This window comes from Saccostrea cucullata, unplaced genomic scaffold (genome assembly GCF_032062105.1).
Source record: "Saccostrea cucullata isolate Sc308-1 unplaced genomic scaffold, CSIRO_AGI_Scuc_v1 ctg1643, whole genome shotgun sequence".
NCBI classification, from domain to species: Eukaryota; Metazoa; Mollusca; class Bivalvia; order Ostreida; family Ostreidae; genus Saccostrea; species Saccostrea cuccullata.
In genome coordinates, this window is record NW_026924879.1 from 94,115 (window position 1) to 166,203 (window position 72,089).

Below are 72,089 nucleotides of genomic sequence, written 5' to 3' on the forward strand. Positions count from 1 at the left end.
AAGATACTTTTTTGCAATGGAAATTAATGCCGTTGCATTATAATTTGACAACTACTGAAAATTATCATCTTTTCAAGGTTACGTTTTATGTTCTTCTACAGCGTAGTCCCTATTTTGTTCTTATCAATGTTGTGTTTCCAAATTTGGTTTTAGGATTCGTCCATATTCTTGTCTTTTTTCTTCCAGTTGAATCAGGAGAAAGAATAGGGTACTCGATCACAATATATCTAGCAATAGTAGTGTTTATGTCCAATATTTCATCAATTTTACCCCCAACTAGCAATCCGATCAGCGTGTTTAATGTTATGGTATTTTCACAACTTTGTATTTCATCTTGTATTATGGCTTCTGTGATTTTCATTTCTCGAGTGTATTATTTAGAGGATTGTTCACATGTTTCGTGTATTCTCAAGGTCTTTCTCAAGAAAAAAAATACCAAGATTCAAGAAAAAGATACTAATCATCAGAACGCATGCAAAGAAATTGGGAAATCATTGGATAAAGTTATGTTTTATGTTTTTCTCATCTGCATGCTAGCTGAAATAATAATTATTTTTCCTCTCATGAATTATTCTTAAAATGTTTGGCTATTATTATTGACAATTTTTTATAATTAATATAAGTCGCAAACATAACATTAAGATTATTAATGTATATTTCTTGATATTTTAAAAATTGTCTAAAGATTTCTGTAAATTCGTCTGCATTGTTTTTGTATCCCAATAGCCTCAAACATGAATCATACTCATCGTTATATTTTGGACATTGCTCTAGGGATTGATTGTTTTCATGTAAGAATAATTCTAAAAAATAACAAAATCATTTACATTAATTAGATTTTTCCTCATTTAAATGTGGACAATTGCTTCAATATTACACAGTTATTGATTGGTATGAAGACAACATCTTATTTGATAGATTTCAAGGTGATAATGTTGCCCGAGGTCAAGGGCAACATTTTCATCTTCAGGTCCAATGAATCATATGTTTCCCGAATCCAAATCTTAAAAATAACACAGTAGCAAAGAAAGAAAAAAATAGTTTAATTATACTATCAACAGAACGCGTCATAGAACATGTTCTTCCCAGGTCTCTGTCTTTCAAATACTAGTACATGTAGCAGCAATTCTTGCAGCTCTAAACTTCGGCTACTTCCGTGTTGCGGTGTTGAATGAGGATTAATTACTTGCGACGTAGTAATGACGTTGTTGTCAAACCATTCTTATGTTGGACTGGCAGGTCTGTTTACAGTGTAATTGTAAGAACGATGAAAAAACATTCTTCTTCGGATTTTTATAAATAGTAAATATATAGAAATATTTATTTTAAGGGTATAACAACGATATGTTATATCTATTAGAACGTCGTATAGAACATAATATATACTTATCAGGACGACCCAATTTAAGTCGTAAATATTTATTCATAACAAGTACATAAAAACTAAATTTAATCATTTAAAAAACGAATTAATGATCCTTTTATAAATGTCATAAATTTTATTTGCATAAATGAAATATATAGAGAAAACGAACAATATTCAAGCTCAAAAGTCCATAAAAAGGAGCAGAGTAAACATAAACCTCCAAAACATCAGAGGTATGCCAGGGAGAAGTGAGCATTCCCTACTGACCGAACACTTCTGCCGTGTGCTCCTTGTTACATGTATCGGGAAATCATCAGTATGAAAATAATGGATTAACAATTCCTTTGAAAAATGTCAGTCAGCAATTGACTCGATGATAAATTGTTTTTGCTGACAGGGCAATTGTGTCAACCATTGAACCTACGAAAAATGACTTTAATGAGACTCATGATATTCTTGTTTCATGACCCTGTTTGTCAATAGTATATTTCGTCTTAGAAAATGGTCCTACGTAGAGCATGTTCTTGAGTATCGAATAAACTGATATACATTTGTAAATATGAATATAATGTACAACTGTGTATTAAGTAAGACAATACAATCTTATTTGTCAAAGTATTAATAAATACAATTAGTACACTTTCCTGAAATTCAATACTTATCAACAAAGTATTAATCCCCATTCAATAGGATCATCTGCTATATAATAGATTTGCTTCTCTTGAATACATTAACTGAGATTGAAAGTTTCTCATTATAATTCATCACTTCAATTGAATTAATACTTGGCAATTATTTCCCATTTTTCTCCTTCTTTGCTTGTCTCATACGAATGTAAGTTCTCAAATGGGACCTAAAACCATTACCAATCCTTTTCCATTCTTTAAGTTTTCATTCCGAATATTTAATCATAGATGCAACTTACATGTACTATATTTTTTTCAGGTTAACTAAAACACTCTTTATATGCATACATTGTGTGTATATGCATGCAGTAATAGTTCAGCTAAAATTTCCTGTTGGACATTTATAAAACAAATTCGAAATAAATTTTTTATATTAATTTAAGGTAAGCTTTTTGTTTTATTCACACAACATATGGCAATGCTCTTTTTGACACAAATGAAATGCATGTCTGAAATTGAATTGTCCTTTATTAATAAATAAATGATAAATCAATCAAAATATGTCAACACATAGAATGCATAATTCGCATTATCAAACACAAATACATTAGGCAATAGACACACATATAGAAAAAATCATCAAAAAATCTTTATTTCAATGTATTTTGCAATTAGATACGCTTGATGGTACAAAAATACACACTAAACAGAATTCGTATTTCAAAAGTGGGCGATATTCGCCTAACAACAAGTGAGGCATGGAAAAAAAATCCACTGTAAACAGAATGCGTATTTCAAATTAAAAAAAAAAATGTCAAATAGGGGCAACAAGCGCTTGAAAAATCAACAGAAAATATGTTAATTCACACGCAGAGGCAGGGTAGATGGCGGTGTAAAGAATAAATAATGACCCCTGTAGAATAATGACCAGCGGTCGTAATGACTTACTTTCATTTGTTTCATATTTTGATATTTGACTGAATTAAATTAAAGCATCCATAGGTTTATGACAGAAAAGTGATTTGTGCTGATTAAATGGTAAACAATTATTCAGCGTGCTTCGAGAATAGTTTCTGAAAATAAATACGGTAAGTTATGTAATACAATATATATATATATATATATATATATATATATATATATATATATATATATATATATATATATATATATATATATACAGCTCAACAAACTTTTTAAACTCACGTGGTTTTTCGCACAAATTAAGGTCACATTGTTGTAATAAAAATTATCAGTTTCAAACTGCAATACAATGGCATAACAATTCGTTTTATTACATATATAACGTCAAGCATAAATGTCTTTAAAAGTTACATCTTAAGTTGCCAAAGTGGATGTTTTAAAGGAAAATTTATAAATAAATGGTAGGATATTTCGACTATACGATTCTACCATTGATTTTTAAAAATTGCATAAAACAGTTTTCCTTGATCCAATGTAGTTGAAATTTTTAAATTTTCTTCTTAAAGGTAAATTTCTTCTATGAAAAGGAAAATTCTTCTGCATTTACGGTTTGAAACGTTAAAATTTCGGACTAGGATGCATCTTTTATGATTCTAGATTTTAGACGTTGACTCTTAAAAATCCCACCTTATTAACATAGAAAGCAGTCAAACAGATAAAAAATATTATTACCAACCCGAGTAGTCAAAATGTACAGAAAATAAAAGCTACAATAGCTGTACTGTACCCATGTCTTTGTTTCTGCCGAGAGCTATTGCTTTCAAAAGAACGGATAAAAAGACAGTTACAGTTGGCAAGAGACTACAAAAATTCAAATGTGAATTGTTGTTATTTTTCAGCCATGAATATATATCAAAGTTCTACCAATGGATTTCTGTGAATTATGTTTCAGTAAATGAAATAAAACTCAAATTATGTAAAAAAAATATTTTAAAATGTATTTTGTTTTCTCACTACACAATATTATATCAAAACAATGTGACCTTAATTTGTGCGAAAAACCATGTGAGCTTAAAAAGTTTGTTGAGCTGTATATACATAAAATTGGATATGTGAGGTACATGTAGAATGCATAACATTATATCTCGGGCGAAACACAAACTGTGGATTAAAAAATGGCGAAGATGAAGAACAGTGAAGACACTAAAATATACATAAAACAATACAAATCTGTATGCAGATTTTTAAGGTGAGAGCACTTTTTCTACGGGAAAAAGTGTCATTTTTCGACGTCTAATAATTAACAGGGGTCATTTTTTTTTTGCGATTAAATAATGACGTTATATTATACAATGTATATGCAACGTGGGAAAATGAACCGATCATTATTGAATGGGTGCCATTATTCATCCTTACATGAGCATAAATAAATGTAAACTGTTTTCTTCAAGAAATAAATACAGAGGCTTACATTATGATGCGTGTGTGCGCAAAAAAGTTGAGAGAAATAAAATGGACGTCCATGGAGAGTGCCTTGTTAAAGTATAAATAAAAAAAAAATCATACCAAAGAACAATTGGTTTACATAAAAACATAAAATATGTTTTTAGAGTTCAGCGTTTTTTCTCATTTGCTATATGAAAATGATAAAAAAAAATAAATTACCTAATTATTATATGCTTTAAACATTAAATCTAAACATAGCAAAACATAGACATATTCAATGACACTTGCAATGTAGTTTCAAAACATCAAAGTTTGGACATGTATAGTTTAATATGTTGATATACATGCTTAACGCATCAATAACTAATAAAAGTACTGTTTGTCAGTTAATGTAAAAGGAAATTGACAAAAATAAGTATCACCAATTCACATCGAAGAAAATGTAAATTTCCCTGTAGGTATAAATTTTTTCTTTCCTTTCTTTGTCTTCTTGTTATTGAGCCCCATTTCCTCCGTATCAATACTTCCTGAGGTCTGCATTTTCTAAAAAAAAAAAATGATAAGAAATACATTAACAGCATATAACTCAATTAACGAACAACTTTCTTAAAGATTTTTTTAAAAAGAAACAAGCTATGAACATCTTTTTATGACATCTTTTAACTAGACATGTGCGGTGAAGAGATGGTCGTTTTCTAGAAAAAGGAATTTCATTTTTAGCATGCATTTACATTAAACTTTTTCAGCAATATCTTTTATAAACTTAGACAACGTGCTAAGATAATGGTTGATAGATATTTTTGTTTTATATACATCAATGAATTGATAAGGATTTCAAACCGTCATTTCGTAATTCCAGTAATCGAAGGCATTATTGTTTTTGAATCTGTCTTAACTGTAAATGTCAAGTACTAATGCAAAAAAAAAATGTAGTTACCTTTTTGTTCTCTAAAGCAGTTCTTTTGACGCCATCTTTGATTGAAGATAAAATGAAGCAAACATTTTTAACTTTTTCTTCAATATCCCTGTTACACCAATCTCTATCACGGATAATTTTGTTCACTAGTTCATCGAGATACATGTTCTCATCACATAGGCTACCTATGTAATCAGACATATCGCTGTACCTTTTTAAGGTTTCCTCATCTCGTAGATTGTATATTTCTATGAATCTTTCTATATCGCGAATTGTGTCATAGACTTCACTGTAGAACTTCTCTTTAAATATCTCAAACTCTTGAAGCTTTTTTTGATGAGATTCACTGGCTTCATGTTCGCCTTTATTTTCTAGATTTAGATTATTTCTTTTACTATCATTTTTTAGTAAGAGCTGAAATGGGTTATCTTGTATTTCATTATCAACAAAATGTTTGTTCTCTTCAGGACAGGTGATGTTGAATTCCTCTGACAAAACATCGGGTTTCTCATAATCACCGCCATTAACCCTCTCATATAACATGACTTCATTTTTGCTTGTGGTAATATTAACATTACTTTTGAAAGGTATTCCACAAACGTTACAAATTGTTGCGTCCATTTCCAAACAGGTAAATCGCTCTTCAATTTCTGCGTTCTTTTCTCTAGTAATTTGTTTTCTAAGGTGTTTACATAGATCCACAACTTTTCTGTTGAAGATGAAACTTCTCCAAAAACGGATAATGACATTTGCAGCATTGTCATTTCTTGATCCTGTGTTATTTGACTTTGTCTCATCAATACTTTTGTTATCAGAGTCTATTTTTTTCTCTACAATTTTCTGTTCTCTAACATTTGTATCCTCCTCTGCCTTTTCACCAGGGTTTGTTACGTTATCTGATTTCATATCTTTGTTTGACGGAATGCCGTGTTCCTTCTCCGAAACAACATCCCGCATATTTGGAATGTCTAGCAAATTCCCCTTTTTGACTTCATGAACCTGGAATTGCTCATTTTCTTTGCTTCCAAGATATGCTGTTGGATTTTTGACAATTTTAATTGTTTCCTTACTCAGGAAATTTTGTCTGTATTTAGATTCATCAAACAAGGTCTCAAAAAATGAATTCTTATCTTGTGTATATCCAAAACATCTAAGGCTATCATTTTCCCTCTCAAAAACGAGACTCAAAAGAGCATCTTGAAAATTTCCAGGACACGTTTGTTTTTTATCTCTTAAAGTTTTGAAGGTTTCTTTCACCTGCTCAGAAGTATGTTTTTGCCATCTTCCAGAGCAAAGTTTTAAAGCCATTTCCTCTTCTATTTTTTTCGAACCATGGAATCCTCTTCCAAGATTGCAGAAGATAACAAGACTTATAAGAAGTATTCTTTGAGATAAAACATCGAGATCATCGAGTGGAATCTGTCTTTCTCTCAAATTATTTTTCTCCAAGAAAATTATATCAAGTAGACTTGATTTGCTTTCAATACCACAAAGAAGTTTTGAGAGACAAGCAGGAGATTTCAAAAGGTCCTTTTCGTACCTTTTGAGAATCTGTTTATTGCATAACTTTGGAATTAGATCATCTTCCTCAGAAAATGCAAGATACAAAGTCTCTGCGTTTTGTTCAAACGATTTGGGAATGCATACTTCTCTCAACTTTTCCTTTGGCTTAGACAACAGAACAGTTATTGACATAAGCGATATTGTTGTATAAAACTCCAGCCAATATAAAAATAGCCATAAGTGAGAATCCAATTCAATATTCCCTTGGCACAATTCATCGCAAAACTTACAAAAATGTATTAAGCCTTCTATCGGATTTTGGGACCTGAGATGCTCTTGAGAAATAACCATTTCGGTACAAACTGAACTGACAACTGTGCTTTTGCCAATATTTTGTGAAACCAAAAATCCACATTTTTCTATTCTCTTCATCATTGTTACATGGTGCCAATTCACATGTTACGCTTTCTTCTATATCTCTCAAAGCTCTTTCTGGATTATCACATCTTCTTAGGTAAAATATGTCGTAACAAAAAATGTAGCAAAGAAATCTTGGCACATGGTATCTTTTCCAGTCCATTCTCTTTTTGTCAATCAAACTTTGTAAAAAGCGTGTGAGGCATCGATAGAAAAATCGATTTTTTGAATTTCTAATTGTGTCAAGAACTCTTATCCTTTTGCCCGTTTCAATATGTCCGAGTGCAGATATTCCGTTTACTGGAAACATATCTGTAATTAGACGCTGGCACTTTTCAAATGAAATTTGTTTGAGAGACTTGAAATCAACTTTTAAGTCTTGTTTCCTCTTTCCTATTTCTTCAGAGCCCACGCTGATATGCATTTCAAGCTCCACTGACTGTATACCATTTTCCAAGATCTTTATAAACTTATCCATATCCAAGAATTCCTTGAACATTTCAGAAGGCTCACATCTCGCTATATCTAAAGTGTTTTCTAACTTTGTTTTCCACTTTAATCCGTTTTCAATTAGAAACTGGAGGGTACCATTTCTAGCTCTTTCTAAATTGACCTGACAAACATGTTTTGTTTTTTCAATGTCTTCCATTCCTTTCATGTCTAATGCCATTGGTCTCTGGAGTGGATACACAAAACATGTTTTGTCATCAGACGTTCTGTGAAATCCATAATAATCTAACAGTTCAACAAACTGCAGTCTCTCAATGTCATTTATTGGTTTCAATAAGATGTTAAGGGCTTTGAAAAGAGTTTCCATGCCAAGAATGCATTTTGCTATATTTGAATAAACTTTGAGATTAGTATTGCTGGTCATCCAATCCATACATTCTAGTTGACCTGCAAGACTGGGGAATGGTTCACAATTAAGAAAAGCGCCAAAAGCTTTTTTTACAAATTCTTTGTCATTATTAAGTTTACCAACGATAAATGCAGCTCTCCCTGCTAAAATTTTATCTTTCGAATCTTGCATTGCGTAGAATACTTCTTTTAACCTCTGACAAATTTCATTTTTTTCAGTGTCATCTATAACCGTAACATCTTCTATTTTATGAAGTTTAATATTGAAATTAAGAATATGGCACCTATTCCTCAAAATGCTATCTCCTAAATCTTCTGCAATTTCTAAAGCCTCTTCTGCCATTCCTTGCTTCATATAAAAGAACATTCAGAGTACAAAGGATTAGTAATAGAGTTTTTAAGATTAAAACATTGTAATATATGTTTAAAATACTGATAGCAGGTCATCTCAGGTTAAGGGGTAACTGTGTAAAGAATGTATTACATGTAGAATATGATAACGTTGTCATTAAATATGTGATAAAACAATGTAGACCATATAACAGGATGGAGGCTAAAAAGTAGCCAACGTTTATTTTCCAATCAATTATTTTTCGCATTTGATATACATGCATTACCAGGGCTTATGAAATGTATCAATTGATGAAAATTCTTCTATTCAAAGAAAAATATACAAAAATTATTAAGCATATATTTCTGATGTTTTATTTAATCAAACTTGTTTCAAAGGAATTGTACAGTAGTATATGTAGACAACTGATTTGATTTGATGCAGGCGCAGTACTTGAAGTAATGAAATGTAAAATCTCAAAGGGAAAATGTTTACATTTATTATGAGACAATAAAAAAAATCAATTAAATCATCAGCATACAAGAATTACCGATAACCTTGCAAGGATATTCACTAGATTACATGTATTTAGCTAAAACAAATTATATCAATTTCTTATATAATGTGTACTTTTTAGCTAAGTTTAATATTGTACGCTATCATCATATGTTTCATTGAGTCTTGTTGAAGGTTATATTTTCTGAAGTGGGCTATTTCTAAAGTGAATTAATAGTATATTTCTAAAGAACTTCTGATTAAATGTGCCGTTATATATGGACAACATCTGTATAATTTTCATTCTCATTCTGATAATTAATTGATTGTATATTATCTAACGTCCCTCTTGAGAATTTTTCACTCATATGGAGACGTCACCGTATGCCGGTGAAGGGCTTCAAATTTAGACTTATACTCGGCACTCAGGGCCATTGAGCAGTGAGGGTTCTTTATCGTGCCAGCGCCTACCGTGACACGGGACCTACGTTTTTAAGGTCATATCCGAAAGACCCGTGACTTTAACTTCTAGTGCCGAGCGCTTGGCGAAGGAACAGTCACTACTTTTGTTTACGTCTTAGGTATGACGCGGCGCCGCGAACGAGAATCGAACCCAGGTCTCCCGATCACGAAGCGAACGCTCTACCACTAGGCTGATAACTGTGTTTTAAGGTCCGCCCTGTCCCTTTCTCGTGTTTTTAAGCTACGAAAATAACCCTGTCCAAAACTTTCCTTTTAAAACATAAAGATATCTGAAATACAGAGGGCGGACCTTTTCTGATAACTGCGTTTTAAGGTCCGCCCTATTTCTTTCTCTAGTTTATTAATTATAAGCTACGAAAAAAAACTGTCCAAATCTTTCTCTTTATGACATGAAGATAACTGAAATACAGAGAGTGGACCTTTTCTGATAACTTTGTTTTCAGGTCCGCCCTGTCCCTTTCTCGTGTTTTAAAGCTACGAAGCCCTGTCCCTTTCTCGTGTTTTTAAACTACGAAAATAACCCTGTCCAAAACTTTCCCTTTAAAACATACAGATATCTGAAATACAGAGGGCGGACCTTTCCTGATAACTGCGTTTTAAGGTCCGCCCTATTTCTTTCTCTAGTTTTTTAAGCTACGAAAATAAACCCTGTCCAAAAATTTCCCTTTAAAACATAAAGATATCTGAAATACAGAAGGCGGACCTTTTCTGATAACTGCGTTTTAAGGTCCGCCCTGTCCCTTTCTCGTGTTATTAAATTACGAATATAAACCCTGTCCAAAATTTTCCCTTTAAAACATACAGATATCTGATATACAGAGGGCGGACTTTTTCTGATAACTGCGTTTTAAGGTCCGCCCTGTCCCTATCTCGTGTTTTTAAGCTACGAAAATAAACCCTGTCCAAAAATTTCTCTTTAAAACATACAGATATATGAAATACAGAGGGCGGACCTTTTCTGATAACTGCGTTTTAAGGTCCGCCCTATTTCTTTATCTAGTTTATTAAACTACGAAAATAAACTTGTCCAAATCTTTCTCTAACTACGAAAATAAACTTGTCCAAATCTTTCTCTTTATGACATGAAGATAACTGAAATACAGAGAGTGGACCTTTTCTGACAACTTTGTTTTCAGGTCCGCCCTTTCCCTTTCTCGTATTTTTAAGCTACGAAAATAAACCCTGTCCAAAAATTTCCCTTTAAAACATAAAGATATCTGAAATACAGATGGCGGACCTTTTCTGATAACTGCGTTTTAAGGTCCGCCCTATTTCTTTCTCTAGTTTTTTAAGCTACGAAAATAAACCTGTCTAAATCTTTTTTTATGTCATGAAGATATCTGAAATACAGAGGGCGGACCTTTTCTGATAACTGCGTTTAAAGGTCCGCCTTGTTTCTTTCTCTAGTTTCTTAAGGTACGAAAATAAATCCTGTCCAAAAATTTCCCTTCATAACATACAGATCTCTGAAATAGAGAGGACGGATCTTAATGCTGCGCTTAACCCCGTATAAAATTTCCTTTCCAATGAGCAAAGACATCTTTAACCAAAATTATCTAAATGGAATGAAGAGCAGTCATATCCAAATAAAATTATTCAAAAGTTGTTTTTCTGGTTAAGGGTGGTCTTTGGAAACAAATTGTCTTCGTTAGGTGGATACCTCAATATTTATTATATATTCCATACAAACTGGATAGTTTTTATATTTATTATATGAGGGAACTATTAACATTGGCATATCATTGTTGTGTGATTTGGTTATATGCATGTATAAACTAAGATTGTATAACAAAATTTAGGTTAAGCAATGTAATTTAAAAAATCGCTAGTAGTGTAGGCGAAAATGCCTATCAAATGCGCTATGGCTCTTTCTGGGTACTGTTGCAGGCTGGGGTGAGGTTGGGGGGGTCTGCAGAGATTCAAAATTAAAAAATATACTGACACGCAAAAGAAACGCAACAAGCAGTACTCAACAAATGTTTGAATTTTTTATGTAATGATTTCCAAAAAAAGATACAGTAAAGCTAAAAACACTTTTCAGAACATGAGAGATTTGATAAAAATGTTAAATGTGTATCTTTTAATTTACTAAGTAACTTATCACTGTTAAAACACCCCCTCCCAGCCATTAAATTACAAAGTGCAAGACTGCCATAAAAACCAATTGCAACTTCATTTTTACGATACAATAGGTTAATCAATATCGAGATTTGAGCAAAGGAATTATTCTTTGCAATTTTTAAATGCCTGTTTTTCAGATGATTAGGTCGAATTTTCTCTAACTTAGCACATTGTAGTAACTCTTGGACTTCCGCTCCAAGGACTATCATTTATGCAAATGATACATAAGACCCCGTTGAAACGTGATACAGTGTATTTTTGCATCATCAACTCTCCATCATCTTTACGTTGAGATTTTCCAGTTACAGCAATGGAATTGCGTACTTAAGCCATTTTCGAGAAGCCTTAGCATCGTTACGGGAAACGAAAGGTGATTTTATTTTTTGAAATATTGCTGCATTACTTAAGATGAACTGTACAAACCCTTAAAACTCCACAATATTGTCAGATGTTTTGTTAAACATGCAATTTTTTATTTTTGTTAAGTAGGCTGACACTTGACTTCCGGTTATGGTACGAAAATCGTTCAACCGTTAAATTACCGATATTTACCAAATTGAAGATATCCATAATTTTAAGATACAAAATTCTTAACTTTACATAATTATTTTCCCCTAAAGTAGGGTGTTGCGTTTCTTTTGCGTGTCAGTATACTTGATACAAAACATATGAAGAGGGTCAAGTGATGCAATGCTGGATCCAACTGTAAACACATGTATGCTTTATTTTTTTTTTCTATTTTTGAGTATATGGACGAGAACTTATAAAAACTTTCCCCCTCAGGCTTAATCCTTTTCATACAGGCGTAAGATAAATAATTATAAACATTTTTTTCGCAAAAGTCTCCATGTCGGTTATAATAGAAAATAATTAACATTTTTTTCAAAAAGAATAATTAATTTTATAAAATTATACAATCAGCTTAAGTTTTTGGTCTGAGTTGTAAGTTTTTTTGTAAAACAATCCTCTGATGTATATGTTTTCCACATTTGGTGATCTGCTTTAGTCTGAAACTGAACATTACAATCATGTATTTTGTAAGTGTAAATAGAGATCGAATTCAATATAAGGTTATATTTTACACTATCCACAAATAAAGGACCAAAATATGATTATAAATAGAAAACAAAAGGTATATGTAAAGACTACTGGAAACCAGAGAATTACATGTACCCTTTATCGATCTTTCATGTAGTATTAAACTCCACACTTGGGATAAGGAATTTCTTAAAATCATATAAGGCGTTTTTTTTTAAGTTAAGACTAACAATATTAAAAATATCTTTCTTTTATATACAGAAAGAACCGCTGTATTTCATTTCCGACATTTCGTTATTTTTTTTCTGACAATTACTCTTTTTTTCCCGACATTTATTTCTTTTCATTTCCGGAATTTTTGTAGGTACCTCTCCGACTATTTAATGTTTAACAGGTACATGTACGTAGAAAAGGAATTTTGAAAAAAAATTATTATACACAACATTTTTAATATAAAAATTCTGTATACTCTTCTTAAATTCTTAAATTCTGTAAACTGCTTTATAGAATGATATGATATTTTTAAATTATTACAACAAATGAGTCTTCTCAACTATTGTTGATAGAAAATAAAAAATTACCGACGAAAATCAATGTTCCGTGACGAAGCTTAAAAACAATAAATCTGTACTTTGCGGCAACTGTTTTGTGTAATTAGCGTCTTTTTGTGATCATTATCAAATTAAAAAAAAACTGGTTTCACTAAAAAAAACACAAAATATTGGCCAATTGACCTTGAGAAAGGAGGGAGAGCCGTTGGAATGTTGATATCTGGACCATCCTTGCACACGTTTAACTCACTTCTATTTTAGTGTTGAATTGTCCTTGATATTACTTTTAAAAATTAACAACCAGTTTCAAAACCAATTTAAACACAATTTTCTATAGGCTGTGTGTCATTTTTCAGCGCCAATTTATCACAATTTGAAAGTTTTGGCCAAAATTTAACCAAACCGGAATTGACCTTGATCTTCGTCTGAGGCCAAAATTTCGCGTCACACCAGGTTGAGAGAGTGTTAAATTGTCCCGAAATAATCTTAGAAACACAAAAAACCCAATTTCAATCGTATGAAAATGATAAGAAATCGGTGCTCGTGACAGCCTAATATCAACTGAAGCAGTCTGAATCATCCTTAAAGCGAAGCACTTACGTGCTAAACACCCTAAGATATTGACCAAAAGGCATCTGTTTGATGATACTCTGGCAAATTCCCGGATCTGAATCCCATTGAACACATTTGGGATTTCTATAAGGAACGACAAAGCCCCCCCCCCCCTCTTCCACGCAATTTCAAGGGTTTGGAAAGATCTATGCAGTAGGTGTGGCAGCAGATGGGTCAGTCTCCTATTTAGGGGTACATGGGATCCAACAGTAAAGATTGTCTTGTAGTAAAAGAACCAGCGGTGGTCTTACTTCATAGTGAATTTTTTTGTGTGAATTTTCAATTTGAGGGTACATCATTTTCTTGACACTTTGCTTAAAATTCTGAGGAGATACATACATAAAATTTACGCAACAACTAACTTAAATATGCATCATTAACCATGAATTAAAGAAATTATTTATTGTATGCATTTGTTCTAAAAAACTTAAAAAATGTTCGGTGAACACTTAGAAGTTTGGTTCAGTGTATATACATCTGTACATGAAGCACTAAGTCTAGTTAACAGATTTTTTTTCCATTCATTTTGTTCACTAAATAAAATGTCAAAGACTGCGCCGAACTTATGTCCAAGACATTTGATTTACTAAACAGTCTATAATTTATTCTTATTATTAAAATTTTCCATTACCGAAATTTAAATCAATTGTGTTTCATGTGTTAATGGATATCAGAGATTTAAAACAATGACCGATTCTTATTGACTCGGAATTTAAATATCAGACACAGTTTTGATTCAATTAGTTTGAATTTAACTAATAGAAACGTCGGTATATTTAAGTTCAATATCGGTAAAAATTTTAATTTGAACATAAATATCACATCTCATGTAAGTTATTATACGCTTAATCTAGTATTTTTAAATTCTAGCTCAGATTATGATACGCCATTTAGCTATAAATATTCAAATAAAGACTATACGCGATTATACTTATTACAAATGTCGCAGTTTTGAAGTGTACGCATGAATAGTTTGTTCCTTAGCATAATTTATTAATTTAAAAACTTCAAATCTATTGATATATAAAGCTAACACATGACCATTAGGTTCACTGACCATTCAATGACAGCGCCATCTGCCGCGGGCTCTACCTGTGGGTACCTGTCAGGTAAACAAATACGTCACACCCCATTGTTTTATTAGCTATACACACCGACAGATTTCACACCTTGAATCGTACTAATTTACACAAAGTAAATTCTAAGGAAGAACAAACACTTGCACAATAATTGTGGCATTATTTTTAAAGAAATTATGGTCCTAAACGGCTAAGCTCAAAGCACACTAAACGAGTAGATTCTTGTCTAGAGATACGTGTATGTTGTACAAAAAATAAAACACAATAGGGTAAATCCTTAAAACGTAGGGGGACCTTTTCTTATACGGGCCGGACCATTTCTTATAAAAGGCGGACCTAATAAGTTATCGTATTTGGTCCGGCCGGACCTTTAAACGAGAAGGACCAAATATTATGCGACACCGGTCATTCAGATAATTAATCAACCGTTTGAAAAGTGCAGCATCAAAATGGTCGAGATAAGCTGGGGCCCGTTTCACAAACGTTTCCTAAGATATGTTGAAAGACATAACTTAAGATATGCCTAAGTTATAACTTAGGAAGTTCCAAAGATTTGTCACAGCAGTTTCACGAAACAATCTTATCTAAAATTTTTCCTAAGTTGTTTCTTAAGTTGTGTATAATTTAAAGACTAATGAAATACCTCTCCGCTCTGTTAACAACTCTCAGTATGCTAGTATGGGTTATATTTTTAGCTTCAAAAAGGGAGGCGCGGGAGGATTGGAGATTATCCCCACTTTCAAAGGACTTGGACAGAAGTATGTTTTAACTTTGCGAAGTTTGCTGGTAGAACTAAGCATTCACAGACACACCCTTACAAGCCCTCCTCCCTTCCGGGCACCCGATAGTTGTATTTTTTAAACATTGTTCTACGTGTTATAGATTTAATTTATTTTGCTCTTTAAAGGGTATCTAATTGTAAATGAAATTCAAAAATGATTGCTTCTTCGCGAACACATGCACATGTGAAGACATTTTTTAAAAAATATTTGCCAATGACTACTCAACGTTATTCGTGCTGTATAAAGCTTTCTCAAATATATAAAATAAGAATGCCACGCCAGAAAAAAATCCCAAATTCGTGATCACAGATATGAAAATACTAATAGAAGAGGTTAAGAAAGGAAATCTATTGAAATCTCGTGCATAGCTAGCTATACATTGTATTAAGCGGCGAGGAAGACTGGTTGTAATATCATGGTCTGAAGAACTAACGGAGCACAGGTGGGGGGGGGGGGTGTATAATAGTTTTACCGATGTATAGAAAACAAAACTGCGTTATGCTTGATTCCCCTCAATAATAACGTCCTAGAGGAGATTAGATGCAACAATTTTTGGGAGAAACATCTATATATCCGGAGCTTGGTTGGTGGTTCATCAAAAATCATGTACTTATAGAAAGTGGAAAAGGGGTTTCCATTTATCTAAAATATCATATTTCAAATTCAAATTTAATATTAATTAAAATACTAGTAATATATAAAAGAAATATATATACATGTACATGTAGATAAAAAAGAAAAGCATAATGTGTACATGCATGTATAATAATGGATCGAATCATATGCTAGTTTTTTTGTTTACGAAGACGTGCTCTTCAAATGATCGAGAATTATTCCAGCATGTGTACATCTATTTCGCCAGTTCCAGTTTTGTGAACGGGCATTTTTATATACTTTTGACTAATTTTGACACATGTTTGCCAATTATTGAAATCCTAGTACCGAGTAAATTCATGCAAGTAAAACAGTTTTAACCTGGAGAGAACGTAGTCATCCATGTACAAGTAGTCCATTGGATTTTCTCTCCCCAAACACATTATTTCTCTACATAATTAAGAAATCCTGGATATGAAGCCGCAATATTTAGTTTCTTCCTAAGTCATCGATTTACCTGTCCTAAAGTTACGACATAACTTAGGAATATCCTAAGATAAGACGAGGTTAGTGAAACGGATAATTATAAGTAATGAACTTAGGAAAAAGTTCTTTCCTAAGATATAACTTAGTTCGAAGTAGGCTTTGTGAAACGGGCCCCTGGTCTTCAAAATATAGAATCCAGTTATTCTCAGGATTTTTGTTTGGAAAAAAGCATGTGCGAACGAGGTTTGCTTTGACAAATATGCTTTTTGACGAAAAAATCTTAGGTTCTAACAACAGTTTTAAGGGGAAGGGGTAATAATGCTGAAAAATAAGTCAAAAGACGCACGCATGTGTGTATTACCGACGCTACATTGACTCGTTCACGGATAAGTCGAGATAAAATGATTTCTTTCAGTTTTAGAGTGTATGCTCAATTTCTGCATCAAAAAATTGTTTTCTTGGAATAAAAACCTGTATATATGACGTTGTTATGCGTCAATTACACCATTATGGTTGAAATGAAACTGTTACCGTTTTACTCTGACAGCACATTAAATGATACCTTACTAGCTCTTTTAATTCTTTTTTATGAGATCATGGCTTACGATTGGTTGGTATATGTCGAGTAAAGGGGGTGAATTAATTATACAATAACTAGTCGCTTGAGAATCAATATATGGTCGATATGGAGTTCTCATATTTTTGTAACACTTCGAACAGCTCAAGTTCACGAGTGTCAAGTATAAAACTTTTTTTTCTTACTTTCGTATCAAAAACTGTCATTGCATTATGGAATTCGCATTACAATATTACGTGGCTTTAATTCAGTACGCTTTCATAATGGAGTAATTATTATTTGATCAAATTTATATCTTAAATTTCTAAGCATGCTTTAAAATTAATTTTACTTATAATGAGTTGACTTTGCTGTGTAAAAGAAGAATATTGTTACAGCAGGATACACTCACAAAAACACTACTTAATACAAGGTGGTATAATGATAGGCACATTAATAGTGTAGTGGAACGGAAAAACGGTCTTAGGTGTAGTATCTTTAAAACTACTCACAATTCACAAATATTTATCGATGGTGTACATTCGTTAAATAGATTTTTTCCCAAAATATACAAATAAGAACTTCCGCAATTTCATGACATTGAAGAAATGTTAACTCTCAATTATTTAACAATTGCGTCTCTTAAACCACGAAATCATATCACCAAAAATGATGAAAATGTGACCACACATAAACATGGAATTTTACAGTCTGTGAATAGTTGTGACCACACATAAACATGGAATTTTACAGTCTGTGAATAGTTGTTTCGACTGATTTATTTAAAACTAATAAAAATTGAAAAAAAAACATACCAGATGATTTAATGATAGATATTGCCTGCTCAATGCGATCACGCAATGCTAAAAACTCTACTTTTTCATCTAAATCAGGAAGTTGCTGAAGGAATGACATCATTTTATCTACTTTGCCATGCTTGTGATAAAAGTCTGCTGCTTTGTAGCTCAACTGGATTTCTGTTTGATCTTCAGTTGGAGAGTTGTCTAGAAGACGTTTTGGAAGTGGTTCACTGTTTACATCATATGCCTTTGGATTTAAAACATAAATTCGTTTAAACTTGGTGCACACATATGTTTGATGATTATATATGACTATTTTTAGACTCGAAAAGATAAATTATATAATATTTTTTAAATTTTTTTTATTGATCCATTCTAACGGGATTTTAGTATATGCTTAAGGACTCAAAAAAGGTAACATTTACCTACGCAACAGCATATGCATGTTTGAAACAAAGTTTGTTTTAAACTGTTAGATGACATTGGATTTGAGGGAAGTACTTTACCTGTTTTTCAATTCGAAATCTATTTAGGCAATGAACTGCAGATTCAAAGAGTTCAGCGTCACAGAGTAGACTAATTGCCTGCTTATATTTTCCTGCTTGCTCAAGGCATTTGCTTCCTTTCACGGGTAATTGTATCTTCTTGTATATTTCTGCTGCCTTTTCCAACTTGACAAAAACACAGTGAATTATGATGATTCAGAAAAATAGCATTTTTTAAATGAGGACTAGAAATAGTAAATTTAATTGTATTTTTTGTTTATACGAAACTATTCTATTTGAATATTAATTAGGGAATATATATCAGGAATGACTAAAATGCGTGAAAAATGAAAGAATTTTATTCATGTAAACCATAAAATGTCTTTGTTATGAGCTGTGGATCTAAGTCTCATTTAATTTTTGATGTTAAATATTATAGAAAAAAACACAATTTACAGTTACTGATTGATATGTCATAGACATGCAATAATCTGACTTTGTTTCCAATAATGCAGAAATATAAATAGAATAGAGCTTGAAAATCAAATACCTGATTAGTCTTTTCATATAGTTTAGCAGCTGAAGAAAATTCTTTTGAAAGCTCTAAACATCTTCCAGCCATGGATGGAACCTCACAATCAAGGAAGTCATGTGCAGCAGAAAGAAACGTCTCTTTAATTAGTGCTGAATTTCCGTGCATGCTTTAATCAAACAATAATAAAGTTTGTTATATATGACTTAGCACAACATAATATGAGCCCTTCTTATTCATTTAAATATAAGTTTTAGGCTTCTAAGAGACAGAGATTATATAATACTGTGTCCCCTTAATAAGCAGCATATCAGTATTTTGTAGTTCTAAATTATATTTCAAATGCATCTTTTATACACACTGCTCCACAGAAGTGCATATACATGTATACGAGGGTAGTTAGAAAAGTTCGCGGACAAGTTCTATTGTAAGCGTGCCTTTTCCATGAAACCGGTAAAACAAGAAATATACAAAAAGATCTTTATTCGGTTATAACCAATATTTGCTCCCAAAATCTAACTTTGACGGAGAAATATTAAATTATGTTCTTAAACAGGAGGATATATCCTGATTTCAAAGCACTAATTATTTTCAAAAACAATGACGTCATATATTTGAAACGACATTACGAAAATGACGTAAATTGAAAATTACCATGATTTCTTCAGAAAAATGTATATATTACGTCGATATTGTGAGTAAAAGTCACCGAGCGCAGATCTGATCAGGCTCAATATTTTGATATACTATGATAATATTAATGTAATATGTAAATATTATTCCTGAGCAAACTTGCGCTCTATAAATTTTAAAGCTAAAACTGTTGACATTTTGTCCTACTTTTAAGATATGATAGAAAATCGGACTAGTTTGTGACGTCATAAAAAAAACTGTCAATAAACTACTTTGAAACTATAATATATGCTGTTAATATATATTTTTCGTACAATTTATAGAATTCTGCAAATTTCAAGAATTTTTCAAAATTTGACTTTTGTGGGGGCAAATATATGCAATTTATTATACTTCTGTTAAAATGCTTCCTATATAAAGTTCAGAGGGTAAAATAAATATTCTTTATAGTCTGAAAATTTCCCCGCATAGAAAGCTATAACCCGGGGTTTAGTTTTTGCTACCCGCCCCTTGGAAAATTTTCATGCAATTTTTGACGCCAATTTTAATATCCAGCGTTAAATCCATAGCCTGATGATGTCATAATGACTTCAGTAGAACTGTGACGTCATCAGGATTTCAGCTCATTCTTGCAGTATTATCTTACTCCAAAGAAAATTCCAACCTTAGAAATTATAATATACATCAGTATAATAAAACACATATCCCCTGGTTGTGTGTGGGATAGCTCTTTTATCATACCCTTGACAGTAACTATTCCCCGAGGGCAAGCCGTCATTTTGAGAAATTTTGAATTAAATTAAAGAGTCTAAGAGTGTTTTCTAGCCTTTTACAAATGATCAATGCGTTAAAACACAGCCAAAAATCGGAACGTCATTTGACGTCATAGAACACCACACTTCTACAAAATTATGGCAGGAAAATACCTAAAAAGAGACTAAAATGCTACAAGATGTTGCCCAGGAATTTCCTACACTCACAAAAGACAAAAGTTTTCAAATGCTAGTAAATTGATCAGAGTGGAGGCGTTAACATTTTGAATGATTCATTCCATCGATACCTCAATACCCCAGTTACATGTACATGTATCGCTTGGAAATTGTCCCCGTATGATTTTGCATGAGTTTTCATAACTGATCGATTAATTAGAAAGACATTTATTTTAGTGTTGGTTAATCGGACAATTTTAGTAGTCGGTTACTCACTTAAACTTCCGATCGAGTACCTGGTTACTCGGATAATATATTCATATATATCCTTTATCTTATCCTTTTTCATTGGTAGAAGTAAAACTTAAATATATTGTGAATGAACTTTATTTATAAACTTAAAGACACATATGCACGTACTATCTTGAAATAATTTTGATATTAGAATTAAAACATTAATTAAATAAAAAGAAGAAAAATATCGATGCAATGTTTCACGCTATTTTACAATCATGTCAAATCACCTTTTACTCTTGGGCTCCCGGTTTATGTCGCAATCAAGGAGATTAATTATTTACAAATTTGAAGTCACACCCGTACACGAAAACTTCGATTCAAAAAATTTTTACAGATAGCTAATCAGCTAGCTGTTCTTTTAAATTAGTTACAAGGTATATATGTCTTTGGCTGCATATAATTGTTAAATTATTAAATGATGTTTGCAAATAGTTATAACTGGGGTCTTCAAATTTTGTATAGCCTGCTGGCAATCAAAGCTTTGAATTAACTACAAAAACTAATCATAACAAATCAATCTTATCAGTGAACCACTCGATCATTTATATTAAGTCTAACGGTAAAGAAAATTAGAAAAATGTTCATGTATACGCTTATAAACGAATTAACATTTCATTCATTAGTTATTTATTATATAAAGTATATTTTTAGGGAAACCGAATAGCGGTTCGACGGTTAACTGGTTAATCAGGTACTCGTTGCAAACTTTATTTTTAGGATCCGAAACAGCACGAAAAACATGAAAGAAGAAAAGTTTCACGTCCTGATATACATATTTTAATTTTAAAGTAGAAAAAAGACATGAAAAGTCTGAAGAAATGAAAGATTTTTTGAACCACGATAAAGCTTAAGGGGTTGAAATCGGTTTCTCACGTGGTTTAACATCAGGCGATTGCTCCATGCACGTGAATCCCATGACCTCATTGTAAAATCGATGTAAATTTTCAAGATTTTAGTAAATGGACCTGATTTTTGACATACCATTAAACAAAACATAGGAATTTATTCAGACATAGGTCATACTTCACACTTCACAATAGATTTATCGTAAATCAATGTGTCTGCGATCTTTCATAACAACCCCTGTCTATATATTATTCAAAAGTAATAATAACTAGTGCAAACTCGGTTAATTATTGTGTTTTCTGAAGGAATTTTAATATCACTGTCAATATGTATGATTCCTGAAAGAATGCATTTTGTAAACAAACAAGTGCAAATTGTGTTTCAGACCCTAAAACTGAATTGACTTTATACATGTACACACACCGTAAGAGCGGAACAAGCTCGGTACACAATTTGCACAAAACTCTCCACGGATTACATTAGATCGTGTAAATAAAGTAATAACAAGAGGCCCATGGGCCATATCGCTGACCTGAGCACATGGGCTAGTTGAGAAAACACAAAATCAGCTCAGTATTGAAAAGTTTACTTGTTAGGGAGGGGGGGGGTATTACTTGAGAAATTGTCAATATATAAATAAGACATATATGTATAATTTGCCATACATGAGAAGAGATTTAAAGATTTTCCTATATATTTACATGTATATGTAAAGATTCGATTGCCCATAACGGCCTTACCTTACACCCCCCAGGTAGGGGGGGGGTGATTATATGAACAAACTTGAATAAATCTAAATGAGAATGTTTCCATATTTATGTCACCAATCATAGCTTTGCTGATCTTGAAGATTTTTTAAAAGATTTTTCCTATGTATTCCTATGTAACACTTTGATCAGCCATTGTGGCTCCTCCCTATCCTCGGGGGTCATAATTTGAATAAACTTGAATCTACATAACCTGAGGATGGATCCACGTGAGTTTCATCTTTCCTGGTCCAATGGTTTTGAAGAAAAAAGATTTTTCCTAGCATATATTTCCATGTTAAAATTTGTTCGGCAATTGTGGCCCTGCTCTTAACCAAGGGGTCATAATTTGATAAAAATTGAATTTACACTTCCCGAGGATGCCTCCATATAAGTTTCATTTTCCCTGCCACAGTGGTTCTTGATAAGAAGATTTTTAAAACATATCACCACATTTTTACTATTCTTAATTATCTCCCCTTTACCTAAGGATTTTTTGTGTCAAGTTTGGTTGAAATTGGCCCAGTGGCTCTTAAAAAGAAGTCGAAAATGTGAAAAATTAACGTCGACGCCGACGACTACGACAGCTAACGGACAAATTTTGTTCAGAAAAGCTCACTTCATCATCATCATCATAAAACCTATACAAATAACAAGGCACTTTGTTGTTAAGACGGGAACTAAATAATTATACCAAAAGACAAGTTCGTTGCAAAGGAGAGAGCTCGAGGGAGGTCTTCAAGGACTATTTTATCAAGTGCACTAATCAACGATATATAAGTATTTTCTATAGCATTTAATTAATTATTTAAATCTTCCTTGAATAGGAAAACAAGTAAGCATTTATCTGACCACAGATTAATGATATGTAAGTATTTTATGGAGCATTTAGTTACCTATTTAAATCTAATCTGGTAGGGGAAGGATTACCAGTCAGCGATTAACAACTGTTTCCGGTTTTACCTAAGTTACGTACATGTACACATGTTATTAATTTTGAAGATGTTGAATGATCTGGATGACGGGCTGCTGTTTGTTATTTAATTTGGTATCACATATTCTCAACATTTATAAGATATTATAAGAAGATAATTTTGACCCCATTACAATTTCTTACTCTTGTCTGTTCTGTTTACAATATAGTTTGACAAACATTGAAAAAATAAAGGTTTTAGAGCTATCTGTATTAAATAGCAGCCCAATATATACATGTATTCATTAGACATTAAACCAATTACCGCGAAGCAAGTAATGCTTTTTGGTGACTTTTAGCAATTTTCTCCATCCTATGATCATTTCCAAGACGGAAGCACTTCGCAGCAACATCGTAGAGAGACTTCTTCATAAATTCCTCTCCCCGTTGCATCCAATCTTCTGAGCAAGATTCCTCGGCAAACATAAGATCTTCTATAAAAATGATTTTGGAATTAAAATCCCAAAAATATGCATTAATTGATTTTGTTGTCATATTAACAAATCACAGTATTATCATAGTTAAATAAAATACATGGTTTATTCATTTCATTCCACTTGATAAGTAGTTCTCTACGAATTTAAAATAATGCATCAACGAATTTAAAATTATGCATCACTGAACTACTTGTTACATCTCACCACTTGTTTCATGGTCTTTAACTGCTCGTACAAGCTTTCTAGCTTTAAAATATTCAAACATTGGAGCTCGCTTATCCTCGCTTTCATCAAAAATCCAAACATGAACCCTAGCTCTTGTAACTGCTGTGTATAAATGTTTGAGTTCAGAATTGAGAACTTTGTGTTTATTTGGGTTAAAAGACAATGGTCGTGGACGTCCTTCCTCTTCAAAAACACCTGAAGAAAATGTGGAATATGTGAAGAGGAAGACATAAGCATTTGAGTTAAACTCATTTTAGTAATACTAAGAAAAAAAATGAAAACTTACTGTAATCTATTTCATAAAGACTCTCAATATCCTTTCCTCCTTTTTCGTCGTTAGTTTCTGAAAGTCTCATTTTTTCCAAAAAGTCTGTTACTATTCTCCATTCTTTTCCAGCCTATTATAAATAAACATTCCTCAGCTAAAGGACTGGTCAACGTTTTTAATTACAACATTTTGACAGTTATACTTCAAAGATTTTAGGAATTTGAATATTATCATTTTTTTCTAAATTCAATCTTCTCTAATAAAAGAATGTCCAAAAGTGTTATGATTCTACAAGTGAGGGATCTATGAAGCGATAGGATATATTCAGTTCAAAATCCAATAGTCACCTTTAATTAATTATTGTTTAGAGCACCCTTTATTTTGGAAGGATGTCTTTAAGGGTAGAAATTAAAAACTTTGGAAGCACAATACGGATCAAAAACATTTGCTCTTTCATTACAATTTCTCAAGTTTTTATCTATAATCGCAGACAAAGTACAGAAGTTAATCCATACGTCGTAGGTTCGAATCCAATACGAGATGTGGAGACAAGTCCTTTGGATGAGACTGTATAGACCAAGGTCCAGTGTCTCAGCAGGTGTTCGCATGAAAAGGATTTCTTACGTATGAATTAACTTCTGTACTTACATGTAGTGTGTGACTAATGGCCCTTAGTGTCGAGCTAAGGTCCGCACCGGTAAGTAGTTGTTGCGTTTCCATATGAGTAAAAAAAAATTTTTAGAGGGACGGTATTACAATTCTATTTCATGTACTTTTATCTTTCCTTTCAGAATATTTAAGAAAACAAAATATGTATACTCGAAGCTATATCACTGTAAAAAAGAAAGTTGTTTTAATTTCAAGATGTACCTGAGAGTCTTTGAAAAAATTATATAAAAGGATGTCATCAAATTCCAGACCCTTTGCCTCATATATTGTTAGAACTATGCCTTGTTGCAATTCTTCAGGCAAGTTATCTCTTGCATCCTCATTTACGACAAGAACTGCCTGATGAGCACCAAATTCTATGCGAGATGTCGATTGTTTCTTCCCCTTTAAGATTACGGCTAAATCACTTCAAAGAAAAATACAATATTCATGTAATAAAAATATACCTCGATATTAAATTAATACTATGTTCATGACATTATATAGAATTTGGAATATTTTTGTTTTCAGAATAGCAAACGGAATATAAATTATTTTCAAAGAAATTTAACATTACGTAGGAAGAAATAAAAAGTATTAATTAATTCATTTCCATAGAAATATTTTCAGATTGTATTTATTTAAGTAGTTAAAATTAGTTGTGATAATTTTTTCATATATATTCACCTAACATCACATGATTCTAGTAGAATTGGAGCTGGTCCTTGAAATAATCCTTGGTCTTTCTGCAGAACGTCAAATGATTCTGGAAAATATTCCACGAGAACATCTAGAATGCTGGATGCTAGCCACAGTATTCCAGTATGAGATCGATAGTTGTACGTTAATTGGTGAATCTGTGGAATATACAGTATCATGAATATTGATATGGCATTATTCCTCAGTATTTTATATATGTCACACATGTATCGAAAATCCGAGCTATTCCAGATATTCTGTATTTTTAAGTGCTTTTATATGATACAAAGTTTTTTTTCATTAATATTTGTTAAGGTCTAGTCCGTTGTATTTGCTTTTGATCTCTGGTAAAGACTTAACACCGAGGAGTAGATGAGAAAAAAGGTTAAAATAATGAACACATATTCCAAGTTTAATGTGTAACTAAATATTGAGGACAGTAAATGGCATTTCTATCTATTAGCTTTTAAACACCTAATATTGTCCTCAAACTAAGACGAGCTCGTTTTTGATCTCAATCCCTCTTTTCCACTATATATTACTTTGGGAAAAGTGAGACCGAGATCAAAAGTGAGCTTATGGCCCCCAGCTGGTCTGAACTACAAATTGGCTGTTCTTGATTTTTTTTGTTTTTGCGTAAAACAATGCTTACCTTTTCTGGAATTTGGATGTTTGAAGAGGCCTCTTGGTAATTCTTTAATTGATAAAAAAGGGAACGAAGGTCTTTGAAACGAAAGGAGATTCCTCTCATTATACTTTGAGCTGTGTCACCTGTCAAAAACATATCATTTGGGTTTTGACAAATATTCAATAGCAAATAAAGTTCAGCTTGAGTAAAATCCTGTGTCTCATCCACGTAAATTTCTTGAATATTCCAATCGTCCTTTCTACCACGTCCAATCCTTTAAAAAAAAAAAGAAATGCTCTTTTTAAATGGGTAAAATACAAATTCTGATCTTCGATAAAATTGTTTTCTATAAAAAATAGAAGAATATGTAATTTTAAAAAAATGTAAAAACCTTTTGAAAATGTTTCGAACAACATCAGTTTCGTCAAACATGCAATGCTGCTTCAAGTAATGTTTGTATTTCAAGAATATAGCATATATATCCCCGCGTTCCCCTGTAAAATTAGGGGCCTTTTTTCTTCCGTGCTCGATATATTCCTGTTCACTAAGATAACCAAACTCAGTCAACAGAGCTTCATATGATCCTTTGATGAAAGATATAATTTCTGTCCAAATTAGGGATGGATGGTAATATTCGTTGCTTTTGTTTATTCTTGGCCACACAACATTAGAGAATATGGTGAAGTTAACTTCTTTCCGAACATCGGGCTTCTTGGTCATTTCTTCTGCATCATTTTTTAAATTAAAATAATCACCCTCCCAATCGCTTCCATCATCACTCTCACTTTCAGAATTCTCTTCACATTGCTGAAGAAAGCTATGTGAATCATCCTCTTTTGTCCATCCGGGCACTTCAGACTGAAATTATAACAAGTTTTTGTCTCAACTAAAACAAGAAGCACAAGGGTCACATTTCTCTCCTGTGTAACTTCGGCCATCCTACTCTATCAGATCCCCCCTTTATAATACCCATTGTAATCCAACTCTACCTCCAGGGGTCATAATGTAGAGAATATTTTATCTACATAACCCAAGGATGCTTCCACATAAATTAAGTTTCAGTTATTCTGGGTCTGTTATAGTGGATTTTGAGGAGAAGTCTATCAAGGATTTTTCATATAAATTTCTATGTACAACTTGGATTCCCTATTTTGGCCCCGTCCTACACCGGGGAGTCATGATTTGATCTTTTTAAGGTTAACACTACCCCAAGCTGCTTCCACATACTAGTACGTTTTAGCTTTTCTTTCCCAAATATTTTCATAAATATTTCAATGTAAAACTTAGATTCCTTATTGTGGCCCCGTCCTACATATGGGCATCATGATTTTAACAATTTAGAATCTACACTATCCCAGGATGCTTCCGCAAAAATTTTAGCTTCTCTAGCCCAAAGGTTCTTGAGAAGATTTTTCCTATATATTTCAATGTTAAACTTCGATTCCCTATTGTGGCCCCGCCCTACACCGGAGATGTTGATTTTAATAATTCAGAATCTACGCTACCTAGCTAAGGGTGATTCCACGTAAGTTTTAGATTTTCTGGCTCAGTTTTTCTTGAGAATGCTTTCACATAAGTTTCAGCTTTTCTGGCCCGATGGTTCTTGAGAAGATTTCTTAAGATTATTCATATATACTATTATGTAAAAAATGGATTTGCTATTGTGGTCCAGTTCCACCCCAGGGAGTGCTGATTTTAAGAATTTTAGCTCTATATTACCACAGGATGCTTCTTCATACGTGTCAGATTTTCTGGCCCGTGGTTTTCGAGGAGAACATTTTGTTAATGACCCCATCCTATTTTTGTCTTCTTTTGATTATTTCCCCTCGATTAAATTAACAATTTAAACTCCAATTTCCCGAAGGATGCTTTGTACCAGGTTTTGTTTAATTTGGCACAAACGATCTTGACAAGATGTGGAAAGTTTACACACGGACGATAAAACAGACAGGTACGGACTGACGGGTGGACAATGGATGATCAGAAAAGCTCACTTAAACTCAGATGAGCTAAAAAAAAAACAGTTCTTCTTGAAAAATCAATAAAAACATGTTTAAGAAATTAGATTCCAAATGAAAAAAAAAACAACAAAATACTACTTTCTCCTCACAATAAAATATAAGAAGATAAAAACAAAATACCTTTGCAACACACGAAATTGCATAATCAATAGTAAAGGTATTGTTGCAATATATTGTATGCGTGCACATGGCATGTACAGGAAAATCTGCAAAAGTGAACTAGTACTAGTGTACCGTAACACAAATAGCAGAAATCTGTATTTCAATCAATTTATTTGAATAAACGACTTTGTAAAATTTTTCAGGAAAATTTTATACACAATGTTCATTAAAAATGAAATGAAAAGAGCTATTTTATCATCCTAATTATTCTTGATCTTTTTGGTATTTTTTCTCACAGGACTTTTACGAGAAGCACTGACTTTTAACAGTTGACGATATACTTGGACATTTAAATCTTTATAGATGGAGGACCTGGTGCATTATTGATAATAGATAAGAAAACCTTTCTTATGGTCATAGGTATTGTTTTAGGGGCACTTAGATGTGAAGTTAGAGAGTTTAGGGTAGAGTGATTGTCGTTTCCGTCAAGTACAATTTATATGTGCATTGAAAAAATCCGTTATCTTCGTTGAAAAAAAATGTTGAGTTATATATTTCTTTCGTAAAAGCGTTTCCGTACATTGTTCTAGTGTAAAAGTAAGCCGTTAACTGTAAAAGTCAGCGCTCTTCGTAAAGGTCCATTACGATACCACTAAATAATGGTTTCCGCATTTAAGTATATCTTTATAATATAAGTAAATTCAATCTATTGATTTATGTCGGAGAAAATCAGTTTTCCTTTTGCTGCGCCTATTTCCTTTTCTTAATCAAAATACGTTAAACTATTTTTTAACTCTTTTGAGAATTACATGGATGAAATACATGTATATGGAGATAACAAACCGCTCAAAAGTTTATTAAAACATAGAAAATATGGGGCAAAGCAAACAAGGACCTCTTAAATATCAATGGTTTCGCAGATACGATAAGGCTTCCCAGAGAATATTGTAGTGTACTCCGTGCATGCACTTCTTTTGAACTACAAATGTATGACGTCATAATTGAAAATGACGTCAAGTAACTGCATACTTGAGCTGTAAAGATGGGGAGAGTGTCATGAACTTTACGCCTCATTTCAATCTGCATATATAAAGATGCAGAATGCTAGTTTAAGATAAACGTGTTTTTATCATATTTTAAAAATATTATTATAACCGAATAATTTATATAACTTTGCGTTATTACTCTTGTTTAAGAGTCAGCGTGTTCAAACTCATACGAAAATATACGTTTGACATTAACCCATTTTAAAACCCGTGGACAGAGCGGAATTCATAATATGTGTATAAAAGAGCCTGGCTACGGTGATTAATGAGGATTTATCTTTTGTGGAAATATGTAAGAGGAGTTTCCCCTCTACATGTAACCGAATCCTACTTGGGAAAAATGTATGATGGCTTTGTTATAAAACAGATGACGATATTCAGCAGAAAATACTCTCAGAGGTATTTTCACACCCTTGTCGTTAAGTTGAAGTTAAAGTGAAATAAATTGTACCAAAGAAATAGTATAACTTTTCACAAGCACATTTCGGGTTCACAAGGATCCAACGAGTTTATTTATGTGACAAAAAGTTAATAATAATTGTGTTAATAACCTGCGCCGAAGTGATTTATGTGATACATTTCAAAAATAAGAAATGACCGTCAAGTGATCTACATAGTCATGTGATATCGTAACAAATATGTTTACATATAGCCTAGAGAACTTCATATATATATTTTTGGCGTACCTAAGTACATAACTTAAAAATAAAGCTTAAAATCAACTTTACAATGCAGTGTTACGTTTTAAATGCATTTTTAGCTCCGGGAAGCCTTAATTAACAGTACAGCGTTGATCAGGTACCATGGTATTAACGTTTTATCATGCATATGCTATCCATGTATGAAAGTGAGATACATGAATAATCAGAACGTTTCTAATGCTAAGAATCATACATACTAAGAGATTTCCAGATGAATCACGTTTAAAAAATGAATCTGGAAGAGATGCATCCAACATAAGCAAAAGCTTCCTAGACGTTGTAAAAACAGGGAACTGGTCGTTCTGAAGATCCTGGAGCTTTGCTGGGAGAGGACGTTCATCATTTGTTACACGTTTAGATCCTATCCTGCTGGCATTTCGTAATTCACGGAAACATTTTTGAACTTCATTGCAAAGAACCATATTTTTGGTGATAAACAATTGTCGTATATGGTTGTATTCAATATTATCTTCAGTGGCTTCCTCATCATGATTTCCTTTAATAAAAATAATATATACGATTTAATCATATTATGTTATAGAGAAAGAAAGAAGTAAAAAGAAAGTAACAGGGGTAAACCTTCGTTTTTCTTTTGCTCAACCTCCTTTCTCCAATGACAGTCAAATCGATTCCAGAGTCTATACAGACAACATGTTGTTTTTCCCGTTCCACTCCTCCCTAGCAACAAGATCGGTTTGTTTGAAATTATATTTATCACAGAATGCTCCTTTTCTGTTACTTTGAATGGAAAATCTTTTTTACAATTCATGTTTCTCATGGCACATTGTGCCATGTCTGTTGTGAATGAGTAAAATTTAAGAATGTGATATTCTGTAGCAATGTGACTTGCAGGAAATAATAACTTTTTTACTTCTTCTGTTTGCGAAAAGGATTTTGAGCATTGAAAATATTTTCGTGGAATTCTTTTTCCTTCTACAAATTTTTCCTGGAGTTTTTCAGGGCATGATACAAAATTTTCAATAATACACTCTTCTCCCCTTAAAATGGATTTTGATATTCTTTGAAATGCCTCTTCTTTTTCTTCCGGATGTTCAATAATATCCCACACTCGTATGATCTCTGTGTATACATTTCGGGATTTTCCATCACTTTCTGACAGTTTCGCTGAAAAGCTGACAGCTATTTCCCATAAAAGAGGAGTTGACTCGTAGATTTCTATTTCCTCATCTATCGTTTGACAGCAGTTGAAAGAAAATTCACCGCAAGCTAGGTTTTGTAATTTTTGGATGACATGTATCGTCCAGCTTTTCGGCAAAGATGGATTGAGTAATTTACTCCAAACTTCGTTTGTACATTCGATCTCCCATTCATGATTTTCAAAAAAATCTGGATCAATCTAAATAAAATATTTTGTATAGAAATTTATGTGCATAGTCTTTTTCTTTCAATATTTAAAAATGGAATCATGAAATTATTTTAAAAGATACATATAAGTCTTATTTTGCTGCGGAGCTAAATAGACTTACTTGAAATTTAGTTCCTTCATTCAAAGTATAATTGAAGTATATCTTGGAGGTTGATGATTCCTAATAATATAATGTTTTTAATCATTATATTTTATAAACATTCTGCATTTTCATTAATCAAGAGAGTAAATCTATATATACATCCCAAATGCCCCCCCCCCCCCACACACACACCAAAAAAAATCATAGTATAAAACGGATTAACTGCAAAATTGTTGCATCAGTATTAATAGCTGAAAAACACCTCGCAATTTCATTAAATCAGATTAAAGGGTCCGATTGATCCCTATGATATTATTATTCAAGAATAATATAAACTAAATATTACCTTTTGACTCTCCTCTAGATTATGTGAACTACATTCTTGTTGTTTTGAAATTGAATTGCATGGTTCATTGTTTCTCAATCCATCTTCAGAATACATGCTTATATCTTGTAAATCTTCGATCATTCGTCTGATTTCTTCCATCAGTTTGTCTTTCTTCAATGGTACGTCATGCACTAGCGGTTCAGATTTAGACTTCTTATGTGTAGTCTTTTGTTCGTTCACGGAATTTTCAAGCTCGTCATTTTTAGCTCTCTGTGGCTTCGCTCCCTTTAATGCTAATCTGAAATACTATAAAAGTGAAACAATTTTAAATGTGAGCAATATTCCAGAAGCACCAAACACAGAGGTTTTCATATATATAACATACTCATCATTTGAAAAATTGCTTCATTTTGGTAAAAGGTCTTGATGAGGAGAGCTTACTGTGTTTTTATTATCATTGATCAAACATTTACCCAGACAAATATGAATAATTTGATCTCCATTCAAACAGACCAATTTGCCCAACACTGGGACCTGAGTCCTGTAGTTATCTTGCATTTTTTTTATTAATTGATTTTTTTGTTTACACTTATTTGTTTATAAAGGTAAATTTTCATCGTAAAGTAATTTGTGGTGGACTCATGCAAAAGGAAACATATTATGCAAACTTTGTTACACGGATAAATGCTTATTTGAATCATCCTAGCACTTTTTCCGATGTAAAGAAACATGAATTCAGAAACAAATTGGTTTTCAAAGGCCAGAACAGAAATTGGAATCGAAGACACTGCCTGTATAAAAAGAATCGACTAAATCGGTCTGCTTTTTTTAATGAATGTAAATATACCATTTAAGACACTAACAATAAATTTGAATTCTTAGTGATCTAATTTCTTATGGTTATTGTACTTACTGGCATTCTTTTATCTTTGTCACTCTTTAAGTATTCTATAGGCAGTTTTTCTTCATGATCTTTAATGTTTGAATGAACTCCCTTTTCACATAGCATAATTGTGACTTCTAAAGTACTTGGATTGTTTTTTGCCTTTGCAACAACATGAAACAAGCTTTCGCCAAAAAGATTTTCTGCCATAGGATTTAACATTGGATACTTTTCCGGATGTTTTTGAAAAGTATCTAAAAATCTTGCCAACAATGACGTATTTCCTGAAAAGTAATTTATACAGCTATATGTAAAAAAAAAAAAAATAGATTTCACTGGAGCTTTTATTTTAAACTTTATTTTCTAAATTAATGTTTCAAATGTTTAACTTCATTTTTGAATACAAGGTTTTCTTGAAATACTTATTGTCAAAATATTTTATTTTCTACAATGTCATGTAGCTCTTAAAGAGGTGATCAAGAAAAGCTTAGATGCACATACTGTGTTTCAACAAAGATAAAAAGTTACCTGTGTCTCTGTCTAATGCTATATAAAGAGCAGCATGTATAGGAGTGTCTCCTTCCTCTACAGAAAGATGACTAGGATTTGCGTTGAAATCAAATAACCGATCCAAAATTTTAAAATGGTTGTTCTGAACCACTGTTTCAATTGCATGTTTTCCATCTAGAATTGAAAATTTAAATTTCAGTCTTTTGATGAAATGTGGTTTTTAAGTTTGGAGACAGGCTTAGGGTATGCTTAATATTACCTGAGAGCAGAGAAGCACCACTGCGCAACATGTTTGTTACAACTGTCAACAGTAAATCTTCCTTGTTCTGAAAGGTTTTACAGTTCAACACCTGTTCCACAGACATTCCAGCAGCAAAATCATTCAAATCTGATGGCGAATGGTATTTTCTGTACTCAGTGACGGCAATATGCATTTGTTTCCAATGTTCTTTATCAGCAAGACCATGCACAATTCTTAAAAATATCTTCTGGTTTATCCTTGTTAGTTTTTCAGGAATATCTGTCCATGAAAAGAAAAGATGAGACTTACATCAACAAACCGATACAAACAAAGGCAGTTCAAATGCTCAAACAGAATGAAAATAACTTACCTGGATTTTCTTTACCTCCTAACGCATTCACAATCAGTTGAACACTTTCGTCTTCAAATTGCTTGTGCATATCTGATTTATGTCTGGTTGCATTAAAAATATTAATCAAATCGTAACATGCAAGGCGCAGTTCGTTTGATTTTAATTTTTCCTTTGCAAATTCTAATCCAGCTTTACATCTTAAAGTACATTGTTTGAGACTTACAGCTTCATTTTCTCTCTCCTTTCTACAATGAAAGGATTAAGTAGTTTGTATCATGTTAATTAAAATGTTTTATTACATCAAGATATGCAGAAAAACATGACTAAGGTCTACAAATGTGAAAAAATCTCTAAAAATACCTCAATTCCTTCTCAATTCTTAGTTGTTCTAGGTGTTTCTTTTTGTCTGTCTCCATTTGCTTTCGTAACATCAGACTTTTTTGTTTATCTTCCTCTTCCTTTTCCCTAATTTTTGCTTGTTTTTGCACTTCTAAATAATCAGTTACATGGAAAAATTTACACAGAGAAGAGAACCACATAAAAATGAATATCCAAGACTGCAAAATTATATGAATTTTGTATTGAATGTGAACTTACCGCATGATTTTACGAGATCTAAAAGTTCAGGAAAGGATCTTGGTGCACATTTCGATACAGTCTTTTTCTGCTTATTCAAAATTAGAGGATTAACATCCGCTATTAGCAGTCTTTGAACTACTTGCATTTGAACTCCACGGTGTACATGAAATGTCCTCTGGTTAACAGCAAGGTGAAGAACAGTATTTCCATGTGAATCTTGGATATTTTGTTCTCTTTTCCTAACTAATGGATAAATAATTTTGTCGAGGAAGGTCATGTACCCTATGATTTGAATAAAATGAGACACATTATTATCAACATTTACTAAATAAAGCGTGATAATCTTTTTAAGCCCTCGTAAACGAAGTTTCGGGGGAATATAGTTATGCCCTCGTTGACGAAGTTTCGTATATAGTTTTTGTAGTGTCCGTCTGTCTGTTTCTCTGTCTGTCTCTTTGTCTCTCTGTTTGTGTGTTTGTCCGCAAAATTTTTAACCTTGCCCATAACTTTTAATTTAGTGGAGCTATGACTTTCATATTTCACATGTGTATTTCTTGTGACAAGACCTTTATTTTGGGAACCACCTAATTTGACCTTCTAACCTTGACCTTGGAGTTTGACCCACTTAAAAACAAATATTTTAAATTTTTACTTTGGCCATAACTTTTTAACAGTAGATACTAGGACTTTTATAATTCGCATATATATTCTTTATGACAAGACATTTAATTGGATAACACGAACCTTGACCTTTTGACCTTGACCTTGGAGGGTTACGTACTAATGAAAAATCATTAACCTTAGCAATAACTTTGAACGGTAAAGAAAAGGCCAGGGCTTTCATACTTTACATATTTAATCCTTGTAAGAAGATGCTTCATTGTATACTAAGAGCTTTGACCCTTTGACCTTGGAGTTAGACCTACTTTTAAAAAACAAACATTGACCAAATCTTTTAAAGGGTCAGACCTAGTGCTTTTATATTCATGCATTTAATTCTTGTGAAAAGACCTTTCATTTGATATCATGATCTTTGACCCTTTTGACCTTGACCTTAGAGTTTGACCTACTTTTGAATTTTTTTTACCCTTGACCCTAACTTTTGAACGGGTCGGGCTAGAGCTTCCATACTTCACAAATGTATTTTTTATGGAAAGACCTTTCATTGGAAACCAATTACTATGACCCTCTGACCTTGACCTTGGAGATTTCCGGACTATGAAAATACTTTAAACTTTGCAATAACTTTTGAACTGTCAGGGCTAGGGCTTCCATACTTCATAAATGTATCCTTTGTGACATATCCTTTTATTATATACCAATAACCTTGACCTTTTGACCTTTACTTTCAGATTTCCGGACTTATAAAAAAGTATTTACCTTGGTAATAACTTTTCAAGAATGAGGGCTAGGGCTTTCATACTTCACGTATGTAATTCTTGTGACAAGACCTTTCATTCAATACCAATAACCTTGACCTTCTGACCTTGATCTTGGAATTTTATTTACTTTTAAAATCTTTTAACCATTATCATTACTTTCGAATGGTAAGAGCTAAGGCTTCCATACATCACCCATGTCTTCTTTGTTGAAATACCTTTCATTGGATACCAATTATATTGACCTTCTGACCTTAATCTTGATGATTTCCGTACTTTTGAAAAAACTTTAATCTGGCCATAGTTGGGAACAGATGGTAATAGGGCTTTCATGTTTCACAATTATATTTCCAGTTAAGAGACCCTACTTTGGGTACCAATATATTAAATTTCGTATTTAAGAAAAAAGTTTTATCTTCACTATGTTGCCATACGGGGTCATCAATGTTTCACAAACACATTTTGATGTATTAGAAATTAGATACTAATACAAGTCTTTTTTTTCCATATTACACAAATTCATTTGTTGTTTATTCTAGCTACTATTCCAGCTAAAAACTTTTATCTGAATTTTTTTGTAATATTTGCAGTAATAAAAAGGCCCTAAGATAAATGTGGTACACTTATGAGGATACCTTTTCTAAATAACGCATTATTATTTTGATTTTTCGAAATAATGTAATTTATATTTTGCACAAACCAGTTGCCAATGTAAGTCTGACGCATGTGTGAAAGAATGATTCGCCTTTTTCTATAACCATTGTATGATAGTTGCTTCCATTATCCAGTAATTCCATTATTAATTGAACAACCCAAGGATGTTTTTGCACTTTGTTTATGTTGCAAAGTATTTTGAGATCAAATGAATATTTGTATCCTTCGACCCAGGTTGATATATCCATGTATACATTTTCTGCTGCACACCATTCGTCGTTTTGGATTAGTCTATATAGAGCTTTCATCCAGTCACATTTGCAAAAGCGCTCCAAGCCTCGAACATCAAAGAAATCAATTTCTACAAATGAAATAAAAACTCGATATTTATAATGATATTAGATTTTAAAACGCCAAAAATGTAGACAATATTTAATCTATATACAATAAAAGATTAATAAAAAATAATTTTTTCTTATACCCTATACAAGAAATTGTATTAATAATTAATTTGATTTTTATTTTTTATAATTTTACATTGAAAAAGAATGTTTATTATTTTGTTAAATCGAAAAGAGGCTTAATACGAGCAAGTTTCAAAAATGAGGAACTCATGTGTACTGTAACAAGTTTTAATAAAAATAAGTCAAATTTATTTTTAGGGGGTAAAATAATTCAGGCATTTGTTCACAAAGAAGAAAAAATATAAGGATAGTGAAGAAGACAAAATAGCATTGATCATGTACAGTTCTTTGTATTCCTTGATGACAGAACAGCTTGAGAATGCAGAGGAAAAGGAGAGCAGATGAAAATGCTTTTGTATTCGGTCTTCAATAAGTGAGTTGATAAAACCTAAATTAAGTGTACCTTGTCCTTTTTAAATGTTTGTATGTTGTTGGATTTCTTATTCGATTTTTTACTTGTTAGAATAACGTCCCCATATCCATATCAATTAAATGGCAACCCCAATTTCACACGCGAAAGCGGGGGGACATTAAATCTCATTTGTCTGTCCGTCTATCAATCAGTCAGTTAGCCTGTTACAAAAACTTTATTATATATTTGTCATAACTTTTGAATGAAAAGAGGTAGGACTTTCATATTCACCTTATTGTACATTTCCCCTAACACACTTTGCTTCTTAGTCGTAAGTCTAACGCGGCTCATGAAAATCGCACCGGCCTTCCAAATCATTTTGGGAATCACCGATCAGTGCAGCGCCTCTTAACAACGCAAGATTTAGGCAACGGTTAGGAAAACAGCACAAATTGGTAATGACTCACAATTAGTAACACGCTGATATCATAGTATTTATATCTCAGCATGTATATATGGACTTTATTTGCAATAAATGAACCCCTTTTCAATATATTTTTCAAACTTCGTACATTATATAATACTGCTACATTTTACATACCGTCCTCCTCACAAACAGCATAGGCGCTGGCAATTTCAAACAATAGATCATCCAGATTTACATTGGTCAAACTATTGGAGAGATTATAGGCATCAATAAAATGGAAAAACGCCTCTTTATACCGCTGTAGACCAGCAAACGATTTTCCAAGTCTTACCTTGGCCTAAAAGTTTGAGAAAAAATATTATCGTTATATATTATAACAGGTGCAGCTTATTAAATATAAAAGTAGATATAATTATCATAATCGTTAAAAAGATGTATTTTGTTTACCTGGTAAGACTTTTCAATGAATGCCTTGAATTGTTCAGCTTCTTCGATAACCTTTAAGTGTTGACCAAGATCAAGAAAGCAATCTGATATCTTGCAAAATAGGTTTACTTTTTCTGCGTTGCTGGCAGCATTCATATGATTCTTTGCTTTTTTATAAGATTCCAAAGCAGGTTTTAGCTTCTTTGCTTTCAATGCCCTGTCACCTTCATTTCTATGAAGATTAAATTCAGTTTTGTCTGATGATTTGCTCAGTGATTTCGACGAGTGATGATGTTCTTCATTTTTCATATCCTGACTATCTGAAAGTGAGGGCTTTAAATCAACCTTTGCAGCTTTATTGTCTTCACTTTTAAGCCTGTTTTGGTCGTCTTTAGAGTCGCGCTTGTCTTTGTTTTCGCAAACAGTGTCCTCGTTTTGTTCTACGAGGGGCTGTAGAGAATTATCTCTTTCTGTAAATACATAAGCCTAATTTGTTTTAAGAATGTTGAGGTACAAATACAGCTATAAAAGGGAAAAAGAACGCTTTGGTATTCATATAGAGAAACATAAAAACATGCATTTTAAATGTTTTTGATACCATTTTATACTCTATAGATAAACTCTGCAAATCATTTAACTTCCAAAAACAATAGAATCTGATTTGCAAATCGTCACTTGTCTGTTATGTCTGAGCTTCTACAGATCGTCTTGTTCTGGCCAATTTAATTCACAATAACATTTTGCGTAGGCTAAAACACATTCGTTAAGGTTGTAAAGGTTGTAAAGCTTCGTTTAAATTGTAAAAAAGAAACGAAATTGAAGAGAACGACATACTAGGTAAAACAAGTTAAGATTTTAAATTTTACGTTTTGTAAATAAAAAACAATTCATTCGATACCACAATATTATATGATATATGATTCCAAATTTCATTAGGTATTGGATTAGCGAGTAATAACCTCTTATTCCTTCTGAAAGGAGCTGAATAACCTTTGAATCTCTACATTTATCAACATAGTCTACAGCCATCTTTCCCTTTGCATCTCTTAGATCAGGTGAAACTCCCATTTGAAGAAGTTTTTGCACAACCTCAGGAAATGTGGCAAATTGAGATGGATTAGGCACTTTCACGACAGAATGCAGCGGAGAATTTCCGTTCTGATCTATCATTTCCAGTGGAACTTTTTCCATGCATAGGAGCATTGATGTATTCCCTAGGAATATGAGGGGAAATTTTTTTTATGACTTGAATAATTCTGTAAATTGTAAAACATATTAATGTTGCATTAGAGAAAACCTTGCTTTTTTCGCAAATTTTTATTTATAATAGTTTTTTTAATCATTCGTTTGTTTTCGTATCTTTTATGAATTGTTATAACTATTCAGCCGCTTGGGGAATACGTTAGAAGAAGAGCGTCATATAAAGTTATTCAAAAAATATCAAATTTAAAGACAAAGTCTTTGCCAAATGATAGTTGACAGCTTTAGATATCACATATAAATATTGACTAATATCTGATGGTTATTTTGTTGACTTCCAGCCTCTTTCACTTCCTGAAAATTTTGAAATTTTGAACAGGGAAAAAGGATATTTAGTCTGGTCCTGATTTTTAAAAAGAAGGCTTGAAATAACTTCTAACGGCAAATAATTATTATTTGGTCCAGCATAGTTTTTTAACCTATTTAAAGTATACTGAATCCGAAAAAATATGCTGGCCTTCATGAAAATAGCGTTAAACAGGTCAGAATGGCGATTCAAAATGGCGGACATCCAATTTTTCTAATTTTCTTTTAATGTAGTTCAAAAAGGAGAAATAATGCGTGAATATCTCACTGAGTGTAATACAAGTATAAAAATGATAATAGAATGCTAACATTATAAGTTAAACTCAGAAAATTTAGTCGTTTCTACACTTAATTCGAATTTTCTCTGATTTTTTTGTCTATTGTTTCTATATTCCGCTTTGCTTAGGATTTTACATTTGCAAATATCCATACACTGCAGATTTGTATTTTTCCCTCTACATCTCACTATTCTACAACTGAATGATGGTGCAGCTGTTAGTTAAAAGTCAAAATGGCGATTCAAAATGGCGGATATTCATCTTTTTCTTCAAATTATTTAATTCTTAATGTCGTTTACATAGGAGGAAGGATTAGTGAATATTTTACTGAGCGTAGCACAACTATGTAAAATAACAACAGAACACCAATTTGATCACTTTAAATCGGAAAATTTAGTCGTTTAAATTTAATGTGTTAATTAGCTCAAAATGGCAATGACGTCTTATACACTCGAATTTCGCAAAATACCCAAACTGCTTAATTCTGGATCGTTTTGCAGAAAATTAATTACAATTTGTTTGTTTTTTTTTTTTATTATTCATGAAATAATGTTCAGATATGCAATGAAAGTTGGGGGATATTTTTGTTAATGACTTAGGATTTTCATAACACGCATTTTTGTTTAATTACATGACGACAACTCCGAAGACATTTTACCTTTTACCTGTATCACCATGCTTCTGCATATAAAAAGTTAATAATGTCAAACAATTATTGCTGTTTTGAGGACAATATGAAAATTAAGCTACCCCAAGAGCAGTATCCCCCGAGCATTAAGGCGAGTGAACATTCAGTTGTTGGAAATTATTGATCTATTTTTAGTCCAGTATAGAAAAAATATAAATGTTTATGTTCACGTGGAAGGTCGTGTGCAACATAACTTAGTATGCTTTTTAAAATGATTGACCACGACCATTTATAGGGCTAGTAATTGTTACATCATATAAATCTGAATACATTATAATATCCAAATATAAACATATATATTAAGAATTATCAGTATAATATACATAAACCATAAATTTTCTTGATTATCTAGCTCTGATTCTGTGTCCCAACATTTGCATTTTGTTATTTTCAGTCAGAAATTCATCTGCATTCTCAAATATTTCATGCTGTGAATGGATAATTTTGTATTGAGCAGTGTATATAAATTTAAAAAATCTGAAATTCATAAAATCTGAAAGAAGAAAATGTTTGTGTTCAATCCCCCTCGATTCTTGATACAACCTTACACTATACTTACAAAGAAGTGTGGATCAAGTTGCCTTGTAATGTTCTTGAAGTGTTCAAGAAAATGTTGTTGTCAATAGAAGTGTTGACTAGATCGAAATCAGGAATGGCTTAGGCCTATTGGTACGAAAGCTTGTAAGTTACAAGAATCACGAGGAATCTGCAGGCGCTCTTAAATTGCATTACTTTACAACTTTTCTCACCAAAATATGCACACAATGTGATTTCAGATGATCAAGGTTGAGGATTTTGAGACTAGAATGACCTTTTTACGGTCTTCTCCGAAGGATGGTCTCCACATATTTTGGGTTTCCCATAGCAAAGCATGGACACTGTCATTATATTCATATGAGAGACCGGGGTATCATTTAATGAGCTAATTGCTCACAGTATCTCTAGTTCATTTTGCATATGCTTTTGTAAAAAAAATAGACTTTTCACATTTGAATAAATATGTTCTTCTTGAATGTTGGTTGATTGATTGTCTATTGCTAAACGCCGAGTCAGCGATTTTTCAGCCATGTTGCGACGGACTATCAGTTTAAATAATCGGTTTTTGAAGGATTTTGGTTTCTCTGGCGGCCTCCAGTGAGCTTACTCTTTTTCGAACTCCAGAGAAACGATCTTTTACATGCCAAGGGGGTTGCCATCCTTGACACGGGGAACCATGTTACTTGAATGTTGAAAATACCAAAATTCCGAAGACAGACTGAAACATATAGCAAATAAAGCTGGAATAGAACATGTTAGGGGATAATACTAAGTTCTTATAAGTGCTAAAAAGCTAGAAATCGGACAAGGATTTCTTCAGTTATATTTGATGGTGTGCCGAGGGATGTTGAGGTAGAAGTGCGAGTTGATAATGACAGGTTTTGGGAGTGATTTTAGGTGGACGGGGGCTCAAAGGCTTTGAAACACATACAGTCAAATTTGGAAACTCTGAAGTGAAGTTTGTTTTAACTAAATCCAGACAAAAATGAATCTTTTCAAGTACTTTTTGTGCATATTTAATGGACTAATCAATATAATATACATACTATGTATAGTAAAAACAAACTGTAATTTATTTTCTGCAAAACTAACCAGAATTAAGCAGTTTCTATGAAATTTGAGTGTATCAGACGTAATTTTGAATCGCCCTTTTGAGCTAAATAACACATTTCAAATTTAAACGACTAAATTTTCGATTTGAAGTGATCAAATTAGTGTTTTGCTGGCATTTTACATAGTTGCACTACGCTCAGTAAGATATTCACAAATCCTTTCTCCTTTGTAAACGACATTAAGAATTAAATAATTTGAAGAAAAAGATGAATATCCGCCATTTTGAATCGCCATTTTGACTTTTAACTTAAAGCTGCACCATCATTCAGTTGTAGAATAGTGAGATGTAGAGAGAAAAATACAAATCTGCAGTGTGTGGATATTTACAAATGTAAAATCCTAAGCAAAGCGGAATATAGAAACAATAGACAAAAAAAAAATCAGAGAAAATTCGAATTAAGTGTAGAAACGACTAAATTTTCTGAGTTTAACTTATAATGTTAGCATTCTATTATCATTTTTATACTTGTATTACACCCAGTGAGATATTCACACATTATTTCTCCTTTTTGAACGATATTAAGAGAAAATTAAAAAAATTGGATGTCCGCCATTTTGAATCGCCATTTTGACCTCTTTAACGCCATTTTCATGAAGTCCAGCATATTTTTTCAGAATCAGCATACTCGAAATAGGCTAAAAAACTATGCTGGACCAAGTAATAATTATTTGCCGTTAGAAGTATTTTTTTCTATAAATCGGACCAGACTAATTTTGTCTAAAACTTTGTTGTGCATGTCATTTAAACGTACCGGTAATCAAGGAAAATCTTGCTGCTGCATGTAACGGTGTATCCCCCTCCCATTCTTTGAAACTAGTTAAGTTGTTGCTTCCTTCTGGATTTGTGGTGATATGAACGATAAGGGGCACAATCCATGAACTGACTTCCTTCACAGCTTGTTGTATGATAAGCGTAAATAATGTGTTGTACTTAATTGTACTGAAGTCTGTATTCCTGGCAATACCCTTTGCTTCTATTTCAATCAAGAATTGTAACGTTTATAAATTGCATGGGAAGTCTGATGGAGAAAAGGATATTGATAACCATTTATTTTGAGAAATATTGAATATTTACCACTGTTTTGGTCTATTCCAATAACGAGGTGCTTAATGCATAACCATTCTGATTCTTTGCTGAGTCTTTGTAACACAGAAGGCAAGAAATCAACTGGAGCGTCTGCGAAGGCACCGTACCTTTCGTTTTTTTCAAAGTCTTATGGTTGGATAAAAAAAGCGAATACAATTGATTATATTATTTAAACGGATTATTTAAACGGACTATTTCTTCATTGTAAAAAGTTCCAGTATCTTTTATAATTAAATACGAGAAATATGTTTTAAAAGGAATTTAGAAATTTGCATTTTTTTACTTTACTAAGTATGGAATTGATTTACATGTAAATACATGTAAAATAATGCCCTTCAGAAATTAAGCGTACGTGACAAATCTGAGATACATATAGAACCAAAATTTTCCTTAAACACACGTGTATTTCAAGCAAATAATAAATGTAAGTATAAAAAAATATAATTTATTTACTAACCAGACAGGTATTGGAATGATTTGACACTTTCAATAACAAGTTCACATTTGTCTTTGTTGGCAATCTCAGAGATATTTACTCCTTCCATAGCAGCCACAAATGCCTCGGTGTTCTGTCCATTTCTTCGTAGTAACTGAGACTTTCTCCAGTGGCCCTACCATAAACACATATGTTCATGTACAATGTATCATTGAGTTAAATGCTGACTGACGTTTTTCAGAAAATAATTGTTAGTCCATTATTTAACACTGATTTGACGACGGATTTTTCCCGTTATTTCCTGATCATGACAGCGAGCACACGGCGGGTGTGACCGGTCAGCAGGGGATGTTCAATCCTCCATAGCACCTGATCCAACCTCTGATGTTTTGGAGATCCGTGTTTGCTCTCCTCCTAATTTGTATTGTTTTATAGGCTTTTGATATTGAAAACTGTTCGTTATCTCATTATGTACATGAATATCAATATAAAGCTTTTCTAAAAAATTATCATAATTTACTCTAAATGATTCTGGTTCCGTATTTTCAATGAGACCTCTGATCAACACGTCATTTTTCATGTCATTACAAACCATCCTCTCAATAACCCATTATCATGTTAAGATAATAAATTAATATTATTATTTGCTCAATTTTAATTTTTCTCCTAGATTTTTTAATATATCAAAAGTTCTTATTGCTATCATACCTTATCTTCTTTTTAAGAAATATGTGTGAAGGGGTTTACGTGAGAGTGTGGTTTTTGTGATATGAATTAGAAATTTCTCGTGTTTTGAACAATATTAAACGCAAATCCAAAATACCATTGATTTTCATAAGTTTATTTGTAATGAATGAATAATATATTTTTGTAATGTTATTTTACAACCGTTGCCTATTAAGTATTACATGTAGGAAACACTCGATAAAATAAGTGATATTTTTTTTAATTTGCCAAAAAAGGTATTTTCTACCATTCGTAAAATCTTTTCAGACTTTTAGTGACAATTCAGCTGTAAGATTGAATGATAAGGCTTCCATCTTAAGAAAAGGCATCGTTTAAATGGACAAAGCTTATAAATAGTTTCATAAATGATCAATATAGATAACTTAAATACCTTCATCCATGTCTTGTCTATTTCGATCGCCAACTCCGCGTCTTTTAAGGCCTCTTGTAGATGATTACGTTCCGTATAAACTGTACATCTATTGGTGTAGAGAATGGCACTGTCTCTGTATAATTTATCACAGCGGGTGGACAAATTAATGGCTCTACTATAAAAAAGGAGAGCCTGCTCGTATTGTTGCTTCTCCTTTGCTGTATTTCCTTTCTCTTTGAGTTCAAGAACATGTCTTCGAACAGTTTCTGAATAAGTAAGAAGGTGACTCATATCATCTGGCTTTTGAAAACCATCAAAACAAGCAAGAGACCAAGAGGAAGGCATTACATCAATGCCTGTATTTACAGATTATATAGGAAATTTTTTAATATTTTCAGACCAAGGAAATTGAAATCGAAGAATTTCGTTGACTTAAAGAATAAAAAACGATAAATTAATACACAAACCAGAATCATTAAATATGTTTGATAGAGATTCAAAGCATTTGTCAGTACGATTACAGTAGTCAATGGGAAGTTTTTCGGTTTCGTCAAAAATAAAAGCGCTGCAGCCAGATTGAATGCAAAGCAATAGCAAGTTATTCCTCTCCACATCACTACAGGATTTAAACCGAACGATGGCGTGTAGAGCTGAATAGCCATATCTATCAACTGCGTCCTTTTTCTCCTGGGTGTCCAGATAATTTCTAAAGAACAGTTTTATTAGTTCGTCATTCCCTGTCAAAACATTAAGATCAGAATGTTATATTCATATTATTTCACGATTGAATATATTTTGAATATGAACTTGCTTTTAAAAAAAACAAAATAGATTGTATATTCTAAATTTCAATTACCCGTTTCTAATGTCTTAATGAGAACAATATGAAGAGCTGGAGCTCCAAACTTTTCTTCGATATCTTGGTAAGGAGAACCGTTTTTTTGAAGTGCAACAGCAAGTCGCATCCCATATCTTTTTAAATCAGGAACAGAAAGATCCTTAAAAAGACAGGCAATCGAAACATATTTGGCAGAAACGTTCGGAATCGAAAAATCCAAAGAACTCCTCGGGCCTCTGTGTTCCCCGGTTATAAGTAAGCTGACGCCTTCCCAGTAATGACTGCTAGCCAACCTTTGTAATAGTTTCTCTTGAGCATCGGCTTCGAGGGATTCGGGGTTTAATTCTTCATGTTCTGCCAAAAGTGAATCACAATTTCCTGCAGAAAAAGATATGTTTGTTGCATTATTTGATAAACCAATAAGGGTTTTTTTCACTGCACGATAAATATGTTGAAGATCATAAGGTTTAATAACAGATTTTAACTTAAGAATTTAAAACAAACCTGTAGTTTTTGTGCATAGATTTAAACAAATTCAACAAATTAGGAATTTGACGTAAGAAAATATTGCCCTTTCTGATTCTTTTTTTTTTTTAAATATTCATACATTTTACCTGTAGTAAAGAAGTCGAAAAAAAGTGTTTATCATGTCCAAAAATTTAATTCTTTTGACGTGTTGACTTATTTCCTTTTGACAGATCTATACATCTGCTTTCAAAAGAGTATGATACTTGGACGTATCATTTTCTTTTTCTGACATTCGCCATTCAGAGAAGGATTCAATACACTGTTAATATCACACAGCAATACATTCAATGTATATTATTATATTCTACATTTAAAAAAAGATGTGTTAATGGAACAATGATGCTCCGTATGACAGCTTATTGCGAGGGTTGAACTTTCTGAAATAGAAGACAAACTCAAAGGTCGAGGTCAAAATTGTTGGTTTCGCAAGAGGAATAAACATGTGAAATATGCAACCTCTAATTACATGTATAACTGTTTGAATGTAGTGGCCAAGGTCAATGTTTTAATAGGTCAAACTCTAAAGTCGAAGTCAAAGGGTCAAAATATTTATACCCATAGAAATCTCTTATAACATTAAATACACATGTGATGTATGAAAGCCCTAGACCCGACTGTTCAGAAGTTATGGCTAATATTTAAGTTAAGCAATTTTATACTCCAAGGTCATAGGTCAAATTTGCTTGTACATGATGAAAGGACTTGTCTCTAGGAATATACATGTGAAATATTAAAGTCACCGCTCTGCTCACTTATAAGCAAGAGTAGAGTTTTTGCAGACAACTGCAGACAAAGAGACAGTCAGAGGAAAGGACAGAGCAAAATTTTTAAACATGGGTTTACCCCTCCCGAATTTTCGATTTTAGGGCATTTAAACTCAGAGACAAAAAAAGAAAGGACTGAAATCACAGTTATCTTCTAATTGTATAATTATTTTACATCTGGCAGGTTTCATGTTTCATCTCGTGCTAACTTTTTATCAATTCAGTCGCCCGCGTGGCGCAGTGGTTAGAGAGTCTGCTTTAGAGTCGGGAAGTAAGCAGTTGACGCTTATTATGCCACGAGTTCGAATCCCATTGTGGGACGTGGAGACCGTTCCTTCGGGTGAGTTTGTTTAAATTGATGTACCGTGTCGCAGTAGGTGCTGGCAAAAAAGATTTCATTCTGCTCAATATTGTCCTGAGTGACGAGCATACTGTTAGGATAAAATTTGCAGCTCTCCGTCGGGAAGTACCACGTGAGTGAAATTTTCGAGAGGGCCGTTAATCAACATATAATCAATCAATCAATTGATAAATCCACGGTTTTTCTTCTCATTATTATTTTTTTAAAAATACTAAGATCTTACTCTAGCTCTGAATGATATTGCTAAAAGAAATATACATTTTAATTGTGAATGCATATAACATAGAAATATAGCAATCAATTTGTATAAATTAAATACCTTGATGTCTGTGAAGCTGAGTTATTGTAACGATAAGTTCTTGTAGAAAAGTTATTGCGTTTTCCTGGTCACCTTGGGGTAGTGTCACATTGTAGCCTTGAATCAAGATATTCAGAGCCTCGTAAAAATTATTCAAACCTTTGTAAGCAGCAGCTGCCCGCCAATACCCCTAAAAATTCACATATATGACCTGATAAGAGCATATTTATGGAGAAAAAGGATAATAAGGCAAATACAATCTCCACTACCTACTTGCAAAGAAAATATCTTTTTCAAACAAATTCTTTAAAAAATGATGATTTTTCTCCAATTGGGGTAAAAAGATTCCAAAAGACTTCTTTAGCAATTATGACTATTTGTGTGATGTTTTTTAACGAATATTTCGTGCTTATGTCCATTTTAACATACAAATCATGTAATTGCATCAACTTGTAGAAATCACCTTAGCCCAGAGAGGGTCCATATCAATGCATTGTTGGGCATCCGCCAAAGCCAATCCGAAGTCCCCCATTTTACTTGAAACCAATGAACGATTGCTGAAAATTTTCGGTAGTTCTTCTCGGACATTTAGGAAAGGGCCACACATATTGAAATGTTCAACTGCTGTATTATACATTGCAAAAGCACTGGCGTAGTCTCCACGTCTCAGGCTTTCTTCCGCGTGAAATTTGTATTGTTGTAGTTGAAAAAAAGCCCATTGACCCACTGAAAAAAGCACATTGTTTCTCTGAATAATGTTATCTTTACATTTAAACTATGAAGGTTTTCAAATTTTACCAATTTCTGTTAGACAAACGTTATGTATATACACTGTATAAATAAAATAAACAAAGCATCCAACTTTCTAGTTGTGTGTCTCTATATATGTAACATCTATACACGTAAGGTCCAAATAAGATCGTGAAGTCTCTTGTCAATGGCCTTAAAGCAAAAACTATTTAATTATCCTGCAAAGGTAGGTACATGTAAGATCTAGCTTCTAAAAACGGCGTGTATTGTTTCTTGCGTAATGGCCAGCTGTTGATATATTTATACTGTAAAATGAGAAAAATTTAGCGCATACGAATTTTAACGCAAACACAAGTGGGAATGCATCGGCGCAAATAAATTTTAGCGCTTGTACTTGTCAGTAAAATATTTATAAATGTGATTTTTTGTTTATTTTTAATCCACACTCGTATTTAACTTTTTGGTTTGTCAAGCGGAAACGGAAACACATTAGTACTCCAGTATATATAAAGTAAACATTCGTTAACTTTACCGCGTACGTGTTATCACATAGACGTGGTACACTGTTAAAATTTATTTTAATTCTATTTTCAATTAAAGGAAATGGAATATTTACTTATTTAAATCACGTAAAAACAATGCATGCATCTACAGAAAATTACTTAGATAAAACTGTAATCCTAATTAGGTATTGTCTGCAAGCTCAATCGCCATGCTTGATTGCATTGTTTACCTCGAGCCGATAGATGATTGGCGCTCTGAGAAGCCAAACTTTGAGGGTGATAATGATAATAATCGGCTAAGAACTACCGGGCTTACAAAACACTGAACCAAACTTCTAAGTGTTCGCCTAACCTTTTTTAAGGTTTAAAGAACAAATGCTTAATTCTTTAATTCTTGGTTAATGATGCATATTTAAGTTCGATGTTGCGTAAATTTCATGTAAGTATCTCGTCAGAATTTTAAGCAAAGTGTCAATGAAATGATGGACCCTCAAAATTCACACAAATATCTCTATGAAGTAAGACCACCGCTTGCTCTAACTACTACAAACCAATCTTTACAATCTTTACTGTAGGAAACCATGTACCCCTGATTAGGAGATTCACACATCTGCTCAGCTGCCACACCTACCGCATAGATCTTTCCAAACCGTTGAAATTGTGTGGAAGGGAGGGGGGGGGGGGCTTTGACATTCCTTATAAAAATCCCAAATATGTTCAATGAGATTCAGATCCGGGAATTTGACAGTGTATCATCACACAAATGTCTTTTGGTCAATATCCTAGGGTGTTTAGCACATACGTGCACCGATTTAAGGATGATTCAGACTGCTTGAGTTGATATTAGACTGTGACGAGCACCGATTTCTTATCATTTTCATAAGATTGAAATTTTTTTTTATGTTTCTAAGATTGTTTCAAGACAATTTAACACTCTTTTAACCTGGTTTGACGCGAAATTTTGGCCTTAAACGAAGATCAGGGTCACTTCCGGTTTGGTTAAATTTTGTCCAAAAGTTTCAAATTGTGATAAATTGGCGGTGAAAAATGACGCACAGCCTATAGAAAAACGTGTTTAAATGGGTTTTGATACTGGTTGTTAATTTTTAAAAGTAATAACAAGGTCAATTAAACACTATAGAATAAAAGTGAGTAAAACATGGTGCAGGGATGGTCCAGATATCAACATTCCAACGCTCTCCCTTCTATCTCAATGGTCATTTTTCCAATCTTTTGTGTTTTTTAGAGAAACCAGTTTTTTAAATTTGATAATGATCACAAAAATATGCTAATTACACGAAACACTTGCCGCAAAGTAAAGATTTATTGTTTTTAAGCATCGTAACGGTACATTGGTTTTCATAGGTGATATTTTATTTTGTTTCTACAATTGTTGAGAAGACTCATTTGTTGTAATAATTTGAAAATATCATACCATTGTATAAAGTAGTTTTTAAATAAATACATTTATTTTAAAGTGAACACTTAGAAGTTTTGTTAGGTGTACATTAACTGAATTATAATTCGGCAGAACTTTCTGTCCTCCGAACATGTGCAATGCTAGTGTGTATATAAAATCAAATGACCCTTCGACATTACGTAATCGCGTGTTCCGGTTTACATGTACTTATGTAAAAGCTTTGAATACAGCCAAAAAATGATATTTAGAAATTCTTTAGCGCAAAATAAATTTTAGTGCTCTTGGCTCTTGCGCCAAAAGCGCTAAAATTAGTAATGCGCCAAATATTCTCGTTTTACAGTATAAACAAGCAAGCACGAATTTAACTCTGCATACCATTCAATAAATGAACCTTAATTTATCTAGAATTCAAACATGGTAATGCTGTAATGCGCGTCCTTCGATCCATCAAGTATGCAACTTTTGGCCAGCTTTATTTAAAAAAGATACTGCTTCAAAAAATTGAACCTGTTCACTACTCTGGAGAATAGATGCAAAATCTTAAGACAGCTTGGACGTACGTGTATGCATCACTTATCAATCATCAATGCAAGTTTTCATAATTATAGGGTAACCTTTCACAATAATTGCGGCACAAGTCTTTTTCAAGGAACTTTAATACACGCCATTTATTTATCAAGCAACCAAGAACGATCCAAAAATGTTTTGTTTATTAAGTTATTTGCATTTTTTATTTTGTAAAACATTTTTTATATAAACCGATTCGCGGTTTAGAAAGCGTACGTAAACTGCTGATTTAACACGTAATCTGATCCAGCCAAGTTACAGTTTAACTCGGGTAGAGCTATTAAATTCATTAATATTCCTTAAATATTTTCCAGCAATTAATTAAAAGTTAACAAATATTGATTGCTATTTTAGCTGTGCTAAATCCTCAAGAAGACACACAATACATTTTTCGTTTAAAATTAATAACCTGGTATATAAAGATATACATGTAATTACTTTCTAGGATGTAGATATAGTAATTTAGTATACTTACTTTGATCTACACTAGGAAATCCTCCAAATGGATTCATCTTAAATGGTGGATTTTGTCGTGGAAAATGTGCAGTTGTATGATCAAGAATATACTCTGAATGAATGTCGAAACCAATTTTAATATGATTTCATCTCTTTAAGGTATTTGAATCCATGCACTCAGAAACCTCAGAAAAGCGAATTGCCCCAGACACAGGTGAGTTTTAGGGTTCTTTCAGCTTAATAAGTGTTCCTAAAAAATTAAAAAGTCTTATGACTGTTGGCAAAATTTAAAATGCGAATAAAACGAATGTATCCTTAAAGTAAAATACGAAGTCACTTACAATATGAGAATAAAGAATTTAAATCATATATAATATGAATAAATATTTATCAATTTCAAGATACATAATAAAAACTCCTCGATCAAATAAAATGTGATTGACAATCTCTCTGAAGATTTTAATTTCAAAGTACTCGAAAATCTAAGAACTTTCCGATTTAATGTTTAATGGACCATCATTAAATTTTGAAATTTGCTTAAGAACCTTTCGGATTTATCAATTTGTACAGTTTTGTATGATTGTGCAAGTATGTTACCGATATATGAAATTCACTTGAAATAAAGGAAACAAGCCCGTGATACGCTACGGGAGGGGATGCATTCACTTTCTGAGAAAAGTTTTCTTGTGACTGGTATGGAGACGCCACCAATTGCCAATTGAGGGCTTTTTTAGACCCAATGTTGCCAATCAGTTTTATTGAGCATAGACTCTTTTTTCTTTTTCTTTAAGCACAGGGCGTTACATGTTGCTAGTCTTGTTGTACATTCATTTGACAAGCATGGAATATTCAACTTTTAAATTTTTGTTTGTGATTTATTGTGAATTTGAAGTTTATTTATACATAAGTGTTTTGATTTTATTGATTTTTTTTAAATGCCCCATGAATGGTTAAGCGCAACATATTTACATTTTATTATCGATGTGGTTTACAATGGTATCGATTATTGTTACAAGGAACACGTCTCCCACTGACTGGGTATGGTTTTCATGTCGATTTGCAGATGACCCGTGAATAAAATGTATTTACAATACGACTCACTTTAAAAAAAAACATATCAGTGTAATTTACCACAAAGGAAAATATTCGTCTCTAAAATAATCGTAAAAAACCTAAAAGATGTTGATATACACAGTAGGGGATGGGAGGGGGTGAAGTAGAAAGAAATTATGAAAATGTATTTTTTAACAAAAATGTCAAAATGTTGTGACACATTTATTAATCCTTTAAATATTTTCATTTATTTCTGAAATTAATTTATTCATTTGGCATAAAAATACTCTATTCATATACCAGTTGTTATTTTAATTTTTCACTAACAATTATAAGACCATATCATGACAATTCCAGTAACCTATAACTTCAGATTAAAAAAAATTCTCGGCGTGTTCCTGTCCCGTGGGGATCCGGGTTAGAATAGGTCCTCAGTACCCCTTGCTTGTCGTAAAAAGCAACTAAATGGGGCAGTCCTTCGGATGAGACTGTATTAACCGAGGCCCCGTGTCACAGCAGGTGTGGCACGAGAAAGGTCACTCCCCGCTCAAAGGCCGTAAGTGCCGAGCATAGGCCTAAATTTGCAGCCCTTCACCGGCAATGGTGACGTCTCCATATCAGTGAAATATTCTGGAGAGGGGCGTTAAACAGTTTACAATCAATCAATCAATCAATCAATCAATCAATCGGCGTGTTCCTTATGAATGTAACTCTGTTAAAATTGCTAAATAATCAGATAATCTGACATTCGTATATGCAGCTATGTACTCTAGACAGCCTTCCTGAGGAAGGTGAATTGCTGAATTTGCGTATGCTTTTTATACGTATGAACAATTTCTAACACAAGGTATTTTCAAACAGGTTGTTGATAAAAAATATCAACAGACTCGTTTAAAGTCATCATTCCATATGTTCTGTAATCGATACAATGACTTTATCAGCAAACACAGTTCATCATTAAGTCAAATGATAATGGAAGTTCTTCATACTAATTGTTAGGCGCCCCGTGGGGATCCGGGTTAGAATAGGTCCTAAGTACCCCCTTGCTTGTCGTAAAAAGCGACCAAATGGGCGGTCTTTCGGATGAGACCGTATAAATCGAGGCCCCGTGTCACAGCAGGTGTGGCACGATAAAGATCCCTCCCTGCTCAAAGGCCGTAAGTGCCGAGCATAGGCCTAAATTTGCAGCCCTTCACCGGCAATGGTGACGTCTCCATATCACTGAAATATTCTGGGGAGGGACGTTAAACAGTATATAATCAATCAATCTAATTGTTAGGTCAGTATTTACTCACTGAATTGACAACGGATTTTCCCGTTATTTCCGTTATCAAAACAATGAGCACAAGGCGATTGTGACCTTTCGACTGGGGATGCTCACTTCTCCATGGCACCTGATCCCATGTCTGATGTTTGGAAGTCTGTGTTTGCTCTGCTCAATTTTTATATTGTTTTAAGGACTTTTTAGCTTAAAAACTCTTCGTTATCTCCATATATCTTTTAATATAACAGGAGCCGCTTCCTTCAAGGAGGAAAGTGGTCTGTTTACGAGTGCCTGTGATTCTGAAACACGGAAATATAAAGATAGATTATTTTTCTGAAGCCCGATATACACAGTAAAATTTGTATTATAATACACAATCTTACTGTGTATATACACTTAACAAAACTTCTAAGTGTTCACCCTAATAAATGTAATTATATAAAAAATACATCATAGAATGGATTGAAATTTTCAACATTTTGTAACCAATGTATCTCCTTAACAATAGATAAAAGAAAATCGAATATCACCGAAGAAAATCAATGTACCGTGACGAAGTTAAAAAACAAGAAAACGGCTCGTCGCAGCACGTGTTTTGTGAAATCGGGTAATTTTTTTTACCATTGTCAATCTTCAACGAGTGTTTGAATGAAAAAACATAAAACATGGGCAGAATGTCCATTGAGGAAAGAGCAAGAGCCGTTGGAATGCTGGTATCAGAATCATCCTTACGACAGGTTATACTCATTTTTATTCTGATGTTTTTTTAGCTCGATGTCATCTTTAAAAATTGACAACCAATATCAAAAGTCATTTTTACCCATTTTTATTGCAGGTTGCGCGTCATTTTCACCGACAACTTACAGCAATTCGCAAGCTTTGGGCCAAATTCAACCAAACCGGAAGTGTTCAGGATCTTCGTCGAAGGCCAAGATCTCGCGTCACAACAAGGTTTCAGGATCGTTACATGGTTCTCAACCACTTAAGAGATAGATTTAAGCCTGCAACTTTAACTGCAAGACAAACAAATGGTACCCATGGCCGACCAATATCTTCCCAGACAGTGCGAAACCGCCTCAAAGAGGTGCGCTTACGTGCAAGACGTCCAAGGAGGGTTTTGGTATTAACCCGACGGCATCAAATTGCACGTCTTGCATGGGCGAGAAGACACCTCAGACTTACTAGAGCTGACTGGGCAAATGTTTTATTTGTGGATGAAACCAAAATAAAGCTACGAAGTGCTGATGGCAGGAAAAGAGTGTACCGCCGGCGAGGAGAACGTCACAGTGCGGCCTGTGTTGAGGAGATGGACAGATTTGGTGGTGGTGGTAATCTTATGGTATGGGGAGGAGTGTCAATGCACACGAAAACTCCAATCATTCGTGTTAACGGCGGTCTAACAGCAGTGAGGTATCAAAATGACATCCTGAGACCAGTTCTTGTCCCGCATGTTGCAAGAAATAGAGGCATGGTTTTGGCACAGGATAATGCCCCCTGTCATAGCGCTAGAACAACCCAACAATTTCTGGCAATGAACAACATCCGTGTGATGCCATGGCCTGCAAAATCCCCGGATCTAAATCCGATAGAACACATTTGGGACTTGATCAAAAGAAATGTGAAAGCTCTCCCTCCTCCGCACGACATCAACGCATTAGAAAGATCTGTTCAGCAGGTTTGGCAGCAGATACGTCAGCCAACTATTCAGAGATACATTGTATCAATGAGAAAGCGATGTCTTGCTGTGATTAGGGCGAGAGGGGGTCATACTCCATATTGATTGATTTCTGTGAATTTCCATTCAGAGGGTATACCATTTTCTTGACTCATTGTTGAGGAGTATGACGACTAATTTACATGAAGTTTATGTATCATGACAATAAAATAAGTATCATTAATTATGAATTAAAGAAATTACTTAGTGTTTTTATTTGTTCATTAAAACCAAGAAAAACTTGGGTGAACACTTAGAAGTTTGGTTCAGTGTACACTCTAAATACAGTGTATCATACGATTTTTTCGAATCTTGTAAAAATATATTGAGGAAAGGGCAATGCTCTATTTCTTAATACAAGTCTTTACTTTATCTTTCACGTTCAACCAATTAAATGTACTCGCATTGGGGGTCTTCCTATTTATATTATTATTAAAAAAAGCGCATAGTAAATAATAATGACCGACTTTACATGTAAAGACTCCAAAAAACTCTTAGTTTTATTGGAAGGGTAAGAGAATTCGTGGAATATATCAAGCAGTGCATAGTATGATGAAAGACACTGCTATCAGAACCTCATCTTCTATTTTTATTATTTTGACAGAGAAAGAAATATGGCGGGGAAAACACGTAGGAATACGTACGTAGTTAGATTATAAGATATGTATATAAGCTTGAGTACAAGAAAGTATTGTAATACAAAAGTATTATAAACTTGTATTATACTACAAATCTCATCGTGTATACCGGCCTTAAGAGACCCATAAACTCTTAAGTACAAAAAAATCCAAAAACATTTTGTAACACATCCAAAGTTTTTACATATGAAATATTTAAAATGTCAAATCTATTATGTATTTTCTCAGGTGATACGTAATTTTCATATGAAAACTTACCAATTCTTATGAAATTTTTTCGACACAGCTCATATATCAACCTCATGATGAATAATGATTCCTTTGCCAAATTGCGGAATATAATTTCCTACTTTCGCTTTGAATTCTCGGAAGTAACAACTATTTACGGTGCATTGTTTGTGACATTTAAAGGTTTTCAGAAATTAATATTATCTTGCTATTTGTAATGTTGAGATAATAAATCAAGTAAGTATAATTTGATCATAATTGCCTATCAATTACCGTGTACTCGATATCTATAAATAAATGATAATACAAAATAAGTAAAGCAAATATTGCGCCCGAAAATTAAGGAAAAAAAGTGCTGTATAACTGCAAAATTAAAGCATAAAGATCCCCGAGTGTAATATAACTTCTTCTACGCTGAAGTAATCGGCTAGTTTGTTAAATAATATGTTAAATATGTCTGAGAAAATAATTCCACTCATCCTATGCGTAATTTTCAGCTTGAAAGTTATAGGCTAAATTCATAAGAAATTATGATGAACATAAAATACATGGGAATAACAAATATCATTCGATCTCAAAAGTCTACAAACAATACAAAATAGGAGCAGAGCAAACACGGACCTCCAAAACATCACAGTTGGGATCAGGTGCTATGGAGGAGTGAGCGTCCGCTGCTGACCGGACACACCCGCCTTGTGTTCCTTGTTAAGATTGGAAAATGATGAAAAAATCTGTCGTCAATTCAGTGTGTAAATAATGGACTGACAAAATGTATGAATTGTGATACTCCACAGTGGCGAATTTAAGGGGGGGGGGGCGCACCCGGCGCGCGTCCCCCTAAAATTGTCAAAGTTAACGTAAATCAGAGTTTTGTCTAGAAAATGTAAATAAATTTACTTGGTAGACCTCATTTTTACCCTACAAAATCTCTAAAACCCAAGAGCTTCCGGGGGCTTCGCCCCCCTGGGCCCCCACCAGGACTTTGCCCTGGACCCACTGGGGGCCTCAAGGCGGCCCCCAGACCCCTTGCCTACTTTTGGCGCCCCCTCTAACTTCAATTCCTGGATCCGCGCCTGCTCCATGTATAAATTGTGATACTTCATGTATAATTTGTGAAATTCCATGCATAATTTGTGAAACTCCATGTAAAATTTGTGAAACTTTATGTATAATTTGTGAAACTCCATGTATAATTTGTGAAACTCCATGTATAATTTGTGAAACTTTATGTATAATTAGTGAGACGTAATGTGTAATTTGTGATACTTCATGTATAATTTGTGATATCCCAAGTATATTTTGATGTTTCTTTTATAATTTCTGATACCACCACTTTTATGAGCCTGGTATCGGATAAGTAAGTTTATTTCAGTAACCCTATGTCCCTCTATTTCGGATATCTTAAGTATTATCAGATATATATAATCATATTCACCCTTATTCACAACCTATCATTCAGGATGATTTAGGTCCCTTTGCATATAGTCTAATATTTAGTTGTTTCTTTCTTTTCCCTTCTCAATGAATCGATAAAATGATGTCATGAAAAATTTTATGAAGTTGGCAATGTTTTAATTTTTGAAATGAAATCAGTCCCTAATTGGACCAAATTCTCTACCCTTAAATTTCCATCAAGTACATAATACTCTGACAATATATTGAAGCATTTAATGGTCAAAAATGATTGCCCAGGAGAAAGTTTTTTTTTAATTATAAACTAAGTAGTACTTGATTAACAAAGATTGCATTGGGGGAAACCAATTTTAAATAAAAATTAGAATAATAGAATATCATTAAATACTGTGGCGGAAAGATGTTTGAAAACATTCGAAATAAAATGCCAATTCATAAGAACTTTTTCGCCAGACTAGTTTTTTAAATTATTTTTTTTTATTTATTTGAAATAAGAGGAAATAACTCTATTAAAATTTAAGGTAATAAATTAGGACACTTTCCACCATTACATGCTAATAGTAATAATTGGAATTATGTCGATTTAAATCGAGTATTCAACAGAAACACATTTTTAATATATTAAATTTCACAAACCTACAACTTTCTCCACACTCCAAACTCTGCTTTCTCAGATATTTAGCTAATTAATATCATTATTCATAGTTGTTGTACATTGACCAATCTATTGTCAGCTATGATTGTATAATTTCAATTTTTTCGTTTATGTATATAATATGTTTATGTTCAATAACTGTGTACACTTTGGTAGTAAATGTATTCTTAAAACATGCATGAAAAATTTGCTAGATTTATAATTATTTGGTTAGACTAATTTTATTGCTAAGCTATACCTATATATATATATATATATATATATATATATATATATATATATATATATATATATATATATATATATATATATATATATATATATATATATATATATATATATATATATATATATATATATATATATATATATATATATATATATATATATATATATATATATATATTATATATATATATATTTGAGACCGATGTTCAGAAAGTTACTTCAGAAAGGGAATTATTGAAGAGAAAAAAGTTGACGACAAAAACAAATGAAATTTACACGTAATTTAAGAAAGCCAATCTTTTCTTTTAGTAAGCTGTCAACAATTGTTTTTTTTTAATTCAATATATTGTAGATAAACGCCAATAGTGAGTGATACAGTTAAGACCTATCATGGAATCACGGTTAAGTTGAAGTGAAATCTGATGTCACGACATCATATAAAATATGCTATTGCATTTTCTGAAATGGTATTTTCCTTTTATGTTTGATATACAGTTTGTGTCACTCCATACACTCATCACAGACATCTACAATGTATATAATTTAATTTTGCTTGTACTCTTGTCTCTCATTGGTTGATTTCCAAAAAGGAACGCATAACATTTTGTATAATCTGGTTTGGTATGGGGACACGCCCCCTTGACAACCTGCATAATCATCTGTATCCATCAATCCCCTCATTTCCAGTCCTTGGGATTCATGGAAAATTCAAGATTTAATGAATGTACCTTTAATTTCAAACAGTTACTCAATGTTACCTCATGTAAACAAGCATCATGGCTGCTGGATCTATGTATCAGTTTTTACCTCCCCTCGCTTCCCATCACTTCCGTTACTACGGTTGTATTATTGCGCGGTAAATTTGGACTCATAAAAACAACACAATTTTACATCCCCAGTTGAATAATTATTTTAAAATTAAATTATAAGGAATGACTCTAATTTTTGGCCAAATTATCGAGCATAATATGGTTTGGGTCAGTTTACGCTTTTTCATAATCCGCTTCGCGGATTTTAAAGCGTAAACTGACCCAAACCATATTATACTCGATAATTTGGCCAAGAATTAGAGTCATTCCTTAAATATTATTTAAACCGTAGACCAGCTTTCAAAACTGCAAAACTAGCAGAATATCTTAAATATTGTTTGTTTCTAAACTCTAAAACAGAAACTGCTTCTTTGGCGTGAGTCACAGATTAATCGGTAACAGATCAGATGAAGTTTTCGTCGCTTTTGACTCCTCCTACAGCATTTTAAAAATAAGGTCCTACATGTATCGTCTGAAATTTTTTTTAGCTTTTTTGCAGACAGATGTGTTACAACGCGAAATGTTATAACAACGTGAAATGTAATAAACCTGGATTATAACATTTTGCGTTGTTACAATTTGCGTTGAAATCAACACAGAATGTAATAACGCAAAATGTAACAACACACTTTTGAGGATTATTACATTTCGCGTTATTACATTTTGCGTCGAGATCAACGCAAAATTTAATAACGCAAAATGTAATAACACGATTTTTGGATTATTACAGTTTGCGTACTTACATTTTGCGTCGAGATTAAGCAATAGGCAGGAACACAAGATGTAATAACATAATTTTTTTCGTCAGCCAGATTGAGTACAATTTTCAATAGTGTAGTGGCTGATAAAAAGAAAATAAAACAAAAGGAAAAAATAGATATACGCAATTTCTTACAATTATAAATTTTATAATATATTGATTTATTGAATTAGCTACATGTGTTTAAAATCAGTTTAATAAATATATTCAAATTATAGGTGTTACAAATTAGTAACGTGCATCTGTGGGCAGGTTTGTTGCGGGGTATTGACTAGCGTGCTTTTGCTTTCTTTTACAGACAAATGCAATGAATTAAAAAAAAAGTATTCATTTGTAGTGGTAGTTGTAAATGTATAGCGGGAAGGGGTTTGTTGACAGTAATGATACCATAATGTTCTAAGCAAATCTACAGCATAGCAGACAAGCAAAATCAAAATTATATATCTCTCTTTCTTTCCATCCAATAATAAAATGGATTGTTTCTACATGTCCACAGTAATACAATAATAAACATACAAAGTAAACACCCCATACTATCCCTGCCCCTCCTCGCTTGACACACATACACTTCTCAATGTATATATGCCGAATATGCATATTAAGAGCTTTTAATGAACCTATGGTCAATCTTCGGTAATTAACTATGTGTTTTTGGTTAGAAATTTAATAAGACTATCTAAAATATGCCAATCAAAGTTAAATAAATTCTGTATAATTAAATACAGTGCATTTAACATAACTAAAATCAGAGTCAGAAAACCGACACATTTAGATGTATTTGTGTCCGTAAAAGCCCTAAGATTGGTCACATTGTTTTAGTTCTAAATATTTTAACAACGTGTTTCCCATGTTGGTTACATGTATATATTTGGATCAATTTTATGATTTTTTTGTTTAAAAAAATAATTTTGTTTTGTTTTATTACATATTGCTTAATACATTTTGCTTGTCTTTAATGCAGAAATAAAATAACGCAAAATGTAACAACGAAAAAGGACGTTATTACATTGTGCGTTGATCTCGACGCAAAATGTAATAATCTAAAATTGTTTTATTACATTTTGTGTTATTAAATTTTGCGTTGATCTCGACGCAAAATATAAGAATCCAGGTTTTTAACATTTCGCGTTATTATTACATTTCGCGTTGTAACACAGATGTCATATTGCTTGTTTACTACAATTTTTTTCAAGTCTAATTACAGTTTCTGTTGGCGTTTTCCATATCCTAAACCCAATTTGACATAATTATGTGCAGAATTCATAAAATTTGATAAAAGACGCTGCTCCGTCAATTGCAAGTTACTTGAGTCAATTTTGCAGTACTTTTCAAAAGGAACACACCTGAACAATGAATTACTGTAGTAAACTAGATAAGGTAACTATAGTTTACTAAAGTTAATCAAAGTTCCAAAGTTTTTACTTATAGTAAATAAAAAGTTTTAAAGTATTCACTATGATAGTAAAATAATCAAGGTTCAAAAAGATTTACTGAGTAAATTGAAGTTCCAAAGTATTTACTATAGCAAATCAAACTTCCAAAGAATTCAATTTAGTGAATCAACGTACCAACATCCTTACTATAGTAAAATGAAGTTTTTACTATAATTTTACAAAGTTCCAAAGTTCTAAATATTTCATTCGGATGATATAAAGTAGCGATGGTGCTCTAGGAAGCATGTTCATAATTCTACAGGAACTTATCTAATAATCCTATGAATTATTCTTTTATTCGTCCTTTATAATAAGTTGCTAATAAATTCTCCCGAACTTTTATATCCGTCATGGAATATATGTCTCAAAAATTTCCATTATAATTCATATAATTTTTGAAAGTAACACACATAATGAAATTAAATCAACAGTTATAACAATGATAAAAAATATTCGGTCCAATGCATCGGCTGTTAGTTTCGATTTCACAAACATGATAAAATTTGATTCTGGCTCGATATCGGTGTCATTTGGTACTACTTTCTTGTCAGACTTTTTTTCAGTGTTCTTATTAGCCCTAAAATGAACATGTAAAACCACAGCTTCCAAAACCACGGTTAGTCCACTGATTATGATCGAGTTGTATATTCAGGTAAATTGTAAACGGAGGTATATCATCAGACGTTGGTAACGAGTCAATGATAAGTGTCAAAAAGAAGGCGAATGTTAAGAAAATCGACATGGAGGTGGACCATTTTTTCTCCAGAATCTACTGGTAATACGAAAGCACATATTTTCAAAAAAGAGAGAATCATAACAGGTAGAAGAATGGTCAGAATAACATAGCCTGGTTTTCTCTTGATATTCAAATTAAAATGCAATTCTTTCGACTGTGTCGCCGAGGAGTACCATAAAATTACGGAGGTACTCTTCACGTCCCATTCCTCGTTTTTCTGGAAGAAATGTTAGTTGTAGGAAGAAGAGGCTGCTGAAAAATTTAAAAATTCGGCATAGATGAACACATTTCCAAATCGCAAAGAACAGGTCTGTGAGTCAAAGGGATATTGTTCGACGTTAATTTGACACTGTGTCAGGCTTTCTCTGGCGGTTGTTTACACAATGTATCCGGAGTTGAAAACTGTTACCGGTTTTTCTTCGGTCAAACATTTGTTGTCTGTCAGGTCGTTAAAACGCACATCGAGCTCGGTATCCGTACATATTTTGATGTTGTTTGAACCTGTGTGATTCCCATATAAATATAAATTCCATCTTAAACGATAATCGTCCCATGCCATTGATATCCACACGGAGGTCGAAAATGTCTGATCTTTTTCGTTCACTTTACGAATGGACATAAGACTCACTGATATATATAGAGGGATTGAATCTGAGACAGTATTAAAAGGAGCCACACAAACCTCATGGCTGTCCAAAATATCCTTAAATAACTGAGATCTATTATATAATTAGTTGCTGAAATTAAATTTTCTTTCAAAAATAAGGCAAGTATTAGCAACAGATATAATAGATTCTGAAACATTATTGAAAATTTTCAGTGTCTTTCTATTCTGATCCTATGCACCTAAATGTATTTTCAATTTGGAATCATAAATGCCAATTGCAAAAAAATGCCTTCAGAGTATAGGATGAGAATTGCTCTTTAATTATAAGAATGTCTTCTTCCTTCAATAAATATTCAAATATTTCAAATGTTTCTATGCGTAGACTGTTCAGAAATGACTGTCACATACATATAAGAATTGTAGAAAATTGTTGATACAACTCTGAATCAATCTTAACTGCTTTTTATAGAGTCATTGGTTATTTGCAATCTCATTTCTGAGTAAATATAAGCCCCGCCCTATATTTTTTCTCGAAAACATTAGGTCGTATTTTGGTTGGTCTTTTTTTAATAAATTAAAGGCTTTTATTCTTTACAAGATCTGACTGCGCTGATAAATGCATAGGGCCACCGGCGGGTGTAACCAGTTTACAAAGGATAATTACTTTTTCCAAAGCATCTGATCCCATCTTGAATTTCAAGAAATCTGTGTGTTAGGCCAATTCGTTGATCTGTATAAGATATTTGGAGATCACAAACAGTATTCGAGCTCAAGAGTCCTCTTTTTAAAGATTTATCACTACCGATTCTAACACTTGAATATGTATCTTGAGATAAATCTACTTATGTATAGTTTAGTCTGAATTTAGTCTAAAAAATTCCAGCGATAAAAATTGAGTCATTTAATAGCTTCGTGCGATTTTCTTTATTGTTCCCTAAATGAATGAATGCACTATAAAAAATAAAAATGGTTGATATGAATGATCAGAGTCATTATTAGAATTATATTTTCTTATCATTCGTTTTCAGCGTATAAAACTATCCCACATCGCTTGGAAGTGGTCCCTCTTTCTTTAGCTAATATAATCTGTTGATACACATGTTTCAAATATCTGATAAAACATTAATTTTATAACCCCTTTTTTATAAGACATAAAATTTGGTAAAGGACTGGAGATCATTTCTTTAATATGTAACTTTAAAATGACAGAGTTCTCAAAATCATGTATATACAATATAAATAAGACAGATAAAATTAACCGTACTGACACAATTCACAAACAACTGCAAAATTTACTAAAATGTGATAGACAAAATGCATGTACAATGTAAGAGGAGTATTATAGTCTGAAAAGTAAGAAGGCTAGCTAAATGATTAGAGCCCCAAAAATGAGCAGACCAAGGAAAATGTGAGTAACAATGTATTATAATCATGTATAACGCACAGAGCACGTCACAGTCAATTGACTTGTTACTCTATAAAAGGGCTTTAGTTTTGCTATCGTGTATAGAAAAAAAGAAACCGGGACAAAAATCTCCATAAACACTCTGACCTTCAGTGCAAATGATAAATCTTCCAAGATCTTCATTGTAAGGTTAGGCAGAGTTCGATGAAGATGAGTACTAAATCATTATTCTGCATTAATGAGAGTCATAAATTTATGCCTTTAAAAACATCCAAAACATGACACCTTACAATAGAATTGTTTTAGTATCTGCAATACCAGGATATTTCCTATTTTATGCTGTTTGTGCAAAGAACACTATTAGAGAAATAACATCAACAATAATAACAAGTATCATGAATATTCGGTCCAAAACTTTGGCTGTTAATTTTGTTTTTAAAAAATTGATAAAATTCTTAATATTTTTACCCTTTTGAGACAATGTTTCCTTAATGTCAAAATCCTCAGGAACTTTTTTTTTATCGATATCTGTAATATCTGGCAAATCTGCAGGAACTATCTTGTTATCAGACTTGTTTTCATTTTCACAGGAACTAAAATGAACTTGTAGCACCACGGCCTCTAAGACCACTGTGAGGCCACTGCCTACTAGCTGTATGGTCAGATAAACGGTGAATGGTGGAATCTCATCCGACTTTGGCATTGTATCGTTAATGGTGCTTAAAAATACAGCAAAGGATAAGAAAATCGCCATCGATGTACCCATCTTTTCACCAGAGTCTATTGGTAATACAAATGCAAAAATATTTAAAACGGAGAGAATAATTACTGGAAGAAGGACGGTCAAGACAATGAATTCCGGTTTCCGCTTGATGCCCAAACTGAATGCCAGTTGATTATTGTCTAAAGTTATACCAAAATCATTTACGTTCCATTCCTCGTTTTGTTCATAGTAGGTCAAGCTATATGCAGAGTATGTCGTTCCTAGGTCAATGAATTCGGAAGTTGTAAAGAAATTTCCAAAAAACAGCGAACAGACCTGTGAATCGAAAGGGTATTTTCTGATGTCTATTTTGCACTGTGTAATGCTTTCTCTGGATGTTGTATAAACAACATACCCAGAACTATGTATTGTTACGGGTTTCTCCTCTGTTAAACATTTTTTATCCGTAACTTCGTTGAAGATACAAATTGAGCTTGGTATCCAGACATATTTTGAAGTTGTTTGTAGTTCGGTTATTCCATTGTAAGACGTTGAATCCCATATAAAGCGGTGATCTGGCCATGTCATTGAAATCCAAAAAGAGGCTGAAAATGTCTGTTCCTTCTCATCCACTTGCCGAATTGACATAAGATTTAAATGTATTGATAACACAATCTTGTCGCTGACAGTATTAAATGGTGCCACTCGAACTTCATGACTGTCTAAGACATCCTTGAAAAGTTGCGATCTGTTGGTTGCAGAACATAAGTAGTGTAGGCCAAACGCAACCAACAAGGAGAAATACAACTTTGTCATTTTTGAGAATAATCTAATTTTCCTTGAGTTACGATAAAATGGTTGATTTCAAGGCAGTTTTGCAATCCAGAATCGATCAGTGAAATCTGATTGTCAATATTTTATCAGGACGTGAGAATTGGTAAAATCACAAAATTAAACAACTGATTTAATATTCTCTAATAATCAGGGTCTGAAAGGAATGTTTATAGTTTGAGATGTCCTTTTGTAAATATTTGTATTTCTCTATTACTTTGACACGTCAATCATTTAGTTACTTTTAAGACTAATATAAAATCTTCTTGTAGATCCGTTCTTGCGGGTTTGAAATCAGGGTTGAATATTTAAAGGAACTATTAACTTTATGTTTATTTACCAGAATTATATTAATTGCTGAGTAAACAAAGAGAATAAAAACTACTTTACTCTACAGGTATTTAAATTTATTTACGGGTCAATTAAGAAGAAGAATTATTATAACTTCGTCTACTACTTCATTTTAAAATTTTATAATTTTACATCATTAGCAGGCATCACGTATTGACATTAGTAAGGTTTAAAATCCAGCTCTGTAATTAATTCTATCAGCCGGCTTTCGAAGTTCAATGAATTAATTGTCTAAATTGACCCAAACAAAACATGCTAGCCTAAATTGAATTCAATTATTCGATGTGATGAAGTTACTTGACTTACGTGCAATAAGAACAAAAGAAAAGCCGTCAATCGCTTTCCTAGTGGTGCTTTGATTCAGATAGAGATAATAAAACGTTCACAAGTAATGAAAATAATTGTATTTATTATATAGTCTATTTATAGTCCCTTTATAATCTATACGAACGCAAACAGTTCATAACACTACATATTCACCGGATTTTAGGCCGTATTCACCGGAGGGTCAATGCGCGTGCAACGGCATTGTGACGTCACAATCAAAACATCGAACAACGTTGTAAACAATGGTTGCAACGGCCGCAGCGAGCTTCGTATCTGAGCAGAAAAACAATTATTCAAACCCATTTCAGGATTATTTTTTAACATTTGGACGTCTTACACATAGCGAAACTCGGAAAGAAAAACAAGGAGGTTACAAACAGTAATCTGGAGATTTTTTTTTTTCATTTTCAACATTGGAAGATCGCAAATGAAAATGGTGTCGTCATACAGCCTTCAATGTCTCATCTATTCAAATCCCGACTATATAATAAAACAATTATGGACTCTTTTGGTGTTGAATATGGTTTGTTATTCACCAGAAAAATATTCATATTGACCGAGGCGAAGGTCAATATGAATATTTTTCTGGTGAATAACAAACCATATTCAACACCAAAAGCGTCCATAATTGTATATAATTCCATATTTGCATGAAGGTGCTTCAAACTATCAAATGATTATATTTTCTCCCTTCTATCCCGCTACCCCTATATTTTTGCGGTTATTTTTTTTTCCTTACATCAATTATTTATTAAATCTAAATGTATCATTATGTTCAAATCTCATTCAACAGCTAGTTGATTGTGTTGGAAGAAATTTTCTCGCATAATCACCAGTGTAAGATTGACCTGTCCGGTGTGAGACAGCAGTGTGAGATTTTTCTGTCTTACACTGTGTATTACTACGCCACGAACGAGAACGTAAACATTCCGTCATTATATAAAGAAATTGTAACAAAGTAAAAAAATATAACACATAATTAAACTGTTGTCATTTAACTTATTAATATAAACTTACTTTCATTCAAAATATTGTCGTATTTTCACTTTTTTTTAATGGCACTATTTTTAGATCGCGGAATGATTCTTCTTTTACGCTGTCGGATAGATAAGTTTTTTATTCCCAGTTTTTATCTTTCTGATTAATTTACACGGACTGAAAATTATTTTATCAGTTTACACTACGTGTAAACCATTTTCAGGTACGTTCTCTCCGATGGTGTATTCAGATTTTTAATTAGATGGAAAATTAAAAATATTTTTTTAGGCCCATCATGGCGACGTCATTGACAGGCCGTTATTTTGGATAAAATAATGCGAGAAAAATAATCATTCATTACATACTCGTGTGGGAATAGTGAAATTCCACCTCGGGGCCAAGATTCACGGTCTAGGACTCGGCAAAGCCTCGTCCTAGACTGTGAATCTTGTCCCCTCGGTGGAATTTCACTATCCCACACTCGTAGTAATGAATGATTCTATTAAATCAACACAAGTCTTTTACATATTTTATTCCGTTTAGGATTATTTATCCATAGAGAGTAACGAAGAATAATACTCCTTACATGCTATATGTATTGCTCTCAATTGCAAGGGGGAAAAGAGGGGAATAATTAAATGCTATTTGCTTGTGGTTATTTTGCAATATTCTTTGTAGAATGAACGATAAACCTTTTTAATTTATCTGAAAACAAACTGGGTATGTGTGTCTTACGCAGTCATGGGTTTAAATATATCAAAAACGTTTTATTTAAATATCCATTCTCTAAGAATGTTCTTTGCTTAAACCCAGCGATTGATTGATAATCCCTTCATTTAAAATAAACTGTCGGACTTAACCTTCATATAAATTTTTAACATATATAATCACTCTACAAGAAGCATAACTTTTAAATAGTTTTAATTGAGGATGAACGTGTAAAAAGTTACTGACATTGCACCAAAAAATAAATTAACGAAACTACATTTATTATAACAATAGATATCATAAATATTCTGTCAAGTTTCTTTGCATCGATTTTTAAAAATTTGCAAACTCTCCGTTTTGTCTCCTTTTCATCCACTTTTTCATCCACATCAAGGGGGACAACTTTGTTATCTGATGTATCTTCAGAGGATTGGAAATGAACATGGAGGACAATGCTCTCTAGTACCACCGTTATCCCACTTACTAGGACCTGGGTAAGCAGGTAAGCCGAGAAGTAAGGAGTGTCGTCTGACTTCGGCATCGATTCATTAATTATCGTTAAAAACACTGCAAACGTCAGAAATATCGCCATTGAAGTCCCCATCTTTTCTCCTGATTCAATAGGCAGCAAAAAGCAGAAGATATTAAGAACAGATAACAGAATTATTGGAAGCAAATCAGAAAGAATCACATTAGTGTATCTTCGTTTAATCTCCACATGGAAATGAAGTTGTTTTAGGGTTAAGTTGAGAGATGCATCATATGTTTGATGAAGGCTTGAAAAAGAATTTGTAATATCCCACTCTTCATTTTTCTCGTAGTGAGTTAGACTGATCGTTGAATATTGTTCTTGAGGAAGTAGAAACTCTGAAACTTCAAATAGATTTCCAATATATATTGAGCACACATGCGAGTCAAAGGGATACTTTCTGATATTTAATGTGCACTGTGTAACACTTTCACGGGTTGTAGTATATGCAACCCAACCTATATTCATGATGGTAACTGGATTGTCTTCAGTTAAACATTTTTCACTTTTGACTTCATTGTAAATGCAGACAGAACTCGGAGACCATACGTTTTTGGAATTTGCAATGATAGAGGTTATACCTTTGTATGAAGAAGGATTCCAACTTAGTCGATGATCCATCCATCCCAGAGTCAACCACATAGATGTGGAGAACGTTTGTTCCCTTTCACTTACTCCACGAATGGACATAAGATTTATATGAACCGTCAGCGGAATAGCTTCTGCTGTTGTATCAAATGGAGCAACACGGGCATCATGATTATCTAAAACATCCTTGAAAAGTTGAAGTCGACTTGTTGCAACAGAACCATTAGGAGTTAGAAAATAAATTAGCAATAGCACATTGAAATAATATTTCAAAGTCATTTTAGTGCCCGTCACTTACAGTGACATTATGAAACCTGCAGAGCTTTTACGTCTTTTAATAAAGCTGGCGATTTGCATTTCGAAATGGAAATAGGTTTTTCTTATATTGAAATCTCTGCATGGAATTATAGATTTAATGCTTTAACTTCAACAGTAAAATGAAAGGTCAATGAATCACATCAGTTTTTTAAGTAGCCTTTGGTCTACTTAATGCTTTTAAAGATTTCCATTAATAAATCCAATGTTAATCTTGTTATTTTTACATATGCAAGTGCCTACATATAAGGAGAAATAACTTTATTGAGTTTTATTCTAAGTATTATTGAGTTAATTTTGGATTTTGGATTTTATTTCTGAAATTTATATAAAATACGAGTACAGTTGTACAAATCATTTTTTTTTTTCAAATTATCTTCCCCTTCCCAATCCTAAAATCGCCCCCAATATATCTGGATGTTGGTCTATTGATCAATAAAATAACATACATACACGTCCACTGTTCTTCAAAGAAGATTGTGAATTTTTTTTGCGATAAATCACTTAATGAAAAACTTCAATCTTTTATTGCGTCATAATCAAGTTGTCATTTCGACGGAAGGTTGGTACATTTTTATAATTCTTTTTTCTATTCTTGAAAGGAAGAACTTTCTCTACAATTATAAATTTTATATCACACATAAGTCCAATCTATTGCGATTCTTAGAAAATCGTGTATACTATTAAGTTTAATTGTATCTACACTGATCTCCAGAAGAAAAACAGAAATTTATATATTCTTACTACCATTGCTGGCCTAAAAAACGTACTTGAATTATCTGCACTACCTGTAGATGTTTGTTTATTAATATGATTAATCAAAAGCCAGCAGATAAAAATATTTTATTTATTTGATTACTCCCCCTCCTCCACACACATACTTGCAATTTAACCTTAAAGATACCGCACTTAAATATGTACATATATGTACACTATACATGTGTACATGTACGTAGTTTTAAATAGAGCAAGGAAATTCATTATAATTAAGAGTATTTTTAAGCGCTAAGCGCGCATGCGCAAGCGATTAATAGGGTGTCTTCAGATTTTCACGATCTTTTATTTAACGCCATCTACCGACGGCATATGTCATGGCTGCACTCAATACCATAGTTCCTAGTAAACTTACACGTAGTTTAATATATTCTACATACCCAGTTGTTTTGAAAAGACAGCTGGTTAAGATGTTAAAATTAATTCTATTATACAATTATTACATCCATAACTGATGTTTGCAAAAATTGAATGTGTGTCACGAGACTTTACGATTAGATATAGAACATTCCTTCAGTTAGTATACCGGTATATACAGCATGTCGCATGATGCAAAGTGTTATCCAAGTAGGATTATAGGATTTCAAACTTAGCATAAATATTTATTATCTATATTATTTACGTGGCTGCTATTCTTATTCAAATTTCGTATCTGTACCTAATATCCATCTAGCACTAAGATCTTGAACGCACCCCTGACCCGCCCTCCATTAATAATGATAATTATGTAAACAAATGGGTTCTATAATGCCTTTGCAAGGGCTACTATTGTTGACCTAATTTATCTCCTTGGTCTAATATGGTTGATTATATATAAATTATATATTTTAATGTTGTATATTCTCAAAATGACGAACTATATTACGCGGAGTGATACATAATACAGCGCCGCTGAGCAAGTTATGTAACTCAACTGAGCCGTCTAACAATTCCCGACCCACTGTCCGCTACTTTAGTGAAGGAGTTATCATAATAGGCGTTAATGAGTACAGTCGATATTAATATGTACGGAAATCCTGCGGTAGGGGATAAGGGGCGCGCGGTTCTTATCTCTTAACAATATGGTGCGTATTAATAAGTATGCTGGCAAACACTCATTATGTCACAAATGTACATGTAATCTCTGTAGTGGTAATTCGAAAAACTAATGACCATACATGTTTATATAATACAAGTACCAAAAAAAGATTTATGCGCACATGTATATAAATCTCATTAAGCTCAAAATATCAATGAGTATTAAAAATTCAAATTGGAATTAAATCTTTTAGAAGCATAATTCCATAAAAAAAATATTTATTAAACTAGCTTCTATATCTAATTTGTATCTACATTTTGTAGTTCGCTACATAATTTTTCACGCCCTCTTCTACATAAGCCTTTATTTCAAACAATGTAAATTTTATACAAACGAGGATTTTTATTATCACACTTGCATTACAGGTGTGTTCCCATTTCGCCTTTACTGTGAAATCCAGGTAAGAAAAAG

General features: G+C 32.7%; 5 protein-coding genes across 5 annotated transcripts; all 5 read right to left on the bottom strand.

Annotated features, from left to right (window-relative positions):
* Window positions 1–4,697: 4,697 nt before the first annotated feature.
* On the bottom strand, window positions 4,698–8,413 carry LOC134267506 (uncharacterized). The gene is made up of 2 exons (XM_062749705.1): window positions 5,300–8,413; window positions 4,698–4,905 (listed from the first exon to the last, which is right to left on the bottom strand). The coding sequence occupies exons 1-2, from the start codon at window positions 7,214–7,216 to the stop codon at window positions 4,789–4,791; spliced, it is 2,034 nt and encodes a 677-aa protein (XP_062605689.1). The 5' UTR covers window positions 7,217–8,413; the 3' UTR covers window positions 4,698–4,788.
* Window positions 8,414–17,912: 9,499 nt separating this feature from the next.
* On the bottom strand, window positions 17,913–36,962 carry LOC134267507 (TPR and ankyrin repeat-containing protein 1-like). The gene is made up of 21 exons (XM_062749706.1): window positions 36,642–36,962; window positions 34,581–34,844; window positions 34,344–34,473; window positions 34,002–34,228; window positions 33,650–33,910; window positions 33,409–33,564; window positions 32,911–33,164; window positions 32,016–32,303; window positions 31,688–31,747; window positions 30,780–31,557; window positions 30,398–30,696; window positions 26,722–27,188; window positions 26,355–26,604; window positions 25,691–25,860; window positions 25,226–25,430; window positions 24,374–24,485; window positions 24,067–24,282; window positions 23,691–23,859; window positions 19,020–19,170; window positions 18,491–18,655; window positions 17,913–18,231 (listed from the first exon to the last, which is right to left on the bottom strand). The coding sequence occupies exons 1-21, from the start codon at window positions 36,901–36,903 to the stop codon at window positions 17,932–17,934; spliced, it is 5,184 nt and encodes a 1,727-aa protein (XP_062605690.1). The 5' UTR covers window positions 36,904–36,962; the 3' UTR covers window positions 17,913–17,931.
* A 1,042-nt stretch (window positions 36,963–38,004) lies between these two features.
* LOC134267502 (stress-induced-phosphoprotein 1-like) lies at window positions 38,005–51,629 on the bottom strand. The gene is made up of 12 exons (XM_062749700.1): window positions 51,573–51,629; window positions 48,321–48,583; window positions 47,879–48,047; window positions 45,925–46,284; window positions 45,536–45,805; window positions 45,087–45,334; window positions 43,991–44,144; window positions 43,522–43,659; window positions 43,199–43,420; window positions 39,224–39,478; window positions 38,286–38,734; window positions 38,005–38,175 (listed from the first exon to the last, which is right to left on the bottom strand). The coding sequence occupies exons 1-12, from the start codon at window positions 51,607–51,609 to the stop codon at window positions 38,005–38,007; spliced, it is 2,736 nt and encodes a 911-aa protein (XP_062605684.1). The 5' UTR covers window positions 51,610–51,629.
* A 13,201-nt stretch (window positions 51,630–64,830) lies between these two features.
* LOC134267503 (acetylcholine receptor subunit alpha-L1-like) lies at window positions 64,831–66,015 on the bottom strand. The gene has a single exon (XM_062749701.1). The coding sequence runs from the start codon at window positions 66,013–66,015 to the stop codon at window positions 64,831–64,833; it is 1,185 nt and encodes a 394-aa protein (XP_062605685.1).
* A 2,617-nt stretch (window positions 66,016–68,632) lies between these two features.
* LOC134267504 (neuronal acetylcholine receptor subunit alpha-7-like) lies at window positions 68,633–69,790 on the bottom strand. The gene has a single exon (XM_062749702.1). It carries the CDS (start codon window positions 69,788–69,790, stop codon window positions 68,633–68,635), a length of 1,158 nt encoding a protein of 385 aa, XP_062605686.1.
* Between the last annotated feature and the right edge of the window lie 2,299 nt (window positions 69,791–72,089).

Excerpts from the sequence above, each read along its gene's own strand:
- LOC134267506 (XM_062749705.1), bottom strand. The coding sequence starts at position 7,216 with ATGATGAAGAGAATAGAAAAATGTGGATTTTTGGTTTCACAAAATATT. Across the intron at positions 4,906-5,299 it reads CTGCTTTAGAGAACAAAAAG|AAAATGCAGACCTCAGGAAG; the intron begins GTAACTACATTT and ends TTTTTTTTTTAG.
- LOC134267507 (XM_062749706.1), bottom strand. The coding sequence starts at position 36,903 with ATGAAAGCTCTATATAGACTAATCCAAAACGACGAATGGTGTGCAGCA. Across the intron at positions 33,165-33,408 it reads AGCATTAGACAGAGACACAG|GAAATACGTCATTGTTGGCA; the intron begins GTAACTTTTTAT and ends ATTACTTTTCAG. Across the intron at positions 24,283-24,373 it reads TCTTTATGAAATAGATTACA|GTGTTTTTGAAGAGGAAGGA; the intron begins GTAAGTTTTCAT and ends CATTTTCTTCAG.
- LOC134267502 (XM_062749700.1), bottom strand. The coding sequence starts at position 51,609 with ATGAATCCATTTGGAGGATTTCCTAGTGTAGATCAAA. Across the intron at positions 45,806-45,924 it reads CATTAAGACATTAGAAACGG|GGAATGACGAACTAATAAAA; the intron begins GTAATTGAAATT and ends ATGTTTTGACAG. Across the intron at positions 43,421-43,521 it reads TGGAATAGACCAAAACAGTG|AAGCAAAGGGTATTGCCAGG; the intron begins GTAAATATTCAA and ends TGATTGAAATAG.
- LOC134267503 (XM_062749701.1), bottom strand. The coding sequence starts at position 66,015 with ATGACAAAGTTGTATTTCTCCTTGTTGGTTGCGTTTGGCCTACACTAC.
- LOC134267504 (XM_062749702.1), bottom strand. The coding sequence starts at position 69,790 with ATGACTTTGAAATATTATTTCAATGTGCTATTGCTAATTTATTTTCTA.